Raw genomic sequence first — 51390 nt, forward strand, 5'->3', positions numbered from 1 at the left:
ATACAATAATTCAGAGACAAATGAGGAGGTAAAATGGTAAGTCATTAGGGAACATGAACTGTACAGGATTAGTAATAATTCCCTGGAAATGCAAATTTTAAATCGTGAGTAACAGCTTTTAAGTAACTGATTTGATTTCCAATGTCAGAGTTGCTAATAAGCTACTCCACAACCTGTAAAGCAATATTAGAGCTGAGCATTTCCCTGCTGCAAATGTTCTACAGATTGATTGTTAGCAGTAAAACCATCTTCCCCGCAGATGCACGTGGTGAGGCATGTGTATTGAATCCAGTACCACGCAGCAGCAAAACGCATCCAAGGAGATTCCATGCTTAAAATTATCCTTGCTCTTGTTACTACCATTGAGCTGCGAGTACCTTGCATTGACTTAACACAGCACGCAGCCCATCTCTGGCTTTTGTAACGAATGCAATAGGTGATGGTTGCCTCTGCTCCTAATGAGCTGTCCAGCTGATGCGTGCCATAGCAACATGGTCTTACACGGGCAGTTAATGCAGCGAGCTGAACTAAAACATGAGAAAGACCAGGCCTGCAAGGGCCCTTGAAAGTTCAGGAGTCCTCAAATAATCAGTCATTTGGACTACTTGTGTCAATACCCAACCCTGACATTAACTACTTCTAAGAGTTCTGACTTCCTTTTAACTCCAATGCATTCACTTCCACATCTTGGGGATGCTTAAATGAAAAAAACATTTTCAAAAGTGGTTCCTGTTGACTGCATTCAGCACCAGACTTCTTTGATTGCCTTCTAGCATTGACACTGTAGACTCTTTTGGATCGCACAGATGTGGACAGGTGACACTGTTCTTCTTCCTCACCATTGCTGATAAGCACAAACCCCCAGTGGAAAATAACAGAAGGTAAGAGATCTGGCTATCAGCATCAGCAGCCTGCTATGTTCCTAAAACATGGAAACTAGGACAACCGGATCCTTCTGCGGTAGTGGCTGAGCCGCAGCAATGTGCAACACCTCTGCACTACCTCTGTATCCATCCCAGCATGTGCCAAGCAGTGGTGGCGTCAATGAGAGGCATTTTTCATGCTTATTGTGCAGCAGAGCCAGGACAGGAATAGCAGCTGAAGTTTTAAGGGCTGGAGTCTCAGCAGGTCACACTCACATCTTTACCCCAAATCATCATGCCTATGTACTTAATCTTTTCCTCACTGGTACCTCATTATTTTTGTCAGGAACCACCAACATATCTTGAAGTAAGATAACATCTGGTATAAGTTTAAGTTGTCTGGGGGACTAACTCCGCACTTTCGTATCTGGTCTGGGTAGATTTCACTTGAGATACAAAACTGAGCTGGTTGAACTTCTCGCTGCAAATACTATTACTTGGATCCGGTGTCACCTGCCTTGTAAAATATTATTGTTGAAACTTATTTCAAAGAAACAGCTTAAAACAATTTCTAAAATGCAGAAATTCCATTTATTATACGGAGAATATCAACTGCAAGAAGTCTTGCAATGCATTCTCTTCACTCTAAGTACAATACAGTACACTGTTCTCCACAATAAGTTACATAAAGGCAAATTTTATGTACATATAAAAAGGATCAGTGCCCAGAACTATTTGCACAGCGTATTTGCTATTCAGAAGCCAACCATTCAAATCTTTAGTTGCCTTCAGAATTCTTGAAGCAAACTGAATTCATGAACAGATCTTAATCACCCAGTTTGAGAAGGGTTTTTAACTAATTTCTAAATTCAGTGGAGACCATGCAAACGGTTTAACCACAGAATTAGCGTTCTCAGCATTCATTCTACAAACAAATGTATTAAAAATGAGGCATGCCATATGGTAGCATATAAGACATGGAGAAAAATGACCTGCCTGCATCTAAACTGTTTATGCATCCCAAAATACCCAAAAGGGAAGTAGCGAAGTAGTAGTGCCATTATACAAGGCACTAATGAGACCACAGCATAATTCTGCTTATGCATGCTCAAAAACAAACAAAAAACCCCCTAAAACCCCCTCAACTGAAAAAGTGAAGAATAAGGCTACTAGGATAACCAGTGGAATGGAGAGCATTGTATGAAGAAAGACTGTAATAGCACTTGCTTTTTCAGTCACCGGAAACATTATGAGTGTATGACTGCCTTCCAAAAACATGTCAGGAAAATACCAGAAAAATAAAGCAAAAGGACAATACAGGCATAATAGCAAACGGGCCTCTAATAAATTTATATGGGAATGGAAAGATGGTTCCTCAACTTAAAGGACAAGATGTACAGGCAAGGCCTTTGAATAAGGAGGAGTGGGGCCAAAAATCTTTAAACAAGTTTAATAGCATAGCTCAGTTTATAGAAGGGATTCTGTGATGTGGCATCTACTGTGGGAAAAGACCAGACCCAGAAATGCCCAGCTGGAATGTTCCCAACTTGCCTGATCCACCACTGAGATAAGAAGGTGGTGTCTCTTTTGCAGTGTGAAATTACATTATATGCTCTAAAATTCCACTTAAAAAGATTTTCATTCCTCTCCTTCACATGAATTATTCTATATTCAACCACATGAATGTCTGTTAATAGAGCAAATGTGGCCCTTGCTGTGAAATCAGCAGCCTGAACAGTTGGTGCACCAGCCAGGATGTTCTGTATAGCTTTCAGGGCGAGATTCTTTTCCACACCTTTCTCTTGTTTCTACAATGGAGTATATTTTAGTCCTTCTAAAGTCACAGCACAGTGAGCCACACAGACTGAAAATACTCATGACAACACAAAAGATTATTTAATTTAATTCTTAAAATAATGCAAATAAGAATTGAAATGTACCATATGGAAAATTGTGGGGTTGTACATTCCATTGATTTTTCCAGTCGATACTGAAGACGCTTTCCTTGAACTACACACGCTTTCCAATTTATTTGAGGTGCTTGAACTTGCAAGGTATTAGGTAACAGCATATCAGTCAAAGCATTACTTGGAAAACAAATAGAAGAACCAAAAACCCTCTAAACTCTTCTTCACTGAAAAAGAGAGGCACTGCATTTTTAAGCTGAATTAAGGCTGTAAAATGATGCTGGTTCATTGTGAATTTGAAGTCATCAAATATCACGGGGGTGTCATTTAACCCACTGCTTCGCTGTTAGTCCTGTAAGCCTGCTTACGGAGGTGAGTCTCAATCTCTTCCCTGAAGACCAGCATCCCAAGGTGCGAGTGAGAGGCCTCGTTCATGGCTTTGGATTGGATACACATGCGATACTGCTCTGGAGTGAGTTCGTCTGCACAATGTTTCTCGTGCCAGAGGTGAAAGAGACCAGGGACTGGTGTCCTGATCACAATAAGGTCACCATGCAAGTACTTTCTGTAGAGGTGAACATCCTCACCACCCCAGCCTTTCACTTCCAGGTCAAAACCCCCTATAAAAACAATATCAGATGATGTTATTTTGGCACACAGGCTAGATCTAAGGCAAAAAGAGCAACACTCCTTGTGTAACATATTACCAAATCTCTACAACATACCAGAAATTCTGGAGCAATTAACTTCCAAGTTCTCCATGCCAAAGCATGCCAAATTGAGGGAGAGGAGCTTCAAGCATACCACATCCTTTGCGGTGGAAACTACCCAGGACACAGATCACGCACTTGCTGGCTTCAGAAAGTCTCTTAGAACAGTGTCTCCAAATCGCATATGCATGACATCCCATGTGACAGCTGCAGAAAACTGTAGGCAAACCTCACTGGCTATACTTTTGGGTTATTTTTAGCAATCATAATGGATTTTAGCAGCTGGAAAATGAAGCAGTCATGCACCATGTGAAAAGCCCTCTCTAAAAATGCCAGCAATTACTCCCTAGGTCACAACTCAGAGAGCTGGATTAAGGAACCTGTTCTACCATTTTAAGTTCTCTTGCCTTTCCAGGACCATAGTGAAAATTGACCCAGACTCACGCACAATTTCAAAACTCTAGAATTATGAAGTCTTTATTTAGCATATACCATATACATGGCAATATGACTGCTATTAGAAATCAGCCTGCATTCAAGCCATTATACAGCACATATGGCTATATCACTACACCTTCTGGCAGACTATCTTCAAGATGGTCTTCCAAATTTAAGCACACCAAGCTGTTCTCAATTTTAACAGCATGCCACAAGGCGGTGCCAAAGCATACTTCTAAAGCCTCGAACAACTATATTCAACTATTCAAGGTTATTTAAAAGAAAGAATTTGAGAGCTTCTTGTCTATGTTAGTGGTTTACTTGAGGGATGTGTTTCTTAAACTTGATTAACTTGCTTCAGACAGTCATGAAGAAAAAAAAAAAGAGTGAAATGTTGCTGCTAAAAAATATTGTGACTCAACAAACTCTTCAGATGGGACATCAAAATCTAGAAAAACTTACTTATCTCATTGGTCAAACTTGACAAGCAAGTCTGACTGCTGGGCTTGGGAAAATAATAAAAGAAATAAATGCATTACCCTCCTGTTGTTAGATAAGAACAGAGAATTCAATTTTTAAACACGCAAATTTTTTTTTTACAGTTTCATCTTACCAACAGTTAGAAAGTCTGTCCGATATTGACAAGTCATCCCAAAGCCAAAATCCCGCCAGAAACCAGAATCCTTCTTGTGCACCTGCAATTTTAAAACAGTATCATTTTGAAATGCAAAATACATTGAAGGAGGTTACCTTGCACTTGGTTTTGTAGAAAGCTAAGCTCTTATCATTTGCTCAGTGCAAGATACAGCACATATACTTCTAATAGTTCTGTATCATGCACAGATGTGGGCTTCCTAAATACCTGCTGTTCACTTCACCCTTTGCCATCCGATTTCAAATACTTACTCTCATTGCAGTTTCCACATTTATCTTTCTGCCACACCACTTCTATTTTCTATTATCTGCAGAGACCAAGCAGTAAATTTTTGGTAGTCTATTGCCAAATCATCTGTTCCTGATACTCCAATTCGTACCCGGTTTCTAAGGCCACATTTGTCTCTTCTTGTTCTGGTATGGCAAGAAAAGTAAGGTTTGTGATTGAAGTCAGCAACTATAAAGTTGTTCAATTCAAAAAAGTAGCCAGCTGAGTTGTCAGGCAGGAGCTCACTCCTCTCTCAGCTATGACTACCTGAAGCCACATGCAAAAGCTTCCCTCCTACTTTCAGCAGGATCCCTGCAAACAGCGTAGGGAGTGAGGGTTATGTTTTTCTTTTGTTTTAGTAAGGCTGTGCTGCACTCTCTCCTCCAAACCAGTCTACTGAGAAGTCCCAGCTGCAAAACCCAGTTTCATTTATGCAGTTTCTTGAAAGAGAGTCAGGCTGGACATTGACTGTGGCCATTCCACCTTCAGGCAACAAAGGCCCAGAAATACAGTACTTCCTTCATTCTACTGAGCCCCAAATTATCTTTAAACCCATTCCCTTGAATGTTTGTGGGGTTTATTTGTTATTTTGACTACAAGCTTCCCTATAAGCAGTGTTTCTCATTCCAAAAGCAAGATGAAATTAGCAGTATAACAGTCAATGGTTCTGGCAGATGTTGGATGGCAAAGGTAAAGAAACAATCTGCACAGAGTACAGCTGTCCACAGCATGAAGCAAGCAACTGACTGAACATTTTAGTCCATCTCGAGTTACTTGGCACACTTCCTGCAACTTGGTAGTTAGCAAAGAGAGTCGACACTGAGGGAAGCTTATCAAGATCGTTCATAGTTTTTTTTTCCTTTCACCACTTCTTTGTTTGCTGGAATGTAAGATGAAAGTTGCTGCTGTGTTATGCCACTCTCCTTCTAAAATAATGGCTTTCCGAGCCAGAATTAAGCCATAGATCAGAACTACCAACTTCATTTGATTAATAGCACATTTTTTCTTTTTAAATCTAGGTAGAACTCCAAGTTTATCGAAGAACGAGTTTTGTACTGTTTGATAAGATTTTCTTCCAAGTGCTTTGCCCATAATGGAGAAAACTGTTTAGATATGCACTGCCAAAGGTCATAAGATATCCCAAAGAGACTATTAAGTTACACTTAATTTTGTTTTATACAAAGCACAACTAGTTCTATCCAGAATAAATCATGCTACTTACCAATTGTTGCTCCACAGGGGGTGGTATATCTTGGTTGGCATAGACAATAGCAGGATTATAAAGGCTGAATACCACAGGATAAAAAACCTTTTTCCCTGGAAGTCAAAACGTAATTGTTACTCACTGTGGGCATTAACTTTCTGAAGGCAAGAGGAAACCAGAAATACTCTCATTCGGTAAAATATTAGCTATTAGCCACCTAGTGAAAACAAATAAATAGAACGTCTAACTGCTAGGATTTCCCATCTAGGTAGCCTATAACATCTAGTGGGGCAGAGCCCACAGGATTAAAAAATATACGTACACGTATTTATATATACTCTATAGGTATACACAGGTATACATTTATATATAGTTATACATGCTTACATACATATAAAATATTATATATATTATATATCACAATATCACATTAGATGACAGTGAAAAATTCCTGCAATAATGGTATGCAGTAAAGCTAAAAAATAACCAAGTCTAAGTAACACCTTGCATAGCTTGAGTTTCATGAGCTTGTCTCTTTCCACAAGCATTTAAAAGAGTGTACATCCAGGATGTCCCCTGCAAGGGCATTAAGCATCACGAGTATCCTGATCATGCTGTGACACTGGTTCTACGCCTATTACAGAAGCCAAATAAATATTTTTCAAGGATCTCTTGCATTGCCAGTGCTGCAAAGGTATTGACAACAGCCCGCAAGAATACTCAGTACCCTGATTTGGGCATGAATTCTGAACACGTGAGAAGCATTTTCAGATCTCATTTGAAGCAAAGGTGACAAAGTGTCAGTATGAATTGTCAAGCAGTTTGCCAACTCCCTTGAGAAAGCTCACAAGATGCTCTTCTCCAAAGTTTTTCCAATTATTTATACAACTCGTGTCATGAAGTGCAGAGACAGACAGAAATGAAAGAAAAAGCAAGAAATAGAATCCAAGTATCTGGCTTATAGCAGATTTTTGTGCCTGTTTATTATGTGAAGAAAAAGTATCTATTAATTCCAAACTGACATTTGGAGAAAATGGTTTCTGGCTGCAACAAATCTGGAATAAGAGTAAGCATTAAAAAAAAAAAAAGAACCCAAACAAGTGTTTTACAGGAGAAGGTCTTAACTAGCACACCTGTTAACTCGAGAAAGCTTTATCCTTCTTGGCAGAAGGTTGTAGAACAAGCAAGCTTCATACAAACTTGAGAAAAATGGTCAGAAAATTTCAGAGCTTGGGATGTAAATGTGGAACATTAGCTCAGTCTCTGTAAGGGGCACATTGTGTAGCTCTACTGAAAACTATTCGTATGTGACATGTCATGGCCACACAAGTGTGAGAAGACATAAACCAAACTTGTTAGAGATTTCAGTATAACAAAAATCTTCTTCCACCGCAAGTGCTACATTGAGTTTTGCTATACAAATTTACATGTTAAAGCAATTAAACTGTCCAGCTTTCTTTCAGACAGCTAAATCTTATGAAAATGTGAAAATTGTAATTACTGTACAAAAAACCCCATGTCCTTAAAACAAGCTACACTAAGGCAAAAGTTATTGTCTTTTGTGCACAGAGAATTTTTCATTTTCCTAGGTGCATGGTATTGAATAAGCTCCACCATTCAAGTTAGTTTTCTCTATGTTCAACACAGGCCAGTTTAAGCCAAACAAGACAAGAAGACTCAGTTACAGCAACTGTAAAGGGACATACCAGGCTCAGCATTTAAGCGACAACTGTTGAGGAACTCGGCTGTGAAATAAACATCAACATCACAGAAGAACATCAGGACCTCGCCCTTTTCCCAGGCTCTGGCACCCATGTCAAGTCCCCGGCCTCGGTTAAATTCCTCATTCAGAGAGACAAGCGTGTAATTGTGGAAGTTAGTTTCTCTAGAAGAAAAACAGAACCAAACCCAAAATAAATCGGAGGGGGGGGGGGGGGTTGTGCAGCGAAAGGGACCATTTATACTTTTTCAGCAGTTTACAGTAATTTAACTCCGGAAATTTTTAAAAAAGTTATATCATCGGGATGAGATAAAAATATCCTGTTCCACTTAGTTGTCTATTTTAAGTGTCAGAGCTTAGACATTGTAAAAAGATGGACCTTAGTCTTACTTCATAACTTCACTTTGCATTTAATCATTTGGACAGATTTAAAAGGCCTTTTGGCAACTGACGTGAATTCAAGTGTTCTCTGAAATTACGCCATCTAAAGTTTGTCCCCATAAACTAAGAAGTCCTGACTAACAGAGCAGTATCGGTCTTCACTATGTCAGAGAGAAGCAGAAAGCCAGAGTCTTGACACTAGGAAACTCACGAGGCAAAAGGCCATCTGTCTGGTGATGCCACCGTAACCCAGTGAGTTTGCTTCTCCTCAGTATTTCATACCAGTAGCACACACACCTGTACTCATCGCAGAAGAGGGAAGGAGCAGCAAAGGGAGACTGGAAATACACCCGGGGAACATCTTCAAGCAAAGTTAAGTGTCTACTTTGGTGACACTTCAGAGGTCAATGCTTGCTGAGAACAGAGCGAAGATACTCAACAGTAGCACCGCTAAGAAGATAAAGAACCAGATAAATGCCCAGTGAGTTTGCAGCACTGAACCTGACTCAGTGCTGTGAGAAGAAGAGGACGTCTCACAGGGAGCACGGCAGGCAGCAGAGAGGCCTCAGAAACAGAGGCGTCCGGCACTCGGCAAGCTGGATGCCAGGGAGGCTCTGTGAGGGGAGGGCAGAAGCACTCCTCCCTTCCTAGAAGATGTCCGTGCACAGTGGGCCGACTCGCCGCCAGATATTAAGCCAGCGACACAACAGCCTGTGCCTAATATGTTTCACCGAGCAGAGAGAGCCCTGGCCTGCATTGTGAGATGGGGATGGATACCTGGGAGCCCAGCTCCCTTGGCTACAGGCTTACAGACGCTACTACCTGTCCCATCCCTCCAGCGGAACGAAAAGCAACATTTGGGAATTTTAAATCCATACTACTACTGTAACGGTATTTGCTGAGACAAACGGTGTCTAGAGTTGTTTTATAGCAGAAGGTAAGTATGGGCCCAATTACCTAGTACCTAGAGGACAGAGGGCAAAACTTAACTTCTCACACTCAGCAGCCCACCAGCCTACTTTGACTACGTTCCTCTTCCTTATCATTAAATAAAACTGATTCTCCAGTGGAATAACTATCAAAATGTGCATCCCAGTTCCAAAGAACTTTAATTCTGATCAATCGGTTAGCATGACTGAATATTCACTGCAAAACTCACCCCTGTTGTTTTTTGGACTGTCAGACAGAAACCTCAAAGCCACTGCTGTTAGTCTTTTTGGCCTATTAACTTGATTTTTAGTAGTCTTCAGGAGACTTTTGCAACTTAAGCTGTAAAATGCCAACCAAAAAATAGTGTACTGTAAATAAAGCTTACTTTTCCTATTAACCTGTAATGGACTATAAAATTATTCTTTTATTATTTCATCCTTTTTAAAAACCATTTTAAATGCCAATCAATATAGTTTGTATTGATTGACATTGGATCGACACACTTACCTAGCTACGGATTCTAGGATGCTTTTTACTTCTGATAGCCCATCTTGTCCAAAATACACCACCGTGAGGTGAACACGCTTATCTTGATGAATACACACATCCCTATAAGCACAAAGATAAGCTGATATTAACAATTACTTGCAACACAACAGAAGCTTCATGTAAAGCTATTGCATGTAAAAGTATTAGCAGATTTAATTATTCTGGTCAGACTTCAACTAGCTTCTAAAGAAAACACAGAAGATGTTTTCCCTCTCTTTCCCCATCTTTCCCATTTGAATCAGAAGGTTCCAATACTGTGTGTCTCATTCCAACACCTTGTTTTTTAAACAGGAGCTCAAAAACTGTTGTAAATACAGAAACGATGTTCAAGATCATCTGTGTCCAGGTTCACTGTGGTCCTGGCATTCAGTCTAAAAGGGGTTTTGGTGCAGTTTGAGAATCTCTTAAATACTTTTAGAAGGAATATTTTCTCCACACAATCGGTTCGATTACAAACATCCCAAGGCAGTTGCACGCAATGTTGGAATCATTAGTTCTGTCACCAATCCACCAGAACAGAAATTCATTTTGAAAATGAAACAAAATACTGAAAATCAGCAATAGAGCTCACCATACAATCTCACGCACCTACCTAAAGTTTTGCATAAATTGTGCAAATGCCTCAGTTCTTCCAGCAAGAGGGACAATAATGTTAATAATTGATCTAGAAATATCAACCGTTTCACTCTTCACTTTCATGAGGGGTCCAAAAGGTCGGAACAAGGTGACATGCCTGTATTCCATGCCATCCATCTTCTTATAAAACAGCTCATACTGTGTCCCCTTATCTCTTTCTGTACGATAGTAACCTGAAGAATAAGTAACACAAGTAATTTGTAAAGTCAAATATCCCAGCAATTGTATCTCAGAAACACTGTTTTTCCTGAGAACTATAAAAGAAGTGAAAATAAAGCGTTTGGGGTTTTCCTAAAAACAAACAAAAAAATCCACAAACCATCAATTATCACAATCACCCTCCTACCTTCTTAGACCAGATCTGAAAAACAATCTCAAACAACCTCCAGCTTCCCTTGCTTCTTAGATAGGTTTTATGGTCCTACATCAACTTCTCAGGAGGAATTAGAGTTGGGTCCTCCCAAGAAAAAGGGAATACAACTATTTGCTATGGAAAAGCATGGCTGAAATCTAATATTGCCTGTTCTTAAGCCTTCAGTAAGGATCTTCCCCTGAGCTAGTCCACAGTGAAAGCTGAGATCATCTGGCCAGCAATCAACACAACACAAGCTGTGGGCAGAACAAATGACACAATAACTCGCTTGACAAAGCCTGTAAAATCTGAAATGTGATATCTAAAAAAAATCCATGCAATAAATACTGGAATGCTTTAGACCTGTTTTCACTGCTGACCACTAGCAACAGTGCTTTCTATCCCATAAGCAAGGATAACGGCATTATACTGTAGCTGTGGTCCACTAAAATCGTAAGCAGAAGTTTTCTACATAGCTGTAGCACTTTGAGAAAACAATACCAGATCTCTGTAAACAGGATTATCTATTTAGAGACATTTTACTCCTAATAGGCAGGGAAATCTATCCCATTCAGAACAAATATTTAGGTTAGCTGATCGCTTTCGTTTAAGGACCATCAAGGAAGCAACTCAAGCCAACAGCCCCTCTAATGTCACACCACAAACGAAAAGACCAAGACTCATCTATGGCTTTGACTGAACTGAGCTCGGTGTTGGTAATCCCGTATCTATACTAATCCGAGAGTCTGAAATGATGACAGGAAAAATCCGCCAACAGAACTACCCTATGTTCATCCTATCTTGGCTCTCCTCTCTCCCCCACAAGGAAAAGGTATATTATAGAGAAGAAACATAAGCTACACTAGGAACCAAACAACTTTCAGTTGAGCTGGCCACATAGACCATTGAGAAAGTTATGAAAAGCTGCATACCCCCAAGCAAGATGAACACACCTGCCTTTATGCCATGCAACCGGTGTATTTCCATTCACTTGGCAGGCCTGAACTGCCTCCCCTGCAAGCTAGCCCCCAGAGCAGCTGAAATCCTCTCCCAGCCTCCCACCCAGACAGAAGGTGGCAGGGCACAGGGTAGATGAACTGTTCTGGTGACACAAAGTGTTGTCTCTTGCGCTCAGTATCAATACTGTCCTTGTTGTTGTCTTTTTTGCAACTGAAATCAAGAGGGGTCAAGGTGTCTGAAGGGAGCAGCCCTCAAACTTTGAGGAGCTTGGTTTTGTCTATCTCGGGAACTAGAAAGAAGTGATCTTACAGCTTTGCTTCTCTCCCTATCCCCAGGCCAATATTCTTCCACGTTCCCCTCCTGCCATTACCTTCTCATTGAATACGAGAAGCAAAGGAACATGTACACCACCTTGCCCCAACTTTTTTCCTCCATACCCCACGCTCTCTCACAGAGTCCTTTCCCTAAACCTGCCTAACTCCCTCCATGATCCTCTGTTCCAGCCTCCCCCCAAACCAAATCCAGTTCCATTCACTGATGTTCCCTCTTTCTGCCTCTGGCCTGTGTCCACCCAACAGCCGCTCTTTCACAGCAAGCTCCCTATTCCCCTCCAGTGTTCAGCTCTGTAATGCGCTCTTTCTTGTGGGCGAGCACGTGCACCGGCAGACGCAATGGGAAACATGGATGACCACCCCACAGGGTCTGTGGGAGACAGGGTGTAGCAAAACAAGCTGGTGCCATCACACTAGAATTTAATGGTGACTGAATCTAACTTTTCAACTTAAATGCTTTTTACCCTTTGAACAAAGTTTAGCAATACTCTCCTTTTAGACGGAGAAATCCGCATTTATTTCTTTGTGAACACAGAGCTGCATAAAATATGCACCACATTTTAATGCTCTGGAAAAGCATGACAGTTTCAAGTCAGTATTAATTACAAGTACCAAAAAGGGTGTTTCAAACTATGAAAGTCCACAGTGCTGACTGTTAGAAGCAGAAAAAGGTCTTTTATCCCTCTAAATCCTTTTCCACTCTAACACTTTGTGCTGCCTAGTCCAGCACTGTAGCTTGAAAGCAGCTTCTTGGTTATTGCAGCAGCTGATGCACCATGGTGCTTGCACACCATGCTGTCATGCAGTACGCAGCAAATACTTTGCACCCATACTCCTGCATAAATTAACATTTGGTATTGTATATTACATTCCTTTCTCTAGTATCCAATAGCTGTTTACAGATGACAATACCATTTACAACGCAAGTGAAGTTTTTAAAAAGCAGGTCAGTTGCCAATAGCTTATCTTTAATCAAAGGATATGCTTAGATGTCCATCTACAACTGAAGGCTGTAGGACAGAATAAAAATTTGTAGATTAAAGTAACTTTAAAAAAATGCTGCTGTAACTTCATAAATATGTTAATATGCAAGTCTAAATTTGAGTAGTGCCTTGCCAACATTCAGTTGTTGGAATGTAAGAGTCTAAACTTTTGAATCTCAACATCCTACCAGTGACACACTTTTAAAATAGAAAGTAAATGCTCCTCGAGTTATTCTCCTTGCTATGAGCTAACCTCCACAGATAATCTACTAATTTGAATACTTTTATGGGATTAAGGCTTGTATACACAGAAGCCAGAGTTGAGAACAGCCAGAAAAAGAACCTACATCTGTTTTACTTCTTAAGTGTATTCAGGTTTTTAACACTTGGGACTGACTCACATAATAAAGCCTGCTATCTCACCTTCCAACTAGCACACGCTGGCTGCCATCCAAAACAGAGCTCTATAAGCAAAGAGGTAAAAAGCAGCAGAAATAATTTAACAGCTGTTATTCCTGGTCCATGAAGCTTTACTGCCTTTGCAGAAGTTCTGTTTCTCACCAAACAAATTAAGTCTAGGAACACTGGGGATCAATTACTATCAAAGCCAAAACGCTGTTCTTCTATTGCCTCAAATACTATTACTTATTTTACAACCATCAAGAAAGCTACCAAGAAATGGTTTGGTCTATGGAATTTAAGACACATCCTATTTTTTTGTGTGCATTAAAATTCTGCATTGAAGTTCCCAGAACACTGGCCAGTTTCTGGTCTTATGCAGGACATACTAAAGGGGGTGTTTGCATGACAAACAGTCCACAGCATTTTATGGATGGCAAGGACTCTGGAAAAGTTTTGCCTTTGAGCTTGCAGCATTGAGATAAACAATTGTTACACCCCAAGTGGTGAGTCTTCCCTTGAGATTCAGACCTAAAGACAGTTTCTGGCCTTTGCCCAGTTCCAACTAGAAACACAGAAGAAATGGACCCAAACAGCAGCACTCAAATTCTGACAGACATTCAATAACAAGACCTTTATCAGAGATCAGCTGATTGGTAATTAATTTCTGAAAAAATGCTAATACCTCTATTTTCCAAAGGTTATGTATATCCAATGGAGGAGCTTTTAATCTCTTGGTAAAATAAACCCATTGCACTGATAATTGTAACCCAAATAAACCAGTTACACTGATAGTGAAGTACAGATGTCCATGAAGGCTCCCTGATGAGTTCTGCATCGCTATTCAAGGCCTAATGTCACAGGCTTCTGAAGAAAGGGCATGGAGAGAGGTAATACTATTAGGCTCTTCCCATCTTACTTATCCTCTGTTTCTCAGTATTATCAAACACTGATGTCAAAGAGATCTATTTTTAATCCAGGACTATCTTAGAATGCACAATTCAGCAACTACGTTCATTGCTTGGAGTCCTGGACCACTTAAATTTGTGAAAATATGTAATATTGCAACTTCTATCCTCTCTAGGGATACTCTCCATCCAAGGGGAATAGCATACTCCTGTTTCTCATATGCTTACATCTAATGGAAATATTAAGAAAAAAAGCCAACTTCAAAGAGTTTCTCAAACAGCAACTACACAACACTTTTTTTAGGGTCAGATTTTTGTTCTGTTAATACTAGAATTCTGGAAGCTTCATTCTGGGTTGCAGCAAAGCAAAAAAGGTATACAATACAGCAAACAGAGCCCTGCAGAGCTGAGAAACTTTCTGGTTTTCTCTTCATCAGCAGAGCAAGTCAACTGAGCCTTGTGAAAAGTAATTTGGAGCTTTCAGAGAGTATCTTTGTAGTTGCAATGCATACTTGCAAATCTTTTTTTTTTTTTTTTACTTGGTGTTATTGCTCAAACCCTGCCAATAGCCATGATGTGGCTGTGACAGCTCTGCCTAATCACAACTCCAAAACAGATTTGGATCATTACTTTGTCTCACAACACTAAAACAATAACATCAGTTTGGATAACACTTGAACAGGTTGCTCCCTATTGTGGATACAGCTTCCTTGCACCACTGGGAGAAGCCAGAATATCTTCATGTACAGATCACAGAGGCTGAGCATGCAGCAAAGGAGCTGCAGGAACAGTTAAATCGAGGGCACAGAGCAAAAAAAAAGAGCAGCAACAAGACAGTTAGCATCTACCAGCACATATTTTGAAGTTTTTTGGCCTATGCAGTGCTAGAGTAATGAAAATCAGTAGATTCAGACTACCATGTATTATTGAGTAATTAGGTGTATTTTTTCAGAAAAGTTTATTTAGGAAATTTCTATTTATAAAATAGACAAATTTAAATAGGCAGAAGGCAGATTAATTTTAAATTCATGTTGTTAGTCTTTGTTGTCACAAGTGAGTCCAATATAGGTAAACCCTAAAATACAGTAAGAAAAAAATTCTTGACACTTTTACAAATCAAGAAAGTGATGTTTGACTGGGCATCAGAGGCAATGTAAATGCTCACGAAGAACTTCAGACATGCTCAGTGGAGATTAAGAGACACCATCAGGTAAAATTATAAGAAAAGAGATTCTAACCTTATTTAAACAGCCACCAAATTCTCTAAGGATTTACTAATACACCTGAGAGTACATACCACAAAAGATTACATAGCTCAGGGTTTAGTTTAGTATTTCACAAGTCTAGGAAAAAAGCTGAAATAATTCCCAGAACCAAACCTTTACCTACATGAAAATTTAGCCTGTTGAGGTAGGAAGCTAGAAAGCTTCCAGAATAAAAATGCCTGTTTCTAGTTCAGCTTGTACTTGTGGCACAGTTTTGTGGGTAATTTTTTGTAGATAGATATGCATTAGTTTTGAGAAAAAATTCCTGCAAGTCAGAACAAAAGCAAAATCAGTTTACCTATATTAAGCATAAAATACAATGATCATGTACTAACTAATGCAGTCTCATGTTTTCTCTTTTGCCCTAGGACCAAAAAAACCAATCCACACACCAAATTTCTCAGTTTCCTGTTTCAGATTGTGTAAAACTCTAGTCTTAGTCCTAAATCACTTATTACAAAATAATCTATTAGCAATTGAAGAAGATACTGAACTTAAATCATTTATTTTAATTCATGCTGACTTTAACAAACTGTTTTTCTAAATGAGCAATGCTAATCCAGCAACAATTTAGTTGTGCTCTTCGGACAGTTACAGGATCTGCTGTGACTTCAGTAGATATACCAAGTCTGCTATGAAACTTGGTCCCACCAGTTTATGATAGCTTAAGGGAGCAGTATTTTCCAAATGGAAAGGCATCAGCTTTCCAAGTAGACTTCCATCAAACGAGGATGCACAAACTGACAACAGAGGTAGCATGCTAGAGCCCAGTCACAGGGCTGCAGGGCGAGGGACCTGCAGGTACCACTACCGGCTGGTTCCATTTTTCACCCCTAAGTTTTGGAAAAATAGGAAAAAAGGTATAAATATTCAGAAGCAGCCTTTTTTTGCTGACCCAGTGTCTAAATTAGCCAGTAGTATTCGCACATACAAAAAACAGAATACCCACACAACCCACAACTTTGGTCTAAAAAAAGACACTGATATGTATCACTATGGCTAGTTGCTAACACACCATAGAAGAGCTACAGCATAAAAATACTTTCCTTTTTCTATAGTTTCTTTAACTCTATGCTTGAAGAGTCTGCCTTTACAGCAAAAGAAAATTAGTTTGATCTCCAAAACCAATCCTCAATATACTGGTGTGAACAGAGGCAGAGGTATGAAGTACAGCTCTAAGGTCCTAAATCTGCTTGCTTTCTTAAGAGGTCTGCAGTCATTAAAGGTAGTACACCAAGAAAAATAAGCAGCTATTTTGGTAATGGCAAAAAAAAAAATCCACTAGAGTATAAGCAGTATCTAAAACAGCAAAGGAAAGCAGCTGCACACTTAATATAAAAAGAAAACAATTATAAGACTGCAAGAATGAGTACCTCCAGATAAAATAACGGTCTTAAGTGAAAACTGTACTAAAATCCTAACACTGCACTGGCTGTATTATGCTGACACAGCTGAGTGGATTTTACACCCTGCCCCACCTTCTGGAAGGAAGAAGAGTACTTGCATTAAACTTTAAACACAGTAGCTGTTAAAAGCAGAGACTTTTTGTGCTTCAGACCAATTACATCATCTTACACTGAAAGAACTGATTATTTCAAGGCCAACGGTACCTTTCTCCAGCATGTCTGCTTAATAGTGCAGACATCAGTACTGCAGAGATCCAGAATCCCTTTTGCTCTTACAGTAATGCTTTTATAACATGGTCCAACATTTGGGGTTTTTATGGCAGCATGAACTGTATTTAATACTGTAAATACAAAAGAGAGGTACTAGGGCAGTTTTTGATAATACTTATCTCCATCAGCATTACACTACCTTGAAAGCCAGTGTCTATAGGAATTATCACTAATGCCTCTTTTAAGGGTGTCACTAAGTGTTGAAAGCATAACTGCTATATTTGCTTTTATAATAATATGTGTTCTGTAATTAAACTTACAAGCACCGAGAGAGAACTGAAGACAGAACAAGAGAACAGTTCAAGGTTGCACAGCTTAGCGGACCCCGTAACTAGTAAACCATGAAGGGTCTATTCAGGGCACCAAGTTTTCAGCTGACATGACCAGAACACGTTAGCCTACCTATGTTCTCCCTCCAGTACGAGTATGCCAACTCCAAGAGGGTCAAAAGCCTGAATATTAACAAAAAGTGGCATAGAGATGAGTGAAGAAAAACCCTGTAGCTTCATACTGAATTGCTTAACTACGCAGAAACAAGAGAGATGAATCAAATTTCTCCCTCCTGCTGCCACCAGTTTCACTGGAAGTCTTTCAGTTATTTAGTACCATAAGCAGTTGTGTCACACTGACTTCAGCTACAATCAATTATGAATGCCTCAGTATTTTAAGCGGATACAGCTTCTCCCGTACACTTCTTATGAGCTCTTCTTCTGAAATGGACTTCTTGCTCCCTACTCAAAACACAAGATAATGAAGCAGCAATATTCTCATCATTAGAAACAAAGGTTCTGACTGTGTAATTACTGTTCAAGACTATATTCATGTAGGTAAAACCCCTAAAAATACAAACACCATTAAATGCTTGTTGTGACATTCTGTTAATGGGCTGGAACGCATGTAATAAACATACCTTCTATAAAATCATTTTCACTATACAGCTGCCTCTCTCCTACTCCATCATCTTCATCTTGTCCATCTTCTTCATCTGGATTATTGATAACTTCTAGGCCAGCCTCAATAACTTCCACCAATTCATCTCGTTTATCCTTTCTAACAGGTTTCTCTTCTGGATGCCGAGTGAGCCCCATCTCCAACTGGAATACTTTCATGGACGTAAAGCTTTCAAAAGGAATGACGCCATATTCACTAGGCAGTTTGGCCCCCACGCTCACCTCAGCTTTGTCAATCTGGGAATGAAGAAACTCTAGGAGATCATTGGATGCTTGTTCTTTGGTGCCCTGGTAGTTCATACCATTGACCTTGGGGCTCTTCTTTTCCTGCAGGGATTTCAATTTATCACTCATTTCCTGAAGCTCTTGCTTTAACTGGGCAATCTGACGTTTCAGACTGGTAGCTCGGTTTTGATAATGCTCTTCTTGTTCCTGCAAGAGAGCTTGATAGTACTCTTTACCCATGTTTTCGCCTACAACACCAGGTAGAGATCCATTACCATCTGTTTGTGGAGCACATTCGAGCAAATACATAAGCAAGACTAAACTGAATAGTAAAGCAAGGCCCACTAATAGCCAACGAGTCCTGGCTTGAATTACTAAGCCTCTTCTGGGCATTCTCGTATTATTTCCGTTTCCAATCCAAAAAGATGACTTATCTGCTCATGCCTTCCAGGGAACATTACCCCAGAGGTCAAATCTTAGAAAGAGAGAGAAAGCATAACCATAATAGTTACTACAAGTTTTGATAAAGTAGCTGATGAGTGGTTTTCAACCTTTGCCTTAATCAGGGTCATTGCAGAGACACAAATCTGAAGTTCCTATGTCATCCATAACCATCAACTGTAAGTTTTGTTGATGCCATACAATTTGTTCAGGATTTCCTACCTCAAACAAAAAACCCTGCAGAGGGGGTGGAAGATGGAAGACACCAGCAAGGAGTCATATTTCCATTCCCTAATTCAACCCTAGTTGAAGGCTTTTAGCCTATATGAAGTCCAATGAGGAAAGTCTGCAAAAGTCATTTTATAAGCTTTGAATCGACAGCAATTTCCCACCCCCCATGCGTGAGAGCAGTCTACAGTTTAGTAACAGTAATTTTCATTGGCTAGTCTGGCTTTTCCTCTGGCACTTGAGTATTTTATTCCATTTCCCCCTTTATTCCACTTTCCTTGGAATCTGTGGTCTGAGTCAGCAAAATGAAGACAGAACCTAAAATTAAAAGAAAGGTGCATATTAGAACTACAAAGCAGCTGGTCATTTGGAAAACACATGAACAAAGTTGTAACGCATGGATGCAAAGGATTGCTGGGGAAAGGGGTGGGAAAAGGAGAAAGAAAACATTATTTCTTTCCATTGCATTACCCATCAATGATTCCCTTTGGCATAGCATCTGGAAAATAGCAATATGGACAGTCTAACAAAATACATTTTTCACATAGCTAGCTAAAGCAGTAAGGGTTCTTCTAGTCTCATCAAGTTCTATTTGTTTTAACTCCCCCATTCCTTCTTGGGTTTTTTTGGGTTTCCTCCCCTCTGTGGGAGGAAAAAACCACCAACAAAACCCATGTCCTTCCTACTCCTCTAAACTAAAAAAAATTCCAAGAACTCTTCTGAAGCAGCAGCAGAAGAAGCTTGCATTTCCATTTGCTTTTCCTTTAAATAAACATCTTTTAGGGAATAATTATTCACTCATGAATAAAGTATTGCAGATTTAAATATCAAAGTTCACAGAAACAGAATTTCAGAATAGGCCAAATTCAACAGAAATTCAAACCCCAATTCCTGATTGATGAAAGGGAGACTCAGACTATCCATTCACTAACATTTCCACCTTTTGATTTGGGTAGGTGTTGTGGTTTAACCCCAGCCAGAACTAAGCACCATGCAGCCGCTCACTCACTTCCACCCCCCCACAATGGGATGAGGAACAGAATCAAAAAAAAAGGTAAAACTTGTGGGTTGAGATATGAATGACTGAATAACAAATAAAATGTAATACTAAATAACAACAATAACAATAAGAAATGTAATAAAATAATTTAAAAAAACACCCAAGAAAACACAAGAGATGCACAATGCAATTGCTCCCAGCCAACTCCCCCCAGTTTATATACCGAACATGACAGTCTATGTTATGGAATGTCCCTTTGGCTGGTTCAGGTCAGCTGTCCTGGCCATGCTCCCTCCCAGCTTCTTGTGCACCTGCTTGCTCACAGGGCATGGGAAACTGAAAAATCCTTAACTTAGGATAGGCACTACTTAGCAACAACTAAAACATCAGTGTGTTATCAACATTATTCTCACACCAAATCCAAAACACTGTACCAGCTACTAAGAAGAAAAATTAACTCTATCCCAGATGAAACCAGGACAGTAGGCCAGCATGAAGAGGTGTTGACCATTTGCATGGGTCATCCTCTTACACCACTGACCAAACGGGCTGAGAGGAAAATACCAGCGAAAAAGACTACAGTTAGGCAAGAGGAGGATACCAAAAATCCCACTCGGCAACAATAGTCAGCAAAACAGTTTGTGGGCCTCTTCAATGACAGCATAAAGAGCTAAGAAGTAAGCTCAATGCACGTTAGTTTACTTTCTAACACTAACAAAATACTTTTGTTTAAAACTTTGTTGTAGAAAATACGCTTATTAAAATTTATCCAGGGATCTATTAGTTCTACATCCATTTTGACTGTGTTATGTAATTATTGTCTGGGGGAAGTTCCAGGACTTGAGTAAGTTCAGTTTAGTTTCAGTATGCTTACGAAATTAGAAGAAATTGCCTACTCCAATACTCCTTATATATGGAGTATAAGTCCATATATAAGTCCATTGTTATCCTTATATAACAATCTGGTTGGACAGATTGTTATCTAACACTGCCAGCAGCCAGAAACCCCGTCTTCCATCCTTGCAAATGAGTCACAGTGCCACCATGCACTCTATGTGTTTACAACAAACACCTTGCAACATTTGTCCCCAGTCATGTCCTTGTGACATTTCTCCCTTCCCATTTGGCTTCCAGCATCAGGATATTGCTTTAGTGAGAACCAGGTCCCACGATCGGTGCTATCATGATATTCAGCATCCTCATTTGCAAGAAAGCTCCAATTACAGGGTCTGAAAGATTAAGTAATTTATTCATACTACCAACACCAATGCCTGCAATAGCTGATCCTAAGTTTGTATGCATGGCATGCAGACTGAGTTTTGCAAGAGCTGCACACCTTGGAGTTGTCTAGCTGAAGCCTACAGGGCTGCTTCAAGCAGCCGTTACCATTTCTAGTCCCTGCCTATGACCCTGTTCACAAATAAATTGGATCCATTATGTAGAAACTCTTAATACAGCAGCTTAAAGGGAATAGTTATCTGAAACTGAAGCCTTTTGAACTCATGTAAAAAGCTACTGGACACTTTGGTTTGAAATAAGTAACAGTTTTGCCAACTGAATTCTAGGTGACATCTTTTTAAGTCCAAATAAGACAGAAATTAGTCACTCCTCACTGCACAAACACAACATTATATAAATGCAAGTTAAATGCCTATAAAGAGTGATAAACACCAGATGTATCTACAGACTATTGACCAGGGTCCAGATGTGGTGAATCAAGGGAGACAGAGAAAAAACAATCTACAGGATAAAAACAGTTCACAGAAATGATGTAATATCATCCTAAGCTCTCTTTAGTACAAAGTTGCCTATATGATGTTTTTTCACATTTCTTCCCGAATTCCTGTTCTGTTAGACTGCAAAAGGTGAAGCCACAATTAATAACATAAGAAACTGTATGTTTATTTAAACCTAGATAAACCTACTGCTAGACTGCAGTAAAGCCACCCTAGATAAACCTACTGCTAGACTGCAGTAAAGCCACTGCATGCAGAAGCTGGCACATCTTAGATCAGTCAAGGCATACTGAAAAATGATCAAACTACCTGACTTGCACCCAGTCCCATCTATTTTTCACTGCGCAGCCTTATTACTGCTGTCAAGAACAAGAGCATTTCTGCATTGCTGTATACACAAACACAGCTACCGTTCCACTACAGAAATCAGCTTTTCAAGTTATGAAGACATGCTTTTGGTACAGGGGACATGGTAGGAAACAAGGCTGACTCTTACGGCTCAGCAGGACATGAAGAAGAGAGCTTTGTGTTTTTCCTTTACCTTTCTCCTCACTTTTACAAGATAATTGAAGAAAACGAAAGCATGTACTAGAAAGCAGGAACTGGTATTTCTAGTTGAGACTGTCTTAAGAGATTATTTGGGCTACCATGGTACAGTTTGATAATGGGCAGTGCAGGCAGCTGCAAACCACGGCCAGATTTGGTTCATAACTGAACCTCTAACTTAAAGCCACCTAAGTCACACAACCTCCTACCACCATGGGCTTTAAACAATCAGTAACTGTTGTTAAGTGATAAATAGACACCCCTGGGGCTGGGACATTAGCCTAGTAGGCCTTTATTCAATTCTTGCTCTACCAATAAATTGCATTGTGTTCACTTTCTTTCGGTGTCATTCATGTTTTAGAAGCAAATGACAACAGACTTCCTGATGCGGTGTCAAGAGGACACAATGTACTGGGAGATTAAGATTCCCTCACACAATAGCACGGGGCAATGAAAGAACAACTCTGTTCTTAACTTTAACTGTGGCCAAATATACGTCATTATGGTAAGCATGGATTAAGAAAAGTCAGCCCACCTCCACGGGGAGTCGCCGCTTGCATTGCATCACGAACCCAAGAACAAAAGACTATGAAAAACTGCAGATTTCTGAGCCTTCCTACTGGCACTTTACCTATTAACACTAGAGGGCTGTTCTGTGGAGCAGTGCCTTAAGGGGTGCTTAGGGAAGGGGAACAATACGCCATTTGGAAAGCAATGGAAACTACACGTGGTGAGCTGTAGAGCTCCTGGTTCTTTTCCTTCTAGGCTCTAATTAGTCCCTCATTAGTTGAAACCCTTTTCTAGAGAGCTACTAACAATCTTATTAACAAGACAGCCTTTTTTTCACAGAGATGGGCCTTGCCTATTTATCTTTGACAGTTTTTGTGCAACACCATAAAGAACAGGCATTTCTCCCACTACAGCTTCCCTGTGGCCTTTAAAGGCAAGGAATGTTTGTGCAACCAGTTATGTTAGACAATATTTTAAATTGCACATGGAGAGCTGAAGGGGTAAGTTAGTTTGCTAAAGCAGTGGGTACTGAGACAATCTGGACATCTCTCATTTTTTCCCCCATTATTACTTCTGCTGAGAAGAGTCATCATAAAGGAGTCAGACACAGATTTCATCTTGCATCTCTCAAGGAGTGAAGCCAGTAAAGAATCTTAGCTTTCATCCCATCAGAAAAGGAGGGTTTACAAGCCCTCTATTTCACCATCCTCTCTTTTCAGAAAAGCACTAGTTTTGCATATTTACAACCCAAATTTGATATGAATCAGGTCTGGCACAGCACTATTTTAGGCATTCCAGTAACTACTCCCAGGCTGTAGAAGATGATTACAAGAGAAAGCAGGCTGTGAAACCTCAGAATTAACAAAAGCACACAGGATCCCAAGAATCACAATAGGAAAATTAATTCAGTGTCACATGGTACATTCTGAAGTTTATAAAAAAACCAAACACATTACCCAGAAATAAGTATTCATGCAGAAGTCCCTGGGATCAGTGTTTCAGTGTTTAAAGATTAAGTTCCAAATCTTTACATTGCACATGCTGATATTTCACTTTATTTCAAGTCTTCAAAACAGGTCTATTTGCAATACTCCCCATCATCGCCAAAGAATGAGATTTCTGAGGCTTATACAATGCTTATAAAGATTTGCAAGTTTTCCAGAAGCAACTGGTTGTTATTCTTTCTGCATTTTCAGGGCCTTATGTATATTCAACTATGGAAATGTTTCTTTTCCTTACAAAAGAGCTCATTGATTCTCTAAGCACAAGGGAATAGACCAGCATGCTAATTGAAAATGCTTTTAAATTTGTTTTCATTATATTAGCATTCTGTTTTGGTTCCTTGTTGCAAAGGATGAATATGTCTTCCTAAAGAGGGGAAACATTCACACTTAAAGCGGTGACCTAATTCAGTATGCACTTGGCTTCATGCCCGACTGTACGGACATTCCTCATTTTAGCATGTTCTACTTTAGACATGTCCTTTTAGTTCAGCATGCCCTAGATGGTCATAGCTTAGCTGCTTATGAAATTCCAGCTGATTTTCATAGTTATTTTATTGTTCATAATTTCACCCAGATGCCACAGAGATTCACTGTCTCAAACCCCCTCCACACACACATCCTTCTCTCTTTGGCAAGTTATACAAGGAAAACATAAGGCCCAATATCACCACTTGAATATTCCATCTTACTCTTTTTCAGAGCGACACTGAAAACAGAATTGCTTGTGAACATTACAGAAACATTGTGCACAGTTATTTTCTCACTTGCTGAAACCACCACAAAGTTGGCTGTCCTTGCTGTCACAGACAATCTGCATAAATCCTAGTGAGAAACCTCAAAACTGTACCTTAAGTATGCAGAAACACATCATGTCTGCTTAGACAGTCTGCTGAGGTATAGCTTCAGAAAAGACACAAAGAAATTTGTTCAGGGCTTTATTATACAGTTCTAGAAAATAAGTACCAAAGTCAGATGTTTCTGCTGTTGGGAAGGTTAATAGAAAGGGAAAGGCAATGAAGAGAAAAAATATCCAAGGGAAGAGTTAGAGGCTGTAGTTCTTACTTTCCACAGAAATCAAATCTTTATTCTAGTACCTCACCCTCACTGGACTGACTGTAAATAACATTTTTTAAGCACAATTCCACCATCTGACTTGCTTTCAGCTACAGCTCTGCCTTCTCAGCACACATGCGCACACACACACACACGCACTGCTGGATGGGAGAGAAGTGGAAAGCCACTATCAATTTATGGAAACAAGATCTACATTCAAGAAAACCAGCAGGAAAGTGAAAATAATCACAAAATATTTTAGACCTTACCAGTTTAATAATATAACCTGAAGAATCTGAAAGTTGTGCTTATACACATTGTAACCACTGCCCACAGTAAAGCAATCACATCAGGCAGAAGCAGCAGCTTATTTTCAACTTTTTGAAAGTTTAGAGCATAATATGCTGTTCCAACACATCACAACATCCAAGTTTAGTATGTAAGCACAGAACTGCAGCTTTGCTACTTATGTTATCCAACAGACACTAAAGTGAATTTTTCTTCCAGCCACCTCTTACGATTTTCATCAAAATTTCCTGGTGTCCTCCTCTGTACCTTCCCAGTATTCCCATCGCATGGCATAATAGCTTGGCATGCTCATGGGGACAAACCTGTATAGGGCAAAACCTGTAAGAGCACACACCAGCACTCTTCAAACAGGACAGAGCAGTTTCTACCTAAGGTTATTTTTCCAGACATTGCAGATCTAAACCAGAAGTCCAAGATTTAAAAAAACAAACCCCAAACAACAAAACAAGACATCTGCCTTAGGAGACAAGGTAACAGAAGCAGCTCTCCATCAGATCTAACTCAACCCCACAAAATGCGTGAACCTTAATTCTTATGAACTTATCAGCTCAACCTGGTTGATAAATACGAAAAATGGTTGCATTCAGCTCGTGCCCATCAGTCATGTGGCAGACTCCAAGCAGTATCAGATATGCAGTCATCTGTGTTACTGCAGTCAGCCTCACCTGACTGCTCATCAACTAACAACCCGGGTTAATGCTGAGCTATCAGTTTAGCACTGCCCATATTGACTCACAGGTTAGGGGGTTTTTTGTGTCCCTCAGCTTTGTTATAAACTCCCACTGGTAAACACTGCCAAAGCCGTAGTCCCATGGAAGGGGCAGGGGGACAACAGTGACTGCACACTGATCACCGAACATCTTTGTTAATTTTTAACTAGAGACACAGAAATAAAAAAACCACCACAGTGTCAGCACAAGAATACTGCATTATACACTCTCTACAACTACCTGAAAGGAGGCTGTAGTGAGGTGGGTGTCAGTCTTCTCCCAGGTAACAAGTGACAGGACAGGAGAAAATGGCCTCACATTGCGCCAGGGGAGGTTTAGGTTGAATATTCAGAAGAAATTCTTCAGCTAAAGGGCTGTCAAGCACTGGAACAGGCTGCCCAGGGAAGTTGTGGAGTCACCATCCCTGGAGGTATTTAAAAGACATGTAGATGTGGTTCTTAGGGACATGGTTTAATGGTGGACTTGGCAGTGTTAGGTTTACAGTTGGATCTTAAAAGTCTATTCCAGCCTAAATGGGTCTATTATTATGAACAGCCTCTGATGAATTATGAAGTGCTTGAGCATATCTGCAATAGGTAACTTCATGCATTTGTTTAGTTCCTAAATGGGAAGGAAAAAAATGCATGCCTTTGGCACAAAGATCATAGTAGTGCTCGTAGTACACCAGGGGCTAGTAGTTCAGGCACGGGAACCTGTAGGAAAAAGCTGCTTCAGTGATGGATGACAACTGCAGGATTTATTACTCAAAAAATAATATTCCCTATGCAAATGGCTTATTTTACAAAAGCAACATCATTCTTTTGCCAGCAGAAATGCTGTGCTGCAACATAAAATGAAGACGAACCTGCCACAAATTTCCACTGTCACATTAGAGACTCCAGTACAGAGGGAAGATATACAGGGTTTCTTATCTCCCTTCTTTCACGCAATAGATCAACTCACTCTCAACACTAGAGAGAGACTTTATCAGTAAGAAATTCTGCCTTTTCTCAGGCTCTGATCTTGTTTACTAATTGCATCTTTTCAGGAGATGCAACTGAAGCAGCACATTTTATACTAGCCTTCTTTAAGAAGAAAGTATAGAAAAGAGTAGGGTGTCATTTTTATAGTGGAGTTCAATCATTGTAATATCAAGTCTACCTAGGTTTAGCCTATGAAGGACAACCAAGCAGGTCTTGCTCTTTACACCCTTCCCAAACCCTCTCTTGAAATATCTGCCTCAGTTTCAACAAGTTCACCAGCATGTGTTTTTACAATAGCAATGCAGACCATCAGGGCAGCGTGAAGGACCCGCCCTGCTCCTGCACCACATACATGACCAAAAGATAAATCAGCATGCCAAGCTGACAGAACAGGAAATAATACAGGTTTTATTGTCTCCGTTCTCAGTGCTACAGCAAACATAGCAGAGAAAGCAAGCAGGTGGTGATATCCAACAACCTAGAAATGGTGATGGTTTTGCCACAACAGTCCCTTGAAAAAGCAATCATGCTGTCATCCTCAAATGAAGGAAACGTTAACTGCAGTGAAACGGCTTAAACGCAATTCTTACATAATCTACTGTGAAATGACAAGGAAAAAAAATGGCCTTTTGCTGAAGCGGTTTTATCTCCCAGAAGTTAGAGAAGCCAGCAAATTACTGTCTGTCCTGGCACTTGTTCCTACACAAAACAGAATCCATTACATAGTTAAGTGGACAAATGAAAGAACGCTATTCACATTATTTACTTTTTACCTAATCCAAAATAAGCAATGAGCTTATGAATAGGAGCCCTGCCTCGGCTTCAGTGAAGCCAGAGCAAGCCCATTTGCCTGGAAACTGCTGAATTGAAATTGGAACTTGAAACCCACTCAGCTACACCTTAACCACACTGGCCAGTTATTACTCTATTTCAGATAAGGCCAGGAAATAAAAGTCAGCTCATAGTCACTTTACTGTTTTTATGAAGAGACATCTGCTTGGCAAGAAAGCTAGGTAAAATGTCCTAGCTAAGACTAGGTGAAGGAATTTTGTTTGTTTGCTTGTTTGTTTTTAAGTTACTATTATTGAATAGCAGTCCTGAAAGACTCACTACATTCAGCTTCTGTAAGATAAATAACTTCTATTTTACACACCTTTTCCTATAGTTTATGCTATTTAGCTTGCTGTAGGCGTTATTCCCCTTTCTAAATTTGGCAAAAACCCACAAACTCCAAAGTTAGAGAAGCAAGTCTTCTTCCCCTTACTGTAAGGGAATTGAAGAAACAGCAGTATTATATGACTACACTTATTTTGCCTAGCCTCTAAGTTGTTAAAGTTCAACCTAGAAATGGGAACAAAAGCACAAGTAGCTAGCTACCTTAGTACAGTTGTCAAGGAAGCACTTTCTACTGGTATTCCTAACATCTCATAAACAATAAGTCATTTTTTACATGAGCATTAGGCAAGAATCTGACCTACTTTTATCACGTGCTTTGCAATAACCCTATTAACAACATACTGTCCATGAGGGCCTGTAGAAATTATATGGGCAACTGTAACATGGCAGCGAGGTGGGTTCCCAGTCCAGCCACACCACCTGAGAGCAACCTTACCCAATTGATGGCACTGCTCAGGTCTGTTCACTGAAGGCTGGCAGAACCTTGAAACAGTGCATCTAACACTGCACCCTCCATCAAGGGCAAAAGGACAGCTGTGTTACTGCGGAGGACAGCTTAAGCAAAACTACATCACAGGTATCATGGCAACTTTAGCTTATCTTCAAAGATGCACAGTAGTCTCTGAGTACGTGCAACAAAATCTTTATACTCCTTTCAGTACGATAGAGCAACAGCTGCAGCAAGAAGCAGAAGTAAAACTTAGGATGCCCAGTAGTCTTCAAACAGGTAATGCTGTAGGAGGGTTTTTTGTGTGCAGGAAAACAGTCTGTTTTCAAAGGACAGAAAAACCAGTTACACTTAAAGTGCAACACCTTACAGTGAATGAGTAAAGGTAAAATACTATTTAGACAGCCAAAGTACATAAACATCTTAAAAGGCCCCAGCTAAGTAATTCCCCCATACAAGATGAACATGTTCCAGCTAGCACAACAGAACAGTAGATGATCTCGTGTACGCAGCATTTGCACAGCATACCTACATTTTCACTGATGCCATTTTCTATTCATTAAAAAACCCAAACACTGAGAATGACTGAAATTGTCCATTGTGAGCATGGTAGCAGGCGAAAACTAAGAGCTGATAATCACATGGCTTTCTTGGAACTGCTTCACCCAAGTACCACATCTAACTACATTCTCAGAATCAAGTCTTATTCTGTTTTCTCACATCTCTCTAATTACTATCTATTTCTTGATGCATGGAGATTGAGACAACATAGTTACTGTATCCTGAGCATAGTGAAAATATATATGCCAATATATGTAAACTCTTGTGCTATTTTTAAAGGGTAGTTGTCATCCAAGTTTATACAGAGCCAATGGAAGTTTTCCCACTGTGGGATGTAAGGAGAGGGGTCATGCATCCACTTTCCTTACACTTGTAAAGCAAAACTGAAAATGCTGTAGAGCAAACCAGATTCCCTTTGAGGCTCTCAAAGGTACCTAACAGGTGGTTATCACATACAGATTTCTTTTTTTACCCAAAAAGGACAGTTCTTAGCCAGGCTGTTCTTTCTAACAGTTGCATAGCTAATTAGCCAGCATTTTAAAAAGCAGTTAGAGACAATCCTGTGGAGGAATTAAAATGTTTTGGGCGGTTTTTTTTTTAATTTTCTGTAATTTTTCTATGGTAAGAGCTGTACTATTTTCAAGAAGGTAAAAATCCAGGTTATGATGCAGTTGTAGAAGTTGAAGTGAAAACAGTGAGAAGTTAAATTCTCGAGTGCACCTGACTTTCTTAAAAAGACTTTCAGACTTCTATTAATATCTGCCTTCAAAGCAGAAACATATAAAGGCAATTGATTTAAATGTCATTAAAAAGTTTCACTGGACAACCGTGCACCAAGTACTACCACAGCAACGTTCTCATTGAAGTTATGATTTACTGCCAGATTTTGTGGGGATACCATGGACCAAGTAATATTTGCATAGAAATCTCTTCATTGCAAGTTTGAAGAGCAATAAAACTCCTGAAGTGATCACTGGAAGACACTTCTGTGCCTTTTGTCCAACTGGTAGTCTGGCTCAAGAGTTTTAAAATATCTAAAACCAGTTTAAAAAACAAATTGATACAGAAATTGTGAGAAAAATAGTGCCTTGAAAAATCAATCATCCTAAAGTTTTTCTTAAACAAACTGAATTGGCTAGCTTAAATTCACATGTGTAATTCAAAACTGGGCTCACTTTGCTATTCCTCAGTCCATGAATCTAAGATGGAAGGAGAAACAGAACCTAGATATATTTTTAGAATGGCTAAAAATCAACATAGTAGTTAAGGTTCTGCTTTCAGCACAAATCAGCCATGAATATGTCACCAGAAGTGAAACCTGGATGCCAAACGATTGAGAAACATCTGGTGCATTCCAGAAGCACAGCTAGATACACTGATGTCATCTGTAATTTTTCAATTTGACATTATAAATAAGCATTAACTTACTCTTAAAGGACTAGCAATACCAGGCTTCACTGAAAGCAGAGAAGCTAGCAGCTTGTCAGAACTATCTTGATACTCTTTCTTTTTTTTTTTTTTTTTTAAAGTTGCCTTGCATTGAAAAAGATACCAGTATGAAAAATAGAAACACCAAACACTCAACACTTCACATTACTCTGCTCCATCTCTCTTTGTTTTGTTTTTCAAGTCCCTGAAGTCAGTCTTTGGACCACTTGGACCACCCTTCCTTCTCTTCAGGAAGAGATGATCATGATTTGGAGGGGAGAGAAGCTAGGAGTTTCTGTAAACCTGTTTTTGCAGGTTCCCTGCGCCATTCTTCCATTGTGCTCATATTCCACAAGTTTCTGGGGTTGTTCTGGTTTTTGGGTTTTTTGTTTGTTTTCTAGTTCTGCTTCACAGCAGGGACATACAGGTTGTTACCACAGACACTTGTCACAAACTATTCTAAGTGTCACATTTGACACATAGTCCTACTGTCAGCAACTTCTGTTACATTTGAACATTGGTGTAAAGTTCTGTTACCTTCTCCTCTTGTCACCTCAGTCAACTTAAATCCCTATCACACTTATACCTCTCCACCTAGCTAGGTAAAACTCTAATAGAAGCTCAGGATCTTACACAACTAAGGAGCAACTCTGAAGGGTTAAATGCAAAAAATTCAGTCATTGGATTATATCTGAAATCTGAAAGAAAAAAAAGACCCGAACAAAGAAACACACTCAGTAGCACTTAAGAGCAGAATCTAATACAGCATTCTGGATGTTAAAATTCAGTCCTGTTCCAAACACTGGGAGCACTGGGGCAGAGTTTGCCCTGCACAGACATCTTACTGGAGCACTGCTTCCAGACTGTGCTGGGAAAAGGCAGTCACACCTGTCATGCCAGCCTCTGTCCAGCCGGAACCAACCCCAGCCGATACTCATCCTCTTACTTTGCAAATTGTAAGTCTTCTTCTGAAGACTTCTATCTGTATCAGAAGCTCCCAGATCACATGGAAGATGGACTAAACTGCTATCACTCGGCAGTCTTAAGTTCCCCTCTACCAGAGCACTAGGAAGACACGCAAGCCATCTGCTGCCCCTGAGGCTGTGAGTAGTATCAGCAGTGCTGACAAGTGTCTTACAATTTTTGACACCGCTGCTTGGGGAAAACCTTTAAGAGTCAGCAGTAGTGCTACCACAAGTCATCTGAAAGCTATCACCCAAAACACTCTTACAGGACAGACTTTATTTCATAGAAACTGATGTCATAGCCCTCCATGAAATTCCAGAGACTCTAAACCGTGCTCAAGGCTAGCATTTTGTATTTTCAGAATGAGCTTCAAAAGACAAGCTCATTTACCTCATTTCCTCTGCTTTAATGCAACAGTGTTCCCCATGAGTTTCAGTTGCTTCCTGTGCATCGCTACTCAACGCCTGCCCTTGTAACAGCAAGGCAAACTCAGCCCAGAAGAATTGGGTATTATTTCTACTGTTTCTACTGTTGTGGTTTAACATGAGCCAGCAACTAAGCACCACGCAACCGCTTTCTTGCTTCCCCTCCACCCAGTAGGATGGGGAGAGAATAAGGGGGAAAAAAAAGTAAAACACATGGGTTGAGATAAGAACCATTTAATAGTACAGAAAGGAAGAAGATAATAATAATAATAAAATTACAATAATAATAAAATAATTGGAATATACAAAACAAGTGATGCACAATGCAATTGCTCACCACTCGCCAACCGATGCCCAGTTAGTTCCCGAGCAGCAATCCACACCCCCAGGCCAACTCCCCCCAGTTTATATACTCAGCATGACATCACATGGTATGGAACATCCCTTTGGCCAGTTTGGGTCAGCTGTCCTGGCTGTGTCCCCTCCCAACTTCTTGTGCCTCTCCAGCCTTCTTGCTGGCTGGGCACGAGAAGCTGAAAAATCCTTGATTTAGTCTAAACACCAGTTAGCAACAATTGAAAACATCAGTGCATTATCAACATTCTTCTCACACTAAACCCAAAACATAGCACTATGCCAGCTACTAGAAAGAAAATTAACTTCATCCCAGCCAAAACCAGGACACTACAAAGATACCCATATGCAAACACCAGATGCACACTGGAGTAGCAGAAAATCCGCCTGGTTAGCCACCCTGCTACAATTAACTATCACACATTAAATGTCATAGGATGTACCCACAACATCTACAAATGGAATTATTTGCAGCACTTCTTACAGCAGCACCTCAGCCATCAGCTTTAAACTCTCGCAGCTTCCTGCAACTACACACCTGCAAGCTAGAAACTGTCCTTCCATGTCTTTCTCTTGCATCTGACACCTGAAAAATTATTAGGGCCATTTTTTCCTACAAGATTATCTGGGACTGGTCACCCTGATTTCCAGCATAATATGTTAAAACAAAACTCGCCTAGCTTTGTACACAACATTTTGAAGAACTTGGGTCTCCTACAACTTTGATCTTTTATGAAAGCACTGATGTACTGTCTTGACAAAAAGTATGATCAACAGCACAGACACATTAACCTCCTTTTGTGGTTGATGTTCATTTGCCAAAGTTAAATCCAAGAAGCAGCTATCTATACAGGGATAAAAAACCCTAAGCTGTTTAGCAATTTTACTTGGAAATATTTAATATGTGCAAGTATTGTGTTTCTAAGTCCACCTTTAACTCCTTGCTGTTCTGTATCATATTATTTTACCTTTGAACACATGAGAACCAGTCCTGAGTTATGTTCAGCTCAGAGGACTGTTGCCTGTGACAGCCACTCAGTATGTGGCAGGACCCATCTCCAGAGGATTCATTAGCCAAGAAAGAATTTTACTGCTGTTCTACAACTGGAATATCAGTTTCCTTTAACAGAAATTCCCTGCAGTATGGCAAAGGGTAAAATTAGTTCCCTTCATTTTTGGGAGGATGCGTGCCAAATGTGTCTGCCTGCCCAACTCTCTCCCCGCGTCAGTCCAGCCATCCCTATGCTGCTGAGACGGCTGTGCTACTTCAGTTCTGCACATTTCTTCTTAAACTGCCTATTGCATACTTGCATTCAAACTCCCATGGGTAAACATTCTTGCCCCTCCATCTACTGAAGTAATGCATTAATTGACAGCTTGGGTCATTTTTGGCCATGGTAGAGAAGCTGATGGGTAGACTCACTTTCGACACCATAAGGACACGTATGCTGGCCATCAGGTGCTGATCCAGGCTTTCCAGACAGCTGCCCTAAGTGACATCCCTACCAGGAAGCCCTATACCATAAAGCAAAAGGATCCTCTTCCAGAAGCTGCTTTACCAGTGGAATAGCACCGCTAAGTACGAGGAAGAAAGGGCAAGAAAAACAGTGAAGACAGACCTGCCCTTTATCACCCACCCACTCCACCAGTTAAAGATTTGTTTAATACGAAAGAGGAAGAAGGTGAAAGAAAAACACAGGCGGACCTGCCCTTTCTGTCACCCACCAACATAGCTGCCAACAGGATCCTCAAATGCACCTGAGGAGAGATGCCCATCCACCACGGCAGGCCAGGGAGGCAGACAGCATCCAGACCAAGAACTCCCCAGGACCACGGTGGGCAATTAGACCCAAGAGGAACATGGTGCTGGAAGGCATATGTACTGCCGGCAGATGCTAATGAGTAAACAGGCCAATCACTGTAGTTATTTTTTATTACAGTTGGAGATGATTAAGAATGGCAGGAAATGGTTAGGTAAAAAAAAGTACGTGCAAGATTTCCTCACATGATAGGTTCCTCGCCTCAAGTCATATTCGGATGCTCTGAACTTCGCTCCGCAACACTGATGTTCCATTGATGCTCCTTCCAATGCCCACATTTGCACTCCCAGCACCTGCAACGGCTTGCCAGCTTTATCAACTCGCTAGTAAGAGTTTTAGAGCATTTGATTTGTGAATGGGAAAAGCCTTTAAAAACAGGTATGGTAAAGCAGAGGTCATTCCAAGCTATTCTTCCCACCATACTCCACTCTGAAATAATTGTGGAACAAATGCCTCCTGCCAGCCTTACCATACACAAAAGAGAAGCAGTATGGACAGCCTAGTGCCAGTGTAGAAAGAGTACAAGCTTCTCACACATATTTTAGTGTGCCATATTTTCACATGCAGCAACATCTTCCAGGATTAGGAAAACAGCTTATTTTCCTTTCCCCTTGAACCTTGATCCTTAGTGACTACGTATAGCCTGCAATAATTATCTAGTTACTCTTTTTACAAAAAAAGTTTCTCAGCTAGCAGTGACCATCAGAACCACCAATTAGACACACAACAAGGTGTAAGATACCCAAGAACTACTAAGCCATCTAACCCACCTGCCTACATTTTTAGGTATATGCAAGATACCTCCAGCCTTACTAAAAAATTTTTTAAACAGGCTTAGATGAAAGCAGCAGCTAGATGCACCTAAAAAAGGCCTCAGACAGCAAGAATCCTGTCCCACTCCTTCTGCACCAGAAGACACTCACAAGGGGGGCTGCAACTTGCAGTACTGTTCCTGCCTTCAGAATTGGGTTTTTTTTTCAAAAGAGCTTAATAAAAAAGAAATTAAGAGTATTAAAGTCATTGTACACTTTCAAATTTTTCTAATAAACCATAATATTGAATGGAAGTGTTAGGCTTTTCTAGTCATCATTCAAAATGAAACTGTTCTGGCAGGCAGTGAGAAGTGCCCTTCCGCAAATTCTTCTTACAAGCCGTGGCTATAACTCAGAAGTAAAACTATATTCCCATTCCCCCACAAAAGCATTACATTTCTGAACATCTTGTGAGTTACAATTTCATTTTCCCATTTCCAGCACCAAGTTTGCAAGAACATAATTAGCTGCACAGATAAAGCACAGTATTTTTTTTCTTTTTTTTTTTTACAAAAGCTATTATGCTCCTGAAACATTTTCTTTCCATTGTGCCCTTTGAGAACTCTTTCTTTTTTTAAAGACTTTTTTTTTTTTTTTAAAGAAAGTCTTGAGCTTGAAATACGTGTCCGTTTGTCATTTTATTTTTCCAGATGCAAGATTATTATGGTCTCTTCCCATACATTCATTCTGGAGGGCTGGTCCTCTAAGAGGGTAGAAGACAGATGAACTAACTGAAAGCCTATCAGCTTCAGGGCCACCCAAATCCTTATCCAGAGCCTGAGTTTCATCCCACCTCCATGATCCTGCTTCAGCATTATTTAGAGAGAAAATACTGCAAGTCATGAAGCTTCCTTCATAACAACAGACTGTTTCAGAGTTAAAAAAAATATTGTGCAATTTGTCTTCTGCAGTAAAAAAACCTGGCCTCATATTTCTCATACCCTCCCTCCCTCAAGTTTAGGTTTGTGTTTTGCAAAAATTCAGGTCATTTTGCCGATTCCTTCTACAAAGTGGTCCACGGAACACTTCTGGCAAGCATAAAAGTAGCAGACTGTGGTGCAGGGGTAGAAATTGTTGTGCCAGATATGCTTGCAGGTTTTCTTGGCAACAGACCACAGCTACTTATCATTTAACTATGCCCTCAGATGATGTTTCTCACTGACTTCGGAAGACCCATATCCCGGGGCTGGAACTTAAAAAGCAAAGAATTTAAATTCAGGAATAACTTGCTGCAACTTCGACCATGATGCAGCAGCCTTAATGATAGGTTTGGAGTTTTCTGGGTTGTTCGGGGTTTTTTTGGGTTTTTTGTTTTGTTTTGTTTTGTTTTTTTTCCTTCTCCCTTTAATCCTGAGGAAGACACTGAAACAAAGTCATGGGATCAAGAAGGGAAAGAACTATTCACAATCAACTGATCTTAATCACACTTAAGTTTTCATGTGTTTCCTCCAGGAACAGACAAGCTAAGCAATTTCTATGTGCCGTACAGTCATGTACTTCAAAAACATCGTTCTTCCTTCCATTCCCAGCTTACCTAGGGTTTAGGACAGTGGTGGTGTAGCAACACTCAGTGTGGGTCTCCTGATCCTTACTGTAAGGACTTACTGGCAAGAGTCTCCCATAAAAGCCTCAGGGTATAATTGAAGCTAACACTCCGTCCGCAAAACGCATCTACCTCCACTGACAGCTACTGGGAATACTTCCAAGCCACTGTCTTTGACAGTGTTTGGGGACTCACTATCTAGCTAATAAATAAAGGGCAGCCAGAAGTTCCCTTCAAACACACTGAAGCAGGATAGGAACTTTCAGCTAGCACACGCTGGAAAAGAAGAAACTGTCTTACTCACGGGCCCTGGCATTTACAGTCTCCAAGAAATAAAAGAATGGGAAAAAAACCCCAAAAACCAATTTTTACTGCATGACCTTAGCCTGAGGGATATTCACTCTGTGTTAAAACCACCCCACTCTTTTTGCAGCTCTTTCGAGTTACCCATCAGAGCAACAGAACACACTCGGTCCTTATCCATCATCTACAAGCTTAGCAGAAGAGATCAGTGTCTCATCTCCACCGGATAGAGGGATGTGAAAACACCACAAACTACAAAACCACAGAATAAAGTACATGTTAATTAAGCAGATCTTCACTGAAAACACCTAGTATCACATTTAACATTTTGTATACTCAGCTTTAAAAACTGTCTTGCAAATTGCAACCCCCCTGTTTCTGCTTTAGGATTCCTCCTAGAAGTGAGTTAGTCTCAGGATTAATAGACTGGTAACAACGATACCATTTTATTTTTGATGGTCGGCATCAAAAGGTTCCAACTTTCAGAGTTTGCAAGAGCACAGAACTACTGAGCAAGGACCTGACTGACAAAAAGCAGGAGAGGTAAGCCATAGTTAAGCAAGTCTCAAGATCCCGCTAAAAGTAACTATGTGCCCTCTCAACCACCCTTTCCCCTATTCTGCAGGGGGGTGGGTGTTGATGGAAAGAGTCGGTGTTTCTAGCAGTTTGAGCAAGTTCAATGCGAACCCCTAGCAGCCCACGCACTGGATGGAACGGGGCGGTGACAAGCCGACCGCTCGGGCTTGGCACTATCACCAGTCACGCCCGGCTGCAAGGGGACGAGGCAGGCCGGCCGCGATGCTTTCCGCGGAGGGCTTCGACCTCGCTGCGTTTCCCACCCCGTCTCCAGACGGGCGCAGCCCCACAAACGCGCTCTCCGGCACGTTTCAGGCTACTTCACACAATGGGAGCGCAGCCGCCAGGAGGAAGAGAGACGGAATTTATCGTTGAGGCAGCGCCAGGATAAAAACCCCATCAGGTTTGCGAGGCCCCCGCCACGAGGCCGTTCCGGAGCAGCCCCGGCGAGAGAGGCCGCGGCTCCTCGCCCCTCGGGCACCGCCGGCTCCCCCGGCGCCGGGCGGGCGCAGCAGCCCCCCCCCCTCCCCCGGCCCCCCTCCCCGCCGCCCACCGCCTCAGCCCCGCCACACGCTCCGCGCCGCCCGACCCGCTGCCGGCCGGCAGCCGGGCACGGCCCGGCCGCGGTGCCCGCTTACCCGCCGGGCTCCCGCGGCGCCGCTCGGCACCTTTCCCCGGCGGCAGGGAGGCGGCCGCGGGCCAGCCCCCTCGGCGGGCGGAGGCCGGCGGGCAGGTGAGGGGACGAGGAGGCGGGCGGGGAGGGCGGCGCGGGGCCGGGCGGGCGCACAGGCGCGGGAGGGGCGCGGGGCGGCCGTACTCACCGCGCGGGCCCCGCCGCGGAGCCGCGGCCCCACTTCCTGTGCGCTAGGAAACGGGCGGGCGGGGCGCCTCCGCCGCGGCCCTTAAAGGGGACGGCAACGGCCGCCCCCGACCGCCTCCGGGGCGGCACCGCCCGCCGCCGCCGCCGCGCTGGGGGAGCGCCGCCCCGCCCCGCCCCGCCCCACCCCCCGCACGTGGCGGCGGCCCCCGGCTGCCGGCGGAGGGGAAGCGGGGGCGGGGGCGCCGCTGCCCAGCGGCCGCGGCGGCCCGGCCCCCCGCCCCGCACATCCCGAGGCCGAGAGCTGGCCGTTAGGAGCGCGACACGCAGCCCCGCGGGCGACCGCCAGTAAGCAACGGGCGGATCTCGCGGGGAGCGCGTCCCGGGGCCGGCCCGCTCCTCACCGCAGCGCGCCGGGCCACACGTGAGGACCCCCACCCGATCGCCTCGGCCGCCGCGGGGCGAAGGGCGCGCCTGAGGCCCGGCCGCGGGCGCTGACCCGCAGGCTTGCTCGGCGCCCCCCGCGACGGGAGCGGCCGCCGCGCCGCAGGGCCGTGCTGGCTCCGTGCGCCCTCGGGCCTGGCAGCCCCCGCCTCGCACAGCTGCCCGGTGCGGACGGTGCCGGTCACCCTGTGGCTCGGCGGGCTTGGGCTGCTCTCAGGCAGGGCAGGGCACGGCCGCGGCGCCGCCGAAGTAGGGGCGGCAGGCGCTGCCGCTGAGCCGGCTGCGGAGGCGAAGGGAGGGCCGGCAGCGGCGCGGCCGCGCCGCTTTTCCGAACGCTAGCGCGGCCGCGGAATCGCGATGTGGCCTTTGTGCTGCAGGCGCAGGGTCTGCGACAAGCGGAATTTACTGACCCGTATCTTCTACTTGCCCGAACGTTTACTTACAGTTCTGTATTTCCGGGAGAAGGTGTCATTGTGTTTTTGTTATTATTATTTTTCTGCAGGGCTTGACCTGAAGGGAAGCCAGGCTTAGGGTCTCGTGCCCTTTTCAGCCATCTGCGTGAAGGGCGGCCTCTAACAGCTCGAAAGGGTAAGGCCAAGAACAGTTCAGGAAACGGGTACGGCAGTAGTGTTCTTTCATAACTGTATGTCAAGTGCGACCGGCCCCGCTCATCAAAACCAGAGTCAAACGCACTCAAAAGCAAGTAAAGGCCTATTCTGTAAAGACCTGCACCCCTCGCTTGGCATGACTCTGCTGGTTTGCCTGTGACTGCTCGCCTGCCTGAGAGAAGAGGTAGGCACCAAGTGCTTTCCAGCGTGGAGCCCCCCATGGCCTCAGCAAGCAGAGGTTGCCTCCTCTGTCACGCCGTTGCTCTGTCGAGGTCTGCGCCCCATTTAGCACAGAGCAGCCCTTTGTCTTCAGGCAGACGGAAACCCGTTCGTTCATAAACAGCTGTACTGCACAGCCCAGGAGGGGGCTGGGTGTCCACAGACCTGGCCTGTTCAGTCTCGATCTCAAGGAGCCGGACAACAAAGATCTTTCCAGGGAATACCTTAAATAAAACGGTGATTATAAATAGATAGGGTTTTTCCATATGGACTGGGAACCCTCTTACTGCTCTTTGCTGTCAGACTCCACTTCACTGCTCTGGTCCATTAATAGGGAAAGCACACTTGGCTGGTGTGACCAGCTGTCCGTGCGGGCCCTTTCCTATCGTTTGAAGCTTGTCATGAGGCTGGATCGTCAAAAGTCGGGTATCCATCAAAATACATATAGGAAGAGGCTCATGGAGAAAGAGTTATCATAAGGTTTTAGATTTTCGTGTATGCACTCCTGAAACTAGGTAGACATGGGTTCATTCCTTTTTTTAAGACGGTATGTAAATACACTACTGTTTTAAACCTGACCTCATGCAGAATTTCAGTGTTGTGTATTCCAGGTGACTGTTGAGTACCCCTCAGCTCCTGCTTGTCTTCTGGGTTGCGGTAAATGGGTATGAGTTTACCAGACACCAGTGTTATTTTACTGATACTGGAGACCGCAGTGTTCTGTAGACATAATATTATTTGGAAGTACAAGAAGATAACAGAATGGAAATAACTGAAATTACTGATTTCATTCAGTAACGCTACAATGTAGATCTCAAACTCTGACAACCTTGCATCACCCACTGGTTGGTCTACAGAGAGCAACCGGACTCTGAATATTGTCCTTCAGGCTTCCCAGGTACCACTTTCCTACACGAGAGCTAGTTGCCACTATGCGGGGAGATTTCTACAGTGCGTTACAGGAGATCGTACACAGAATATTTTTTCTTCTCCTTTTAAGTGCTGGTTTCCTCTGTTTACCAGAGTTCCTTCACTTCCAGAAATACTATTTTATTTTTTTCAGATTGAGAGAAGGAAGGAAGAATGGGTTTCTTAAACTCTGGTAATAACAACTTGGGTATTCATAGTCGTCTCTGTATAATAGGTCTACCACGGCAGGAAAAATGATGTTTTCGCAGTGATGTTGTGTATAACTTCCTGACTCTTCTAACAGAATGAGCGAGTCCAAGATTAGACATTCCTTCATAACTCAGACCTATATTTATGCTGACAGATGTTACAGTTCCTGTTTGGTGTTAGTCTTACAGGCCTACAGAGGAATTCCTGGTTTGTTTGTGAATAAACCAGGCAATAAAACGTTTAGCAAATGTCTGTGTTTTAAGACACAATTCATTTCAGCCTGGGGATTCTCCTTAGAGAGGTATTTGCAGACCTCCGAAAGCAATAGGTGTGTGTGTATATATATATATATGTGACACAGCTTTGAATGGTATTAAAATATTATGATAGGATGATTATTTTAGAGATGTAGAGACAGACTTTAAAAATGTTTTGCTAAACTTCGGTAAACAGTGTTCTTAAATTGGTGCAGTTAGGGGAAAGGAAGTGGCTGGCAATAGCTGATTCAAAAAGAAGAGTTTTCCAGAACAGCATTAGGTCCAGCCTCTAGTGGTTTTTGGTGGTTTTTATTTTCTTTTTTTTCTTTGCCTTTTTTTTTTTTTTTTTATTAGCTTATGTGTGGGCTGGAGGGGAAGAAACAATACAAAAAAAGAGAGAGGAGCTCATCTGAGAACATGATGCTGAAGTGAAGGAGTAATGTAAATGAGAGAGAAGGAAGAAAAGCAATCCTTCAACAGTGGATATTTTTGTTCTCTTATCCTTTCGAGCCAAAAAGAGATGTGTATGTGGAATAAGAAAAATGGTCTGTTATTTTGCCTGAAAATTCAGAGCTTTAATTGCCAAACAATAGTCATTAGTTTGCCTTGACACAGGGCTTTTTGTCAAATACCACAGCTCAGCCTTACTAATGGCACAATTCCAACACGATCCCATGTGAAGGCACTTTCTTTATCCTTGTTTTAATTGTTGCAAATTATTTACAGATACTGAACAACGCAACCAAAAGTATAAAGAATTTTTAATAGCCTGAAATAAACCATCCTACATTATATTAATCGTCTAGATGTATATTTTCTTCCCTTAAAATCCTCATTTTGAGTCTTTATTCCAAATTATATTCCATAACCCTTTGTCGCTGATCCTATCCAAACACATCTTGTTGCTATGGGCTATGAAATAAGGGGTCATAGGAGAGGTTACAGTAGAATTAACTTATGTCTGGCTTGGGGAATGGTAACCTCTACCTTGGGCTCTGTTAACGATGCTGTAGTGTGAGCATCAGCCAGGTCACTGAAAGGCTAACCTAGGGCTCGCTTTATGTGTACCTCCCAAAGTAAAAAGGGCACCATTACTGTCTTATCATTATCATTGGGCATCTGCGATGAGTATTACAGGTGCTTGGAAGGTCTGGATGTTTTACTTCACTGCTTTAGAGGCTGAAGTCATCTCTTGACTTGTGATAGGTTTGGGAGAGACAGCACATAGGTAAGCTCACTTCGTACCAGCACACCAAAGCAACTCTACCATGCAGCAATCTTCCTGTATTTATTGTTACTTTTCCCTTTATTTTGCATTGTTGCGACATTTTGATTTTTGCAATGCTTAGACTTTTGGCCTCCATGTCTTTGAATGCTGAAGGGCTGCATTTATTTATGTAGTGATTTGGTATGAAGCAAATACTAATTCTTTGGTATTATAATGTACTCCATTTTGGACCCAGAAGCATATAATTTATATAATGTTTGGGAAATGAACTGCTATAGATTGTTTTTTCCTGCTGTTTTGGGATCACAGTTGCTAAATTACTTCCTTTCAGAAATTCTCATTAGAAAACAGTCTGTACAGACTGTATCAACCAACTTTAAATTCATGTAGAGTCCTTTCATACATTAAAGCAGAGTCAGTAATTTTTGTACTCATTCATGAAAATAGAAGACATTCCTTATCGGAAAACATAATCAATACAATCACAGCTATAAGTTAACATAAATAAGATTTAATTACTTTATCTACTATCTGAAAAAGCTTTCTTCTGGTAACAAAAATGCTTATTAAAGTCTACGTGTTTTTTCTTTGAATAGTGACAATTTAGTTTATCAATGGTATTAGCATCTAGAAAAGCATGTGGAAGGATATATCAGAACTGTTTGGATATAATCTCTTAAAATAACTTCTTTTTTAAATCAATATATAGTCACTGTTAGCAACAGGTGTTTGATGAGCTCTTTGATGGACTCAAGCAGATCCCAGAAACATTACTGTACAAGAACTACGGCATCACTTTAGTTTGTGCTGCAGAGAAACGGGAACGCAGAAGGGGAATTGCAGGGAGCTGCGTTAGGTGCCCAGGCTCTGCTGCCTGCTCCACCCAAGAGCAGCAGGCAATATTCTGCAGCGGTAGCTGATCATTTTTCCTGGCCACATGGCCTTATTTTTTCTGGCAGGCACAATGGGTCGTATGCCCAGGGCTTCACCACTCACTTGCAACTGCACCAGGGTATCACACCAGACTAACCAGTAACAAGACGTATGGAAAGTAATCCACGTATGTAGCGTTAGAATTCTATATTGATTTATTTCTGACTATTCCAAGACACTTTTACTATATAGCTTCCATGTAATAACACTGGGAAGTGCTTTAGGCATTTTTCTAAAAAGAGAAGACAATTCTGTCACAAATGCGTTGGCTATAAAGCAGCTCTGAAACAAAGTCCAAGCAGCCATATTCCGAACCTAGAATGGAAAACAAATTAGGAGGACTTTGACTAGAGGACTCAATATTATGCAAAACATACCAAAAATTATACATTCCTTTTTTTTTTCCTTCTCCAGTATTGCAGAACAGTAACCTGTTAAAACTATAAAGTAATATATTTAAAATCAATCCTACTAAATTACTTTTTAAACTGAGATTTCACTGTCTAGGATGCAGAAAGAGAAACAAGCTAGATCATTCTATATGTGAGATTTAAGCCAGTCAGTCTTTCATGAGCGCTCCTTGACTGAGAACATAACAGTATAAATTATCAAGGTCTTTTGGTTGATTATCTGGTTGGGTTCCTTTTGTACTTGAAAACCTCATGCACCAAATCTCAAGTTATTCAGATAATTATCTACATTAAATACAGTATCTTTATAGAGGGAAATATTTGGGCTTCCTTAATCTGAGATGCTTCTTGTTTTATACAAAATATTCAGTATATCAGTATTTAATATGCCTTACTGCATAATCTGTTGCACCCACTGGGCCTGTCCAGCAGTCAAAAAAACCACCACCACCACCTTCCACACAAAATAAAGACAAAGCTGTTAAGGAGGTGCAATACAGGGATGATCATCCATTCTGACAGATTAGTAAACAGTAGAAAGCTGGTGTTCATTTCTTTGTACACGAGACAGGACTGGAGACAAAGAAACTTCTCATGTCTGTACTGTGCTGGCCCATTTTTGGCAATATCTATCTGCTCCAATCCACTATTGCGGGGATTTTTTGCCAGTGTGTTGTGGTTTAACCCCAGCTGGCAACTAAGCACCACACGGCTGCTCACTCGCTTCCCCCCCTGGTGGGATGAGGGAGAGAATCAGAAAAGTAAAAGTGAGAAAACTCATGGGTTAAGATAGAGACAGTTTAATAAATAAATCTAATGCCACGCACACAAGCAAAGCAAAACAAGGAATTCATTCACCGCTTCCCATCGGCCGGCAGGTGTTCAGCCATCTCCAGGAAAGCAGGGCTCCATCACATGTAACAGTTACTTGGGAAGCCAAATGCCATCACTCCGAACATCCCTGAACTTTATATGCTGAGCATGATGTCATATGATCTGAAATATCCCTCTGGTCAGTTGGGGTCAGCTGTCCCGGCTGTGTCCCCTCCCAACTCCTTGTGCCCCCCAGGCTGCTCGCTGGTGGGGTGGGGTGAGGAGCAGAAAAGCCCTTGGCTCTGGGTAAGCGCTGCTCAGCAGTAACTAAAACATCCCTCTGTGTTATCAACACTGCTTCCAGCACAAATCCAGCAAAAAAGCATAGCCCCATACCAGCTGCTATGAAGAAAATTGACTCTATCCCAGCCAAAATGAGCACACAGTGTTAGCTACAGGCCTGTCTCTAACTGCCTCCAAAAGGTTACCCTCCCTTTGAGTCCAAACTCCAGTCAGTTGGTTCATAAAGTAAGTTAGGTTTGTTTCTCTTTTTTTCTGGTACCACTCGTTGTTGCATAAACATCATTAAAATGTTTTTAAGTGCAACATTTTCCATGTTTGTAAACTATTCCATAAAATGACATGGAAATAATCACATGATGACTTTGATTTTTATTAGTAGTACTTTACTATCAAGGACTGAAAAATTCTTGCAGTGTTGAAATAGTATTAAGAAAGGGCCAAAGGAAGATGGTATGTATGCTGTTCTCTCGTCAAGAGGGACCCCTCCTGGGTACCACAGAATATCAACAGACAACCAGAAAAAAATACCATACCTCAACTGAGCAGTTGAAAACACTCTGTTTAGATTTTTCACGGAAATCGGCACCTGTTCCTGTGGTGCCTAAAAACAGCGGCTGATTTTGAGAAACATGTTAAAGCACACTGTTGAGGTTTCACTGTTATCATTATAAAACCAACTGGTAAAGATGAACTGATTTGCAAAGTCAGGATCAAGTGTCACTGCACTACTTTAGTAGTGGTCTCACAAGCTCCTCTTTAATTTTTGACTTGTAACAATTGTTTTATCTTTATTAAGAAAAAGCTTTGCTAACGAGAATCTTGGAATGGCTCGCATCTGTCAGTAAAATAGATCTCCAAATCAAATTAATTCAAAGCAAGGTTTTACATTAGAAATACAATCATAGGACAGCTGAATAACAAGACGCTTTAAAATTCACTTGCATTTGTTCCCACTTCTCAAGAGCAAGGAAAATTTGTTCCTGCTTCTCCTTTCCTGCTCCCATTTTTAGAACTAGAATGACAAAGACCTGATCTGGCAGCCTGTGCCCCATTTAAATTAAGGAATATCAGGTTCAGAAGTATTTACTAGAAGGAATTGAACGGTTATGACATTTCTATTCAATTTTTTTTTTTTTTCTCTTTAGATTTCAAGACTGTCAGTTCCCAGTTCGGCTGTGCTAGACAAGCAACGATTTGTAGTATTTAAAAAAACCAGATCTTATCCATGACAGGATAAGGACAGAGAGAAAAAGTTTTTTAAATTTACTGTTTCTGCAATGCAAGCATGTTAGAAATTGCATGCAGGCTGCAGTAAAGTTACTGAAGCGTACTCAAAACGGGAGGCTGTTCATTACAAACGGAGAACGGTTTATAAAATTTGGCCGCATATAGCAGGTGAAAAAAATAGCTTAACCTGTGACTGCTAACAGGCTGCTGGTTATTTTGTGTGTGTTTGTGTGGGGCAAATGTCTGCAGTTTTGATCTCAGCCACAAGCCTGCTGCTTGATGGCTGCAGCTGGTACAGGCTGGCTGTAAAATTTGCCAAGACCTGGGCTAAACGCAAGCAGCATGTCCCGAATCTTCCAGCTGATAACGAGACGCGAGGCAGAACTGGCGATTAGGCCGGTGCTTGCTCGTGCTTCTGCACGGAGGCTATTTAGGCGGGGAAGACCCAGCGGGGCTGGGGTTCTGGGAAGATGAGGCGGCGCCAGAAGGAAGACCCGGGTCCTTGGGCATCCCTTCCCTGAGATGGGCAACCGCCGGCAGCGGCCCGGCACAACTTTCTGGCCCAGGTCCCCGGGCCAGCAGCGACCCGCCTGCTGCGGAGGGAGCCCAGGGCGCCGCCAGCCTCACCCGGGGGACGGCGTGGCATAAGTGGGTAAGATAAAAGCTCTAATCTTAATTTATAAACCTAACTGCAGTATGCAGGTTAACTAGGAACTCTTGTTTACCTGTGACACCTGAGGAGGTGCTGCCTAACTGCTGAGGGGGATGTGATGTTTTTGTGCACTTTGGGTTGTAATGTAGATTATAGGGTCAATATGCAAGGTGCAGTACTGTACCTTCTCCTTCTACTCCCCTGAGCTACGTTCAAATCTTGTATGACAACGTCTTTACTGTATGTTTAATGCCTTCTATAGCAATAAAGGTAACACGTGCTATCCGTATTACTGCATTTCAAGGTCTAAGACCATGAATAAATAGTTCTGTTCTGTGTTGCCTAATAAGTATATGATTATCATTTGAAATGGTAACTATTACAAGTAATCTCTAGTTTAAGGCCTAGCATTTCAAAACATCTATTTCACATTTTGTAACATTAGTAAACCATAATGGAGTCTCAGTTAAGCAAGTCAAAATGATTCAATAAACATTATTTCTGTTTGGTTAAAAAGTTGTCTCTGATGACAACTTGTTGCAATCTAATTTGATTGCTTACTTTATCTTTGTGCATGTAAAAATGGTGATAAATATCTTTCAGTATAAATTAAAATATTCTCAGTAGTGTTTGTAGAAAAACCCACATCATCTGTTTCTGCTCGCTGTTTAACAAATTGTCACACAGCTGATTTTAGCAAATGATCCTGGAAGAGCAACACTGGGTGAAGCTTCCAACCGTCATGTTTTAAAATAAAAATCTTTAAAATGAGCATAAACTTAATGCCTTTCTATTTGCTATGTCTGGACCAGACCACTGCTCAGAAAGCCTCTCTGCACAGGAAAAACAGTTAAGTAAGCGTTTGAATGATTTCCTGACTCAAGGCTAAAATCTCTCTCAATTATTTATACCCTGTAGCAGAAAGAATCATTCTTGTCTTCTGCTGTCAAAGCAATTACCGACAGTCCTGACCAGACAAAAACTGTTTTGGAGAACAGTGAACTCTGCTTGCTTCTTGCTGGCTGATTCTTGAAGCTGCATACACATTTTTTAAAATATACTATAAATCTGGTATTTATCCCCTGGATATTTCCATAGGCTTTTCCCACATCTCAGTCCTTACAATGCTCTTCCAAACTTTTCAGTCATCTAAAGAAGATGAACCCTTTACCAGCTTTTTCAAGGAGCAAGAGCAGCCTCCTCATCTGTCATATCAGCCACCACTTACACGGGATCCCACCCTTTTGACATCTTCTTTCCCAACAGATGTAAGGTTGTAATGAAGTTACTCCAAATCTCTTCCATTTTTGCGAAATACTCTTGAATAAATGGATACTATTCTTGTTATTGGTAGCAATGTAGGATCAGTATATCCCATTGTTTTATAGATTGGACCTTATTTCTTCACTAAATCTGAAAGAGGAAGTGGAATTGGGTTTTTTTCCCTCAAAATAACCTTAAAATTTACCTAAATATAGGCAAGCAAGAGTCTTAGCAAACCAAATGCTTATAATACAGGCTCATTTGATTTAGTTTTATTAAAAATTTTAAAATACTTCCATTCTTAAGCATGGTAAATTCAGACAGGAAATTGCATTGGCAGGGAGCTATGAAAATAGCACATGTTGCAAATGAAAATCGGTGCTCACATCAAACTCTTTCAGCTACAGTCATGTCAGGAGGGAAAGCCCTGAACAGCTGAAAAATTATATAAGGGCTTTAACAAGCATTTATGTGACCTGCAGAATGCAGAAAAATCAGACTGGAAACTGCAATGTTTGATTGATATCCAGGTCTAGGCTGAGTGTCTACAAGAATTCAAATCTGTGGCTGTATGACGGGCTAAAAAATTTAAGTTTGGCAGTCCAAAGTTTCTTGAGTTGTTCTAAATGAGATGCCTACCAGCATAAGGCAAAAACTTAAGGAAATGCATAGGTGTTCCAACCAAACTTGCTTCGTTTGCATCTGAACACACACTGGATCTGTTTCACAACTCTGAAGCCCCTAAAGATGCAGAAGGTTTATTTTAGCGCTTCTAAACCTTCCTTTTGTTGCTGGGAATTTGTTGAAATTAAAAATCTGAACATTTTTGGCTAGTGATAATTGCATATTTAAAGAGAATCATATAAACAGATCGCTTAACAATGAGAACCCAGTGTTGGAAGTGCCAAGGGGTTTTAACAGCTGCAGCTTTCTGTGGGAGGAGATGTGTTAGCTACAACCCCACAGGGTGATCTTAAAGGCCTTTTCCAACCGGAACGATGCTATGATTCTAAGGGTAACTTTCTCTTTTCCTAACAACGTCGGAGCTCTGGGCATATACAATCACAAACCACGCTATGTTTATTAGGTACCAAGCCTCTCTTAACATCAGAGAGTGCAGGTACATTAACTTCTCCGTTCAGATCAGGACTACACTTTTAAGGTGAACCTCCATTCTTTAACTTCAGATTGCTTTTGTTATGATGCAGGTTTATGAACGTGCGGGTGAGACTAGACCTGTGCTTCCCGGCGAGCCTCCCTGCGAGCCCTCACATGGTGTCTTCTGCGTGGCCTGTGCCTGGGAGACAGGACGTGTGTCTTCACCAGTTCTGTCCACTCGGTAGCTTGTCCGTTCATAAACTTCAAGAGCGAGCAGGTAGGGAACCCCTTCCTGCAGCATATGAATAGAAGAAGGGGTCCCCATCTCCTCACCATCTCAAATCCTTCTGTCCCTGCAGACTTCAGCATATGGAAAAGCCTCCTGTGGGCAAATCCGTGTTCCCACCCAGATCAGATCAAACGGGTAGTAAGGGAATAGCGGGGTGGTAGCAGAGAAGACGACCACCACACATCTGCTCCTTGCAGTCATCTGTTGACTCCTTGTCCAACAGAGGTAGTGCTAGTGTGCTATGTAGTAACTCCACAACTACTTTTGGCACCAGTGTTGTGGAAAGATTAAAATAATTTGTCCCTGCACTATTCAATAATAAACTATTTTGCAAACATAATTCTAAAACTTAAGGCCCTAGATGTGTTGGCTTACATTCCCTTCTGTTCTCCAGTTAGAGATTATGAAATACAGAAAAACCTAGTCCTGGTACAACGGACATGCTTTCCAGCGAGGGACACCTATTTCTCTTTTGGGACATGCCAACGCATTTCTGAAGCTAAGAAATAATCATAATACCTGCTTCCGTTAATAACAATCTCTTGCAGAGAGGGTGAGAAAAATGAAGCTGATACATCAGGTTTTTCCCCCCCCTCAAGTCTCTAACTTTGTGCTTTATTTGTATATCATCTTGTAAACACCAGAGGAAATTTACACAAAATGCTGGGCTAACCTAAGTTCCCACAGGGACTTCTGCAGGTACCAGGCTGACTTCACCTACCCCTTAACTACAGACTAGGCAGGCACAGTGACCGGTTTTACCTTAGTAGCCTCCTCACATTTTAAAAACCTGTGTCTATGCACAGACATATTCAGTAATTCTAACCATGCAACTAGTGATTCTTCCACTACATCAATATTGTGATAAAATAAGCATCTTTTTCTAATGAAATTTTGAGTCAAGATTTGCCCATTGGCTATACTTTCTGTCCATTAAAATCAGCAAAGGTTTATCAGGGACGTAACAGGAGGTGACCTAGGTCAAAGCTGAGTGCTTTGTGAAAACCCAATCCATTTTTATATTTGGGAGCCAATTAAAAAAACCCAAACCAAACAGAAACACCTACTGTAAATATCACTATTTATTCAAAATATGCACATTACTTGCTATCAGTGTAATGGTGTGAACCTCTACAAACTTCTGTGCTTAGCTGATTAAATGGAAAGCTTTTCTCGTGGCAAGGTAAAAATGCACTTAAACCAGTTATCTTATATGTTAATAAACATTTGCTTATATCAGCAAGGATAGAGTCAAACTCTTGGTCTGATACCTAATGACAACAATCATTACATTGTCATTGATTTAAAAAGTTACTAATTTTTTTAACTACCTTGGAGATGAACATGCTTTTCTTTCATTCTCTTTTCTAATAGAGAACCTTGGAAAGTTATTTCTTGACATATAAAGTACAACTGCAATGCTCTTAAATTGTTCATACCATTTCGGATTGGCCTGTAATCCATATGAACGATGAAGTTGGATTTTTATGAAATGTACCTCATTAGCCCAAAGAAAGAAGCTAATTATTTCAGATGAGCTTAAGGGGAGGTGTACTTGTCTGTACTTAGGTAGGCAAACCCTTTTTACTTAATTTCAGAACATTACCAGCAAAATGAACTTCCATAACAGCTCGAAGAAATACATTGTTAGCAAGAAATTTGTTGTGTTGACATACTATGCAACACTTTATAAAACCAGGTAAACCCAAAAAACACACCCTGAAAAGAGAGGAACTATTCATCTTCTCAAAATGCATTAAGAGTATGTGTATATCTCTGTTGTAACTGGAAGACGCAGGTTGCTGTCCCAAAGAATTGGAAATGAGAAACAAACATGAAACGCAGCTTACATGAATAACTCATCTTTACTGAAGAACTTGATAAATACTGAAAAATATTTCATTCACTGTCTCTTCTAGATATACATTAAAGATATATTTGTGCTTACCTGTCTTCCAGTGTCTAGTACCTACTTCTAAATACTGCTTCTAGATAGACAAGTTACAATATTATGCTAGGGATGAGTAGACCTGAGCTATTGCTACTTTGATAATATCTTTTGTACTTTTGCTAGCAGACTATTGGGATATTTGATTTTAGACCAGTAAATATTTATGAATAATTTATTCATGAATGATCCCACTAACTTCAGAGGGGCTACTTAAATTATATGAAGTTAGATGCAGCAGACCTGAACAGCTTAGGTTTTCTAATTAAGATTTTACATACTTTTACATATCTTTAGGGAATCATATGGTTCTTTTTCAGAAGGATAGCTTAGGCTGAAAAAGTCAAACCGTTCATCTGCACCTTGTTTACGGGGAACATTGCCTGGTGCTACCTAGGAGCTGGTGCTGCTGAATGTCATCTCTAGGGTTTTTTTTTTATAAATTTACCACCGTAGCTGCAGTGAGAGAGAGGGCTTTTAGGTGGGCTGAGTTTTGACACAAAGCATTTCAAAATTAGAA

At 41.3% G+C, this 51390-nt stretch overlaps 1 protein-coding gene across 6 annotated transcripts; it reads right to left on the minus strand.

The window, feature by feature from the left end:
* Positions 1-1431: 1431 nt before the first annotated feature.
* Positions 1432-38115, minus strand: CSGALNACT2 (chondroitin sulfate N-acetylgalactosaminyltransferase 2). 6 transcript variants are annotated; one of them, XM_049809850.1, is made up of 8 exons: positions 38064-38115; positions 18046-19297; positions 10217-10433; positions 9583-9684; positions 7751-7929; positions 6063-6157; positions 4532-4613; positions 1432-3390 (listed from the first exon to the last, which is right to left on the minus strand). In XM_049809850.1, the coding sequence occupies exons 2-8, from the start codon at positions 18701-18703 to the stop codon at positions 3098-3100; spliced, it is 1626 nt and encodes a 541-aa protein (XP_049665807.1). In that variant the 5' UTR covers positions 18704-19297; positions 38064-38115; the 3' UTR covers positions 1432-3097. The 6 variants fall into 6 exon arrangements, 4 of the variants coding, with proteins under 4 accessions (XP_049665807.1, XP_049665806.1, XP_049665808.1 ...); XM_049809849.1 differs by lacking the exon at positions 38064-38115 and adding an exon at positions 37881-37905; XR_007507222.1 differs by lacking the exons at positions 1432-3390; positions 38064-38115 and adding exons at positions 4825-4986; positions 37881-37905 and having other exon boundaries at positions 4531-4613.
* Between the last annotated feature and the right edge of the window lie 13275 nt (positions 38116-51390).

The sequence above is a fragment of the Accipiter gentilis genome, chromosome 9, assembly GCF_929443795.1.
Source record: "Accipiter gentilis chromosome 9, bAccGen1.1, whole genome shotgun sequence".
Taxonomy (NCBI): domain Eukaryota; kingdom Metazoa; phylum Chordata; class Aves; order Accipitriformes; family Accipitridae; genus Astur; species Astur gentilis.

Bases quoted from the DNA above. Each gene is read 5' to 3' on its own strand.
- CSGALNACT2 (XM_049809850.1), bottom strand. From the start codon at position 18,703: ATGCCCAGAAGAGGCTTAGTAATTCAAGCCAGGACTCGTTGGCTATTA. The intron at 10,434-18,045 runs GTATGTTTATTA...CTTATTCTTCAG, and splicing joins TGAAAATGATTTTATAGAAG to GTTACTATCGTACAGAAAGA. The intron at 4,614-6,062 runs GTAAGTAGCATG...TTAAAATTGCAG, and splicing joins CCCCTGTGGAGCAACAATTG to GTGCACAAGAAGGATTCTGG.